Here is a 71,507-nt window from a genome sequence, read left to right as displayed (position 1 = left end):
TCTACTCCATCTATCTCTGCATGATGTCGCCTTCTCCTCTCAGCCCGTCTACATGATTGCACACCTTTTTACATAAACCCTGACCATAAGTAGAACCAAAACACGTCGTCACAATCTCTAAGATCGGATTGCTATCTACTACCCTTGTGTTTTTCTCAAGCTATAGCCTCATAGGCCTAGTGAGTAGACCATAAAAAACCCCTGCATATCTGCCATGAATGGAGCGTCGACACGATATGTATGATTGGAAAAGGAGCATGCAGAGGAAAGCGAGAACCACCAGGATGATGGATGCTGAGGTTGACCTCGGAGTTGGCGCCTCCGTCCATCTACCGTCGAACTCGGAACATGACACTGCACATGAACAGAGCCCCACGGAACAAAAACAGCAGTAATGAAAATATTCCTCCCCCCCTGCATGCCACTAGCCTATGTATGCTACATGAAAACACATCGCTTTCCTGAAACACACCTGCCAAAAGAGGCTCCGGCTAGGCATGGCCTGGAATTGCAACTGTACCTGCAGGTAAGTAAAGCCCATCCCTAGCTAATCATACGCGGTTACTACGCGTAGGCACACACCGCGCATGATTCTCGTGGAAAAGTTGCTGGGTGCAGCCAGGAACACGAGGTGCATGCATGCTTGCCCTGTAAAGGACATGCATGGCTGTCTTACGAGCTAATCACTACTGATCGACATGGATGGATGGATGGAACGAACTTATCCCATGGACTGGTCAACCTGATCAGTGTCACTCAGCTACCTAGCCATGCCACACATAACACAGGTAATTAATTCACACACCATGCCATGTCGGGGCCGTCAAATCGGTCGGACTTTTACTCCCTGCTAGACAGCGATGATATAACAGTGAGTAGCGTACTGCAGACTAGCAATGCTGGAATTCGTGGGGATTAACGGATGCATGCAGAAAGCATGCCGGTGTTAGTGGAAAGACGTTTCTGGCAATCCCGATAAAGCTGTGAAGTGCCAAAAGCCCGCGGAAAAGAGGAAAAGCTACTGGCAGCTACATGTAACCTCAGTAGTCCTCAGAGCGGCGGGCCGGCCGGTCGGACGGGCGAACGACGCCGTGGTGGTGTATACTGGGGAGTGGGGACGACGGTTGCGAGAGCAAAGAGGGTAGACGATCGAAAAGATGCATCCGTGCATGCATGGCAAAGCCGCGGCTGGCCATGCCGCGCAAGACGGGCCAGGCTCTGCGTTGTCGGCAGGGGTCATGCATGCTAGGATGTGTGAGTGTGACGTACGTATGCCCTGGATGAACGGCTAGCTCGCCGGCCGGCCGGGTGGCCCGGCCATGGCCCCATGCATGGCATAGGTCGCGGCGGTTGGACGGGGACGGCCGGGGGTGCATGGGCCGGTGCAATCATGGCGCCTATGCCCCGGCGTCGGGACTTGCCTCCGGGCGTTGAGTAGATCGCAACACGCGGTTGTCGGGGGCGATTTGATTTACCTACCTACATACCTGCATGCAGCACGCAAGCCTCGCGGCAATCATCGCCGTGTGCCCCTGTCACCTCGGACACTAACTTGATCAATTCGGGTTAATTATATTACTCTCACTCACAGGATCGGTCGACAAGTTCGAGGTGTTTTTTTGGTATATAAAGTAAGACGACGAGAGCTTACCATATGTGATCCCTTGCTCAATTGGCAAATCCATCCGGGCCCCTTGTGTCTAGCTAACTGGCACACTCACCGGTGAGACTAGCTAATTAAGAAGTGGCAGCGCGTGCATGCACTGTTGCCTAGAGGTAGATTGTGCTGCCTGCATGCGCCGGCACGCGACCAGGCATGCATGCAGCCTAGCTAGTGACTCGACGTACGTGGTTCGGCATGCATCGTCACAGTCCGCAGGTAGGCGCACGCGACGACCAGGCTATTTGACCCGACTGCAACTAGCTGGCCCTGCATATCTCGCCGGTTGTGAGACGAGCTTCGTCTTGTCTCTGGCGAAAGCGTTATTGCGCCGGCGCATTACTGTAGCACGAGTTCTTTCCTGTGTGTTTTATTGACTTTTTCCGCTGTTTGCAGCATGTTTTTATGTTTTATTTGGTTTTTCATTTTGTTTACAGTAACTTTCTTTCTTCGATTTTCGTTGTTTCTTTCTTGGTTTTCATCAATTTTCTTGGATATTTTCTTTTATGTTTTATTTTCTATTTTCTTGTTGTTCTATGCTTGTCTATATTTTCCATACACATTTATACACTTTCTGTATACAATGGGAATATTTTTATACATGTTTAAATATTGTTAAATATATGATTAACATTTTTTCAATTATATCTTTTGATGTCTAATTTGCATATTCATTTACATTTTTTATATCCATATAAAAAAATTATATACATGTTAAAAGCATTTTTATGAATGACACACAACATTTTGTTAAACTATATGAACATTTTTTTACATTTTATAAACATGTTTTGAAAATTGCATAACATATATTTGAAACACTCGAACATTTTTTAAATGTAAAATACATTTTTTAATGGTATGAAACATTTTTATTAGTTACACGAACATTGTTTGTATATTGTATTTTTTGGGGGTAAATGCCACCTAATTGTTTTTGAAACACATGAATATTTTGTAAAAGTTACAAACATATTTTAATAATTATAGTAACAAAAAGTTAACACTGTGTTAACATTTTCTACATTCACGATGATATTTTTTAAAAATGAAGTACATCAAGTATTTTATATATATTTATTTGCAATTTTTTTTGAAAGTGTAAACAAAAAGAAGAAATGAACAAAAAATTGAACAAAAACTGTACGCGTACCTGCGTAATTATGGGCCAACCTATTTTGGGCGTCCTTGAGGCGAGACACAATCACGCACCTGCATATTGGTGTCGGCCTGAATGAATCAAATCTCCCTAAGCAGGATTTGAGCCCTCTGACCCCGTATGTTCCTCTCCCAGCAAAATGAAAGCATACTAAAAAGTCTCAATACTTCAGCCAGGATGGAAGGCGGTTAAATTCCCCTTGTTCATGACGGACCCGACAGAGAGAGAATGCAAGAACCTGCTCCAGCTAAATAAAGGAGCAGAGGTTGTGCCCTGTTAGGAAACTAGGCCTTGTGATTTGTTCATTAGAAGAGTACGCGGTGCCCACACCAGATTTTCTAAGGGCCGGCTCATAATCTCCCCCGGCTCGGTTTTTCGGAAGCGCTTCCAGTCCTCCACGGCTATATCTCGCTTGCTGCGAGATATATGTCGAACTTGCTTTTGTTACCAACTCCGCCACGGCCCAGTATGGCGGATAGGAACAATATTGTTTCCAAACGAATGTATGGTCTTCCTGCGGGCACTTTCATGATGGGCACCTAGACGCCAGAGTTGACGACAACACCGAGCACGTCCATGAGCAGCTGCTCACTGCAAAACTGATTGCTGAAGCATAGTCATAGTACTGTGGCAGCGGATTCGCAATTTACGCGAGATCACGTGGACGAGATGGACAAACCCCCAAGACCGTGTTCATGCGTGCGTGAACCCGTTTGCATGGACTCGAACATTCTACTTGCTAGTCGCTAGGCCTCGGGGACTAGCGCACGAGGTCCCATTGGTTCACGGGGCCAGACGGATGAGCGTGGGAGAGTGGCCGGTCATGGGCCTCCTCGAGTCCGGTGATCACTCAGCCATCCAACCAGCTACACGGGGAAGATACCGCTCAAAAAAAAAGCTACACGGGGAAGATCCACTGTTCCACCACATAGATGGGATTCAACATTCTCTCGCAACCCGAAAAGTGCATATGTGTTGGAAATATGCTCTAGGGGTAATAATAATTGTATTACTCACTTTGATCCATATTAATTGTTGTTGATTTAGTACAACTTTATACAAAATCAACGACGATTAATATGGATCGTAGGGGGTATTATATTTTTATATTCATAATTAAGTTTATATTTCTTTACTATAATTGAATTGATTCTTGAATATGAGATTCGGAGGAAAACTCAATTGCATGTGTAAAAACGTAAACACCAATACGATCCCTAGTCATTCCTATACGACTAGATCATGTATTGATGATGATCTTGTTTTCCTGATCATGAGCATTGTTACAGTAACAAAGATGCTATCAATAATGAGAATACATTGTTATCGAAAAAATGTTGTCGGATAAACTCAAGTTATGAATTACTTAGAGATTACATCGTGATTATGTTATCGGTATTTTCATATAAAGTGTTAAGGTTTACCTACTTTCTTAGACCATGAGAATATCGTATACTAACATGTTAGATCATTACTTTGGGGTTAACAAATTTCACTCCGTAATTGGATGTGAATAAAAGTAACTTATGGGTATACCGAAAACGTATGTCTCTGTATAGATAGTTCAATGCCGGGATTTGCTCCCCAAACGATAGAGAGATACTCTGTGAGCCCAGTAGGTATACAGTATCATTATCGTCTGGCCAGACGGATGTGATTAAAATCACAGGATATCAGAATACGTAACGAGTAAAGAGAAAAAAACCGATAACGAGGATAACCGTTACAGTGATCAAAGTGTTGATCACATGGATACCAATAATATCTCACATCGAGTTATGTAACGTATCACGAAGAAATGAGAATGATATTCATAAACAAAAGGTTCACTCGAGAACTTTGTGAATATACGGGAGCTATCAAGGGTATCCTGATTCCGCTGTTAACTATTGACCGGAAAGTGTTTCGAGTCATGTCTGCTTATTTCTGAATCTCTGGGGTCACACGCTTAACGGGTAGTAATTAAGATGAGAACTATAAAGAGTTTCTAATGGATCCAGATGTCTCAGGCGTGTTTTGAAATTCTAAAAAGATATAACATGACAAAAAAAGTTTTGAGTCTATATATAGAATACTTCAAAAGGATTCAGATGGTTCCGGAAACTTATGAAATATATTTTGGGAGAAAAGCCCCTCTTGGGTTGGCCCATGGGGGCAGCCCCTAGTGGGCCAAAAGAAGGCGCCCCACATATATGGTAGAGATGGGCCGAATTAGGAGGAGGAATCCTCCCTCCCTAGTTCGGCCGAACTAGGATGAAACCGCGCGCACGCATCAAATGGGCCGGCCAACTTTGATTAGAGGAAGGCAATATTTGATTTGGTTTGGATATGAGTAGTGGAAGGCAAAAAAAGTTTAGATTTAGTTGGGACTTCTTAAGATTTGATACCAATGGGTTAATACATGACATTGTTTTCACTAAGTGCCGATTTGATTACGATTTTGTTAAGATTTGTTTTGAATGAGTTAATGCATGATGTTATTTTGGGAAAGTGCCGATTGATTTGGATGAGTTAATGCATGACGTTGTTTTATAAGAGTCAATTTGATTGAGGTTTTCTTAAAATTTGATTTAAATGAGTTAATGTATGACATTGTTTTGAAAATGTGTCAATTTGATTGTGTTAATGCACGTGTTAAATGGGCCGGGCAAATTGATTGCGGTTAGGCGAAAGGTCATCCATAAGACGCTCGCAGACGTAACATAGAGTTGGTGAAAAGTGAGGCGACTAGAGATCATTTGTTTGTATGGCCTACCCGGCTTGGCCAACTGCACTTTTAGTCCAGCATAAACCTATCCAGTTAAAACCTAATCCCTCATCCTGTCGTGATACTCACCCCTCTAACTACATGCCTCATAGTCCTATATATCCCACACACATGCTCACTGGCGCACCTTCTCTTCATTGTGCAATTGCACAACTTTGTTGGTAAGGTTGTGTTTTGTCTGTATGCTCTAGACGTTTTTGAGTTCAAGCAACCTTTTACTTTCTTATGCATGTTCGCAACATATAATTAACTTAGTATTCGTTTTCGGCAATATCTGCTTCCTAAATTTCCATATATAGTTGTAGACGTTTCTACTAACACTGTGTTTGGATGTCTCCATTGGAGCCTAGGAAATGGATTTGGTATTGATGTAGCAGCAATACAGTCGTTTTGATGGACAACGAATTCGTATTGGAAACAAAAGTGCAATTCCAAACCATTTTGCCTCCCACGAAAAGCTTCCTCCCATGTTTCGGAGGGGTACCGCTCCGATTTGGGGTGAAATCGCGAGCGCCCGCAAAACGTACCCCTTCATCCTCCCGCGACCACGAAAACAGAAAGGTCGGCCGTGACCTAGGAGCTCGGCGACATCGACCACCACGAGCACCGGCGGCTGCGTAGGTGTCGTTCTTCCCCCTCCCTCTTCCCCATACCAGTACGGAGTCCAATCCCCGTACCGCATCCAATCCCAGCGCCGGTCGGCGACCAAGATGGAGGTCTGCGGCGGCCCGGGACCTCTAGTTCGTGCCCCCTCTGGATCTGCTGTGCCTCTCTCTGGATCCGCCGTGTCATCCAAACAGGATTTGGTATTGAAATCTCATAGGCATTTCAAGGGCCAATTCACTGGACAACCAGACAGGTGAATTCGTATTCGTGCCATTTCAGTTTCCTCACTGATTTGGAATTCAGACCAATTCAATACGGAGCTCTCCAATGGAGACATCCAAACAAAGCGTAAGAAAAGATGAAAATACTCGGTTTCATTCATTTCCGTTTTCCTTCCCTACTTGAGTTGAATATGTTACATTTTCAGCACCATATTATCAAATGAAAGATTTATCCGCCACCAAGGACGAGGACAGTGACGGTGACATACGAGCTTGTGGTTTGGCGATACTTAGAAAAAAGAGGCATTACCCAATCGGGTTTTCCTCCATTGCCATTTTGAGTTTTAGTCCGAGCGGCCTATTTTTGCGCAATGGAAGAGTGGTGACGCAAAAATGCATGGGTAGGTGAATGCCTTTTGTGTCCGACCAACAACAACGTTTTTATTTTCTTTGAGAGACCCAATGAAGACAAACTAGTAGTGCTACACACCCCTTCTTTCGAAAAGGGCAGCGCCAGGCGCCGGCGCACCGGCCTAAATTTGGGCCGGTCGTACCCTGTACGTCAGATTAAACACTTTTTAGCCATCAGATTTAGGACTCTTTCATCCCTATCATACACTTTCCTTTTTTTCTTTTCCCCTGCAAATCACGTGAGCACGCAATGGGGCACGAGTGCCATGGATGAGTGACATGATCCGCCGGATCTCCACCGCTCGCCGCCTCTCTCCGCTGCTCGAATCCACCGTCGTCGCACGCCCTCCTCATCTCGCAGTGGTTCCAGCATCATTCCTTGCCGGATGCAGCTCTGTCAAACGCGGTCAGTAATTTGCGTCGCTCAACATAGCACGGCGTTGCCGCCCCTAGCTCGCCGCCGTGGTCGACCTGCACCGCCGAATTCCAGCGAAAAAACACATCTCAATCAAAAAGAACTCCGGTGGTCAGTTGCAACAAAACCAAAAACTGGTTCCAGCAAAAAAATATAGTGCTTCCAGCAAAAATGAACTACGGTTCCAGCAAAAACAAACGATGCAGCTCCCTCGTCGTGTTGTTCTCATCGATGGTTCCAGCAAAAAAAATTGCAGGTTGTAGCAAAATCGATACATGGTTCCAGCAAAAAAATACCTCTCTCCTCGCTGCCCTCTGCTGGTCGTAGCACCGCAGACTACTGGTTGCAGCTATTCACAAAGTTGGTTGCAGCTTCCCGCAGTGCCGGTTTCAGCAAACGGCGGCGTGCCGTCGCAGCTCTGGAGCAGCCAGTTCCAGCTCCCCGCAGTGCTGGTTGTAGCACCGCATGATGCCGGTTGTAGCAACCCTCGGAGCTAGTTGCATCATCTGTGTCGCTTGAGCTCGCCGTTTGCAGGGATGGTGGCTGGGCGCAGCATCTACCCATCCGCCCCTTGCAGCCTTCAGCGGGAAAGAGAGGGTCGATGAGGTGGGAGGGGGGAGGAGAATGGAGGGTACGAGGTTATAGCGGCGGGGGAGCTCGCCGGAGAAGCAAGCTGGCGGATCGAGGAGAGGCGTGCCTATCAGTCGCTTGAGAAGAGAGATGGGAACGATGGGAGAGAGAAAAGAGAAAAGACGATGAAGTGATAAGAACGAACAGAGATAAGAATGGGAGCTGAAAGGATATGCGTGGCTGATTTGGATGTGGGTCCACATGGACGCGCATCGTCAGCCCGCGACCGGCCCAAAACATAGCCGGTCGTCCGGCTGCAACAATTTCCCTTTCGAAAAAGAGGTTGAAATCCTCTGCCTCTGCATTAATAAATACGCCTCTAGTTTATGATATACTATTTTCTTGCAATAGTTATGTTATACTTTAGAAGTCCCTACAGTGCGCTTGATCAGTGGTCTTCGTTCACTTACGTGACACGCCCCTGGTTGAAGTCTTTGAATAAAAGATCTCTATATGGGGCGGGTGATTGAGTCCCTCTAGCCGCCACCTCCTCTTCCTCACAAAAAAGCTAGGGTTTCTGCCTCCCGCCGGCGCCGCCACAGGTTCACCTTCTCTCCGGTGGCCCCAGGGTCATGGGGGCGCCGTGGATCTGGGCAAGGGCCGGCGGGAGGGCTCCTTTTTAGTCGTTTCTTTCAGTTTTGCTAGGGTTTGTGTCCTACTCAGGAAAATGAGACGGCGGCGGCTCCCTGAAGATGGAATAAAGATCTCCCCGTCTAGCCCCCGTTTCGGCGGTGCGTCTAGCACCGTTGGTGGCCGTGTGGAGGTGTGTCTCCGACGGATCTATTTTTGGTGGATTTGCTCGGATCTCGTCGTTGTTCGTCTACGTTCGTGTGTCTCCGGATTGGATCTTTTTGATCTACGTTATTCTTCATCTGCGGCGGTTGCTGTTCTGGTGCGCTGGTCCTACGGGACCGTAGCACGACGACTTCCTGACTGTCTACTACAACAAGTTGTGCCCGACATCGGCGATGGAGGGGCAATGACGGCGACGCGCCTTCGGCTCGCTTCAGTGCTGGTAGTCGTCGCTAGGTGGTCTACCGATCTGGATGTAATTTCTATTATTTCTGGTATTCGTTGTACTGCCATGTTTGAAGATGAATAGATTGAAAATTTTCTCGCAAAAAAAAAGATCTCTATAACAAGTTGTTATTTCTTTGTCAGTTATTTTCCTCTATTTTCTTTGCAGCATTGAAATACGGCATACAGAGGGTATTTGACAAAAAAACTACCACATTAGGGGTTGTCGTGGGGCCACGAACTCTATTTATTTTGACCGTTATGACAAGTGGGGCCCACACGTCATTCTTCTTCTTCCTCTGTCTATCTTTCTTTGGCATTTTTCCAAACACCTCCTATGCATCATCCTGTGCAGCTTTCAGCCGGCGCCCAGCCGCCCCCTCATGCTCTGGTGGCCTTTGTCGCCCTGCACTCCGGTGGCCTTCCATGCCAGAGGGTGCCAGAGGAGAAGCCCGCGCAGCTGCACGCAAAGCCGAGGTGATGCAAGCTCTAGGCCCTGCTGCCGCCGCCCTCCCTTCGAGCTAGAGCTCGTGGTCAGCGGCAAGGAGCAGCAGCAGCGGCTGCAAGCAACAGCACCACGGGCCTCGACCGCCTCGCCGTGCTCGCCGAGCTCCTGCTCATCTCGGAGCCCTCGCCGCACTACATAGCGGGTCAAACACCGTCGACTGCCTCATCGACGGCTTCCTGCATCTCTCCGACGCGCACGGCGTATTCCAGGAGTCGCTCCTCAAACTCCGAGCCCACGCCACCGAGCCGCAGGCCGCAGGCCACTGCCGTGTTTTCGGCCATCAGAGCCGTGTCCTTCGCTGCCACCTCCAAAAAGACCACCACGACATCCTCCAGCATAGGAGCAGTAGCAGCGGCAGCAAGCAGCAGCACCCGTCTCCGGCCTCGCTCTCGCCTCCTGCACGACCGCTGTGAGCCGGAGCTCCGCAACACCCTCCTCCCCTTCCGCTGGAACGCGACATCGAGGCTCCCACCTACCACGAGGCTCGGCCGAGTGCGCGAGCAACTCTTGCAGCGCGAGCACCTTGGCGAAGCACTCCGGCAGGTGAGGCGCGCACCTCGCTGTCGTCCTGGGTGCGATGGGGCGTCCTGTGGACCATCTTCCTCAGTCAGGAGCAGCGGGGGCATCTTCACGGCGGGCGCGTCACCGGAGTTAACCTGCTTCCCTCCCATGCACAAGACGTGTTTGGTAAAATGCCAAAGAAAGATAGAGAGAGGAAGAAGAAGAATGATGTGTGGGCCCCACCTGTCATAACGGTCAGCTTAACGGTCAAAATAAACGGAGTTGACTTTGTCGCCACGTCGGCCCTGATAGGTGGGTCCCGCATGTCATAAACGTGTTTAAATCGTCTAAACTGACAATTTTTCAAAAATGGTAGTTTTTGTCACAAAATTAAAAAAATTGATAGTTATCAGTCACTTTTTTGAATGTGGTAGTTTTGTGGGACGGCAACCCCTAATGTGGTAGGGTTTTGTCAAATACTCGCATACAGAAGGAATTAAGTGCACCGTGTAGAACTTTGGCTATATTCCTCTGTGATTTTATTGCACAATAACATATTCCCATAACAGTAAACATGGAAATTGATACATACAGTACATGGAGAACACATATAAAGTGGGGTATTTATACATAATTACATACAAGAACACAGAGGGGTGGGTTCTCCAAGATCACCACTGTGCAAAGTGCAAACCGGGCTCTCGTACGTATACGTACGCAGTTTATTTATCAGAGACCATATTTACCAGCAACTTACTATACGTGCGCAGAGCAACGTCACGCAGAGTTGCACGCACGCGTAGGTACGTATGCATGGCTGCACCTCGTGTGCTCAGTTGCGGACCTCCGCGCGGTACATGGGCTCCGGGACCTCGTCCGCGCGCGCACAGCAGCGGCAGCCATGGTACCCGTTACCGCAGCAGCCCCATTGACATCCACTGCCGCCACCGCCTCCGCCGTGTCCGGGGTAGCCACCGCCGCCGCCACCACCGTGGCCCGGGTAGCCGCCGCCGCCTCCTCCACCGTGGCCCGGGTAGCCGCCGCCGCCTCCTCCTCCACCGTGGCCCGGGTAGCCGCCGCCTCCTCCTCCTCCACCGTGGCCCGGGTAGCCGCCGCCGCCTCCTCCTCCACCATGGCCCGGGTAGCCGCCGCCGCCTCCTCCACCGTGGCCTGGGTAGCCTCCGCCACCTCCTCCACCGTGTCCTGGATAGCCGCCGCCTCCTCCTCCACCGTGGCCTGGGTAGCCTCCCCCGCCGCCTCCAGGGTAGCCGCCGCCGCCGCCTCCGGGGTAGCCGCCGCCGCCGCCGCCGCCGTAGCCCTCTACGCCGGCTTTCTTCTCCTCCTTCTTGGCCTCTACATGAACAGAAAAACATTGTGCATTGAAATTAGGAGCAGCACGCAGCAAAGCAAGATTCCTAGCCTAATGACGACCAGTTAACTCCTGCTAGTTCAAAAGTACTCCAAGATCAGTATCGGGTTAGCTCACGAGTTTGTTCAGTTGAGGCGACGAGGATAGCAGCAGCAAGCAGGAGAGCAAACACAAGTAGACCCTTGGACGCCATGCTTGACACCCTCTGCTTCTTCAGTGCTTCTAGTGGCTAGTGTGATGGAGGATATAGATTAGCATGCAGAGCAAACCAATTTATAGGAGGGAGAGGCCAATGGAGGGCTTGGATAAGATGGCTAGCTAGGGAGGAGCAGTGAGTGTGAGGTGAGCCAGTTGACGCTGGGGTCTCTGGGTGTCGTCGGCAACGCGGACCCCGTGGAGCGGTGGTGGTTGGAAGGTGGACGGTACACATTAATGCATCCCAGCAATCTAGCATCCAAGCAAGCTAAGCTCGCATCATCTGCAGGATTACCAATGGCGCCAGCCTCTGACTTAACTGGACTATGCGCGGTGCAGGTGGGCACCGTTCGTGCGACGACAAAGTCGTACCCGGCGTCTTCCATTGCATGCACGCAACGCGTCAATCTCATTAATCAGCTGTGGGTCAAGTTAGACACGGACGCATGTACATCCAAATCAGCCGAGAGCATATTCTGGATCGGATATCTTCTTCTGCATTTGGAAACCGGTACATTACCGGAGGTGGAGCATCGCTGAAACGTTCGTACGTGGTGGGTAGTCTTTGAAGCAGCCACTAGCCCACTATCATCTCCCCGTCGTTCACTTATGTACGCACAGTGAACTTACGAAATCGTTATCCAAGGCCACGTACCACACACCCCCATCTACCGGACCTGCCTGGTCGCTCGATTGTTTCGTGATTTGCAAAGTAGTTTAATCTCGCATGAGAATACAGTAAGTTTTAAGTTTCAGTCGATGAAACTTACGACTTTTTATCTGAACTTGCGTTTCTCGCTCGCTCGCTGGTTGCAAGAAATAATACACTTGTATGTTTCTTGACTTTCTGAATTTTCTGTTAGAGTTAATTTCATTTTTTACCCTAAGTTATAACTTTGTTCCAAGTTTTACCGCCATTTTTAACGCCCCGGCCACAATCATCAGATCCCGGCCGTTACGTCCGGCGGGATCTAGACCGGCCCTACAGACTAACACTTGTCTCTTTTGCACGCTTTGTTCTCACTCGTGCGTAACCGGGTCAACTTCCCAGCCGGTCACCCATTCTCAAATCGCTTGAAACCAAGTACACTTCACTTTGGGGTTCTTTGTGAATGAGCTCCCAGGAAAGAAGTTGTTGATATGAGTAGTCAATCATTCCTATTACGCCAGGCTCTCACGTACACCCTCACTCAAAAGAACCGTCGTCCTTGTCGGCCCACAGGAACTTTCCCTCTAGGCACACGTTTGTCCGTCCAGTCCGGCTCATGTGTCATGTCATGTGCCACGACGGGCCACACATGCCACATGTCCATGCACCTGGCGCGCACATGTCTGTGTAACCACAAGAGTCGGCTCTGATACCAATTATAATGCCCTGACCACAACCACCGTTTCCCGACTGTTACGCCCGGCGGGATCTAAATTGGTCCCACAGACCAACACTAGTCTTTCTTGCGCACTTCGTCCTCACTCGTGTGCACTCGGGATCAACTTCTCAGTCGGTCACCATCCTCAAATCGTTCCAATCCAAACACACTTAACTTTGGAGTTCTTTGTGAATGAGCACCCGGGAAAGAAGGAATTCCTTATTGATATGAGTAGTCTATCATTCCTATTAAGTCAGGTGTCACACGTTTCTATCACTGCTTCACTACCGGAGCTAGCTTGACCTTGTTGATGACAGGCAGGAAGTCTTCATGCACGTGAACCCTTGAATAGATCTGAAGCAATTGACACCAAATCTTGTTGTCGCACACATACGACGGTAAACCCTAACCTCCCAGCCCCTAGGAGACCCCGAGAATCTATGCCAAAGCTCGATCGACTACGTCAAGATGGACGATCTCAAGGAGGTTCGGAGCCTGGAAGACAAAGTCAAAGAAGAAGCGCCGCCATACACCCGAGCATTGCACCTGTGAGGACCCTCACCAAAACTACTAGCCAGAGCAAAGGCACTGAGATTTCCCTCCCCGCCACCACTAGCTGGATGGGCAGCCAGAGGAAAGGCTAATCCACAGGCTCGCCAGCGAAGCCTGAGGGCGGGAGGGGGGGGGGGTTATTCCCTAGCCGGAAAGGGGAGAAAACTGTTGGACCATTACAGATTATGTACATATCCAGTTCGATCTCCAACATGTAAGGAGGACTAGAGTGTTTGGAAAGAAAGCATTAAGACAGAATAAAAAGCGTGTACATATGATGTGGCAATTTAGTTACTCTTGTAAATAGTAGTTGCTGACATCAACAATCTGATTAAAGAGCGGGGGGTGGGGGGGGGGGGGAGGTATCCTTGTTTTAGACTTTTCTCTACTACTTAAAAAGAACGTAATGTTCCCATTTCACGTCTCTTTTGTCTAACCTTCCTTATATATGTTCTACTCTTTCCTTCTCCTCTTTGATTTTTTCTCTCATCTCTGATTTTCTCGCATCCATTCTCCCTAAAATAGAATCTATTGTCTCATGTTTTTTCCCAAAAAAACCACATTTTGTTTGGTAAGTAATTAAATTCTTATCAAATAAGTGTCTAACAATAAAATGGCAGGTAAATCATGGCGATTGCATACAAAAACTTGCTAAGATTTAGCGCATCAATATAATAATAGACACGCAGTCATCAGCTAATCTACTAGAATGTTTATATTCCTGTTGCAACGCACGGACAATTGTCTAGTTCTAGTTAAAAAGGCCACTTTCTTCACTATTAAGTTTCAGCCCGGACACCTACGGATCCATCATGAGTCATTTTATGGACCCAATCTGGCCATTTACAGCCAAAGCCTATAATAAGTTCCAACAGCTCAACAAGGAAATCTAGATTTGCTCTATCAAAAGCTTTCTCGTAATTAGTTCAAGCACTACTCCTTTGTCATGGGATTTAGCCAAAGAGTGGATGGCTTCATGAGCTGTTACACTCTCTGTAATATATAGCACCCTTAATGAAGCAGACTGCTTACTACTCCCTCCGTCCCATAATATAAGAGCTTTTTTTACACTAGTGTAGTGTCAAAAACGCTCTTATATTATGGGACGGAGGGAAGTACTTACTAGCTAGAGATAAGCCTATCCATGATTAGGGCAAGCCTATTGGTACAAACTTCAGTGAAAACTTTAGAAAAACATTAACTGATGGCCCGAAACGTTTTCATGGTTGTAGCACCTGTCTCCGACCAGAGTAAGGGAAGGAAGAACCTGGTGTGGTTCTGTGTGTATGAGACACAAATGTATAATGTACTACAAGAAAATGTTGCCGAATTCTTTCTTAGAGAAATCATACAAACCACATGCCGAATTCCATTAATAAAAAATGAGCAAGACCAGGAGGTGAACTGTGATACTCCCTTCGATTCAAACTAATTGATACAGTTTTAGTACAACTTTGTAATTTAAATCGGTGGGAGTAGTACATTTGGCGGGATTGCGTTATGTGCACAGTAAAAATATTTGTAATCGTTCTCAATGCTTTTTTTTTGTATTATCTTTGTGATGTGAATGAATTTGTGCTCGCTACTGCCACTTTGTGCTGCTTTCTGTACATCATCGCTGGAGAGGTGTGTTCGGGCAAGCCTAGCTAAACCTCGAAATATATTCCTAAAAAACAATATCAAAGACTGTTCTTTGACATAACCTCACGTCGCAGACGGCTGCGCTCTCAAAACTATATGTGGTTAATTTTATACCTCGGATTTGTATACGAGTTAGTATACGGTTTCGAACAAGAGTCATGATATTTTGTTATTATAACATGCATGACAGTTGCATGTATTATATATTGTGCAAGAAAGAGAAGTCTTACAGGGTGAATACACGATCAGAACAGAGTTCTGGTATTATTGGATAAACATAACTGTGCAATCTGTACGTACGCGTACATACATACATGCACCTACCTTCTTATTGACCACATATACGAGTAGTTACTACGTGCAGGCAAGTAGCAACGTCCGTGTGGAGCATCTGGCACTTAGTTGCGGACCTCCGCCCGATACATGGGCTCCGGGATCTCGTTGGGGCTTGCGCAGCAGCGGCAGCCACCATGCCCGTGCCCACAGCACTGGTACCTGCAGCCGCCGCCGCCGCCGCCGCCACCGTGGCCAGGGTAGGCGCCGCCGCCACCGTGGCCAGGGTAGCCGCCGCCGCCTCCGCCGCCACCGTGGCCAGGGTACCCGCCGCCGCCGCCGCCGCCCCCGTGGCCAGGGTACCCCCCGCCGCCGCCGCCGCCTCCGTGGCCAGGGTACCCCCCGCCGCCGCCGCCGCCATGGTAGCCACCGCCTCCGCTGCCGCCGCCGTGGTAACCCTGAACACCGGCCTTAGTTTCTTCCTTCTTGGCCTCTGCATGAACAAAAACGGTATTCATGTGATTAGTAGGACAACAGGTTTCTTAGCCTAATGATGCGCTGCTAGCTAGCTCACGAGTTTGTTCAGCTGTGGCCACGAGGAAAGCCGCAGCAAGCAGGACAGCAAACACAACGAGACCCTTGGACGCCATGCTTGACACCCTCATCGACCGATTGAGCAGTAAGTACTTTCTAGTAGCTAGTAGCTAGCTTGTGTGATGGATGAGGTAGATACCCATGACGACGAAGCCAATTTATAGGCGCGCGGGAGAGGCCAATGGGGGTATGGATAGGATAGGAGGAGCTGTGACCAAGTTGAGGCTGCGCTCTCGGCTCTCCTCTCCTCCATGAATCCATGCATGGTTGTCGGCAACATGTGCACTACATGGACGTGCGAAGGGCCCCGTTGGTGGGGCAAGAGCGCGCGTTACCGGTTGGGAGATGGACGGCATGCATCAACGTCTAGCAGACACCTTGCGCAGCGGTGAGGAAACGCAACGAAGTTCGACCCGGCGTCATGCATGCACGCACCGATCAGCTCCGGTAGATATTATCATACTATTGTGACACGGGTGCATGAATGTAGCTGCACATCCAAATCGATCGGATAGAATGCACATGTCTTGTTCTGAATTTGGAGAGCTGCACAGTGGAGATCGTTGCAACGTGTATGGTCGTTCTCGAAGGTAACGTGGTGGCTCTTCGAACCGGCCATGTACCATGTATTTTCTTAATGATGATTTGAAGATTGCTCAGCATGCCTGCCATTGCTATCATTTTTTCTTCATATTTTCATCTTCAGAAACAAATTTCTTGTGGGTTTAGCTCCGGACTTGATTGATAATGGGGTTAATGTTTGTCAATATGCGGATGACACGTGTTATGTACTATTCATGACCCTGAGAAAGCTTAAAACCTTAAGTTGTTGCTTTATGTTTTTGATGTTTTTATCTATTGGGGCTGATAATAGTGTTACTGAATTTTATGCTGATATGTTCCTTGCCTATGAAATATTTAGTGGTTCCTGTTATTTTTTTCCTGAGCTTAAGACTATTGACTATCATTTCCTGCTAGCTAAGATGTTGAAAAGGTTGGACATTTGAAAAGGTGGCTCCTCTTCTGGAGGTAGAGTTATTCTCATCAATTCTAGCTTGACTGGTATCCCTTTCTTTTTTCATGTGTATGTTCATGCTGAATAAAACTTCGTTAAAGAAACTGGACAAACCTAGGAGGAAATTCTTTTGGGAAGGTGGGAGTTTAAGGAAAAATATATATCATATGGTTAAATGGAAAGTGATTTATAAATCTAAGAATAAGGGGGGACTTCGTGTTATTGTCTTGAGAAAGCAAAACATCAACCAACTAGTTAACTGGTGGTGGAAATCAGAGAATAATATTGTCTTGTGCCAGTCTATTGTTAGAGCCAAATATTTCTGGAATAAAACGGTGGCTTCAGTGAAGCCTAGATTTCTCAGATTCTTCTTATTGGAAATCAATTATGAAGGTTAAAGATGTGTACATGTCTGGTAGAAAAGTGACATTAAACAGTGGCAAACCTCATACATTTTTGGCATGATGCTTGGCTAGGGGGGTCCCTCTAGTGGATCAGTTCCTCAGCTTCATGACATTTTGCTTCGCCTTGTAGTTTTGCTGAGGCCGGTGGTAAGAATTTTTTACTGAACTTTCGTAGCATAGTGAGCCTGGAGCAACAGAATTAGCGGTGTGGAATCCTCCATAGGGCAGGTGAAAATTCTCTAACAAATGTCTTTGATTGTGTTAATTGGTCGTTGCGAAATACGGCAAGTTTTCCACCAAACTGGTTACCAATAGCTTGAGAAAGATGTGCTGGAGCTAGTAATAAGTAGATTTGGAAAGCTCATGGTCCTCTTAACACTAAAATCTTCATGTCGCAATCATATCGTAAAGCCATCTTAACGCGGGATAATACGGTAAAAAGGAAATGGTCAGGAAATCTTGTTTGTTCCATGTGTGATTCGACTGAATCAACTAATCATTTTTCTTTCACTTGTGCTGCCGCTCGCTCTTTTTGGGGTACAATTGGGAAGCTCTTTGGGGCGAAATGTTGTCCCAACTCTCTCTGGCAAGCGATGGTCTGGCTTTTATGCTTTTGTTCCTGGAAAAGAGAAATATTATATGTTGCGTATCTCGGTTGTTTTCTTGGGGATTTGGGTTACCTAGAAAAAAGTGACGTTCGATGGCCATGTTATGCAAATTACTAGTGAGGTTGTTTTCACTATCTGTTTTATTTTACACTAGCACTAGTACAGAAACAATCTTTGGTGGTGGTTTTGTTCATGGCCCACCGGCGGTTCCTTGTACCGCCTCAAAACTTGTGTCTCTAATACTCCGTCCACCGGAGGCAGTTTCCAGAAGCGATTGCGAAATACCAGCCGCTTCTAATGTTTTCAGCCACGTAGGCAGTTTCCCCTTAAGAGCCGTCTCCATTTTATCTTCAGGGTTCTCTATTTCATTTCATTTTGGACCCACCCCAAAACAGAAATTCACATAAACTACTATTCAAAAATTAGCAAACTATTCCATAAAATATCACATGCGTTAACATACAATACCACTTACAACAAGATACAAGTTCTATAAGACACAACAAAGTAAAGTCCTAAACATCACAAATCCCAACACCTAAACATAATCATAGGGTTCAAGCAACAACAATGGCATCACCTACTCTAGCACCTCCTCCAGCATCTCCAGCACCACAGGCTCATCCATCGGCAAAATCATCACTTTCTTCGTTAGAAGAGGAGGCATGATCTCAGTCGGCATTAGGCCATACAATCCTGGAACATGGGTCCTGAGCTATGCAACCTTGGTTTCCATCATAATTGTTGGCCGTTGGGTGATGGTGCCTTGCTTCAAGTTGGCGCCACGAAGACGGGAAGTAGAGAATGCACTCTTGAATTTAACAAGAACAACATCCTTGACATAATGATCAACAACCCTGAAGTTCCAATGACCTAGCTAAAAGGTGATGGAGAGCATAGGCAACAATGCAGGCAGGTGAAAAAATGGTGCTCCTGACCTTGAATATGGCAACATTGTCGACAACACCATATTCTACATACAGATGAAGCTTTGTGGCATAAGCTATATTCATGACCTCAGGAGGACGAACATACAACTGAAAAAGGAAAATAAACAAAATAAATAAATTAGATAAACTGAATGATACCCCTCAAGTTGTTGTGCTAATCAGATGCAATATATTTCAATGGTATTTGGTTGTATGAAACATGGATAAGAAATGGTTAATTTATATTCAACTAATAATGGAAAACTATTTCCCATGCATGCTGTGACAGGCATTTGATGAGGTGGCATGGTGCATCTTAAGACTACAGAACTAGTACCCCTAAAAAAGATAATGGAAGTAGTGCGGATCAATTATTAAAGTATATATGATGCCCACATCAGCACACTAAAAAAATATGGGCAATTACCAAATCTAGGAGCAGATGTTTTGCATCATTACTATTCATCTAAGAACAACATATATTTGTAAGTACCAACCTAAGCTAGAGAAAACTAAGAGCATGTGAGACCATCAAATGAAACTCAATGATAAAATTGTCCCAGAGCAAACACAAACACAAGCAGGAGACCAAAAGACAAATTTACCTCACCGTCCACATTCTGACTGCACTTGCTTCGAGATGGTATATCACCAGTCATACCTCTAGGCCTTTTCCCAATTGACATGTGGAAAACAAATGATAGTTGAACGAATTATAAAAACAAAATCATAGTTGCACTGTGCTCCAACATCGAAACATACTATATGTATGGATCTTAAGGAAAAAATTCATAACTATGCAAATATAGTGACACGACATTTGGTGGAAGGAACATGGACTTTCACTTTAAGAAATATTTAAGCTAAAGTCTTTCAATTTTATTTGAGAGAGAAAAACTCAATCAGAAGGAAAAATTCATCTAATTTTTCTACAGTCCTTTCTTTTGAATCAAGCGGACGAGTAGTGTCACCATAGGAAAATTTTCTTACTAATATGATTTCCCCCTAATTTTCCACTAAATAAAAAAGGCCCCATACAGTACAAACTAGCACAGAAGATGAACAAAATTACCTTAGCATTTTCACTCTCGCCGAGGGTCTTGCTAGGATTCATGATTCTGGAATGTGAACCACAGAGATTTGATGGACACAACACGTTTACTTCAATTAAAAAACAAAATAATAAGGAAACAAAAAGAATTGAAGAGTGAAATTGAGTCCCACTTACAAACAGAAAGTAATGCACAATTATAGAATCAAAATATCAGAGAATCCTACGTTGAAAACGCTCTCACGAAACTGTCAACAAGGAAGACCGAGAGAACAAAAGAGAGAAGAATATGTGAGGAGCATAAAAGGAGAGGAGTGGGGAAACTAAAACACTACTTGCTTAGAAAACCAAACTGCGTGCCACTTCGCAACCCAATGCGGTTGGTTTCTCCCCTACCTTCCGCCCACACCGGAGCCCTCTGTTTCCCAATGGGGTGCCACACGCACTGACACCCCACCCAACCCCTTCGCTTAGCCCCTCACCGCCCCGTTTGAAAATGGGGGTAAACTGGGGATGCTTTTGAGATGCCCTAAGAGCATTTCCAACAATTGCCCTATTTTAGGGCAGTAGTCGCTTTATGGCCGTTAGAAGGGAAAAAACCCTCCAAGAGCTGCCCACATTTTTTATACACATTTAACATTTTCCAAATGCTTGAGTAAAAATTTTCAAATACTTGTTCTCTATTTTTTTCAAATGTTTTTTAATATTTCTTATATACATGAACAAAAAAATTTAATTTTTTTATACATGCTCAACAGTTTTCTATACACATTTAGCATTGTTCAAATGCTTGATTAACATTATTCAAATACTTGTTCAACATCTTTACAAATGCTTGATTAACATTTTTATATACATGATAAAAAATCATCATTTTTAATACATGGTCAACATTTTTCGTATACACATTTAATATTTTTTAAATGCTTGATCCCATTTTTATATACATGATAATATTTTTTATCATTTTTTAATACATGGTCAACATTTTTGCTATACACATTTAACATTTTTTGTTCTCCACTCCTTCGTTTCTGGTGAGCAGTCTTCTAGTAGACTCTCACAGAAGTGCCTTTGTTGAATAAAGCTCTCATGATTTCCCTAAAAAAAATGATTCATCAACATTTTTCAAATTGTTTAATTTTTTTCAAATGCTTGACTAACATTCAGGTCAATATTTTTGCTATACACATTTAATATTTTTCAAAAGCTTGATCAACATTTTTTAAATACTTGTTTAAATATTTTTCAGATGCTTGATTAACATTTTTTAAATACATCAAATTTTATGTATTTTTTTTCCTATAGGTGATAAACATTTTCTCTATAGGGGCGCCCCAATCGAAAAGAGATAGGAGCAACGGCACGCAGCCCGGACGGAAACTGATATTGCTTATTTAGTGGCAACAATCCACCAGCCTGCTTTGACTTGGGCCGGGTAACTGCTCTTGTAGCAGGCAGCACGCCACCAGCACACGGTTTGTCTAAAAAAAAAGGCATAACACGCGGTAGTTATTTCTCGCTCGCTGTGAGACGTAACAGCGGCTGGCCTCTGCAGCAGTGCCACTGCCCAGCCAAGTAATGTAGCAGCAACGTCTGTTTTTTTTCTCTGTTTTGCGACGGATTTCTTATACATCTAAATCATTTTTATGCACATTTAACAATTTCTAAAAACATTATTAACATTTTTAAAACAAATATTTAAACAATTGTGTATAAGGGTTAACTTGTTTTCCAAATACACATGAAACATTTTTTATGAATGGTACAATACATTTTGTTAAATTGTGCGAAAATTAATTACGTTTTATAATCCTTTAAAAACCATAAACATATTTTTGAAACACTTGAACATTATTTAGAATGTAGCGTACCTTTTTTGAAAGTCTCATAAGATTTTTTTAATTACCTGACATTGTTTTACTATTGCATATTTTTTTTGAATGCATGAACATTTTTGAATGTCTGATACTTTTGTTGAATGGTACCAACATTTTCTAAAAGTCAAGTGACCATTTTTTTTCATTGCAGGTACATTTTTTAAATGTGGTACGAACACTTTTCTAAAAGTTAAATATATTATGTTTTGTAATTTACTTAGTACTTTCTAAATAAAATAAAAACAAAAACATGCACATGACATCACCGTTACGAACTAACATGGCTATTGGGTCAGCACACTACTAGCTTCCTGTAGGCGAGCTAAGGTACTATCTCACATAGAGCAAGACATAGTCGCGCCCGACAGAATATGATTCTTTTGATCACTAATTAGAGGATATCCCGTGCAGAGGTCACTCCCACCTTCTCTGATTGTGACATGTAGCATACTGCATGTGCGCCAATTGTCACTACCTGGAAGTTTTGTCTTTTTTTCATATATTTATTTTGAAACATTTTATCTCTTGAACTGTGCGTTCAAATCACGAATCGTTTTCACCATTACATTTCTGGCGACCAGATCTTCGGAAAAAGATACCATGTTAATATATTTCGACAAACTTTTGTAACAAAAAAGGGAAATAAAAAAGTCCCAAAACTGGAAACAAAAGAAATTTGAAAACCAAAAAATAGCAAAACCAAAAATATTAAGTCAAAAACCACCAAAGCACAGTTGAGCGTTGCACTTGTTTTTGGAAAGCACACATGTGCTTTTCCCTTCTTGGAAAGCATAGTTGTGCTTCTTGCGAAAGCATAGGCTATGTTTTTTATCTGAAAGCACGGGCTGTGTTTTTTTTTCATTTTTCTGGAAGCACAACTGGCTCTTTCCTTTTCAGGAAGTATAGGTGTGCTTCTCGTGAAAGTGTAGGTTGTCCTTCTTGTAGTAGTAAAAGTCTTCCCAGCACAAATGTGCTTCTCGCGGAAAAGCACTGCATCCTTAAAAATAAGTTGCACCAAAACCTTGGAAGACCAAGAAAAGGCCGAAAAGCCAAAACAACCAAACAAAACCAGAAAACCCAAACTGAAAACCCGAGGGTCTGCCCATCGTGTAACACATGATGGCGGTAGGGGCGAACCAAGTGATGTGCTTCTAGCCCACCAAAAATGACCGATGGGTCCCCCAAGAGGGTATCCTTTGATTAGTTGGTCTCCTATTTTTTTAGAATAAACATGAGTCCTCCTACTCGGGACTCTGTGCAAGATGAAATTAGCTCAAAATTTGTTTTCGGTCAATCTGTTTTCTCTTTCATTTTTTTGGTAAGTTCTATATTTAAAATTTAAAATGTGAAACAATAACCAAAAAAATAATTTGCAAAATTCTAGAAATGATAATGAAATTTAGTTTATTATATTGCATTGAGGACCCTTTATAACTGGTGATCGTCAGCTAGAGAGCGGGCGAACAATTGGTTCGCTAGGGGAGGCACTCTCCAGCGAACGTTTTGAGTGGTTCGCTGGTTGCGTCCTCCAGCACGACTAACGTTTGGCCCAGAGGCCCAATTTACCTTTTTTCGGAAAAATGCCATCAACAAAAAAAACGTAATTGTCATGATCCGGCTAATGAAAAAACTGCATGTCCCCAGTTTCATAAAAAATACAATGAGTATGATTAAAAATGGTTGTATGAACTGCAAAACTAAAAAATCATTCTAAACTTTAAAACTGCCATCCCGGGATAAAAATGCCATGGACATGAGAAAGCGCAAAGTCCATAATTCTAGAAAATTTTATGCTTTGAATAAAAAATGTCGTGCTACTTTATAAAACTACCATCCTCTAGATAAAAAGTTTTATGTGGATAAGCATGAAAAAAAACCTACAATGCCAATAAAAAATGCCATCCTCTCAAACATTAAAAAATTTCATCCTATTTGTTAGAGTTGTGTTGAATATTGTGTACAGGGTAGGTTACAGTTGGACTATGAGTTGTATTGTGTTTACATAGGATGTGAAGTCGTGTCCTAGTAGGACACCTGTATCCTAGGCCTCTCATATATAGTGGGGGTTGATACGTCTCCAACGTATCTATAATTTTTTATTGTTCCATGCTATATTATATTCCGTTTTGGATGTTTAATGGGCTTTATTATACACTTTTATATTATTTTTGGGACTAACCTATTAACTGGAGGCTCAGCCCAAATTGCTGTTCTTTTTGCCTATTTCAGTGTTTCGAAGGAAAGGAATATCAAACCGAGTCCAAACAGAATGAAACCTTCAGGAACGTGATTTTCGGAATAAACGTGATCCAGAGGACTTGGAGTGGATGTCAAGCAATCAACAAGGAGGCCACGAGGCAGGGGGGCGCGCCTACCCCCCTGGGCGCGCCCTCCACCCTCGTGGGCCCCTCGTAGCTCCACCGACCTACTTCTTCCTCCTATATATACCTACGTACCCCCAAACCATTAGCAGAGGAGCCAAAACCCTATTTCCACCACCGCAACCTTCTGTACCCGTGAGATCCCATCTTGGGGCCTTTTCTGGCGCTCCGCCGGAGGGGGCATCGATCACGGAGGGCTTCTACATCAACACCATAGCCTCTCCGATGATGTGTGAGTAGTTTACATCAGACCTTCGGGTCCATAGTTATTAGCTAGATGGCTTCTTCTCTCTCTTTGCATCTCAATACAAAGTTCTTCTCGATTCTCTTGGAGATCTATTTGATGTAACTCTTCTTTTTGCGGTGTATTTGTCGAGATCCGATGAATTGTGGGTTTATGATCAAGATTATCTATGAACAATATTTGAATCTCCTCTGAATTCTTTTATGTATGATTGATTATCGTTGCAAGTCTCTTCGAATTATCAGTTTGGTTTGGCCTACTAGATTGATCTTTCTTGCAATGGAAGAATTGCTTAGCTTTTGGTTCAATCTTGCGGTGCTCGATCCCAGTGACAGTAGGGGAAACGACACGTATTGTATTGTTGCCATCGAGGATAAAAAGATGGGGTTTATATCATATTGCATGAGTTTATCCCTCTACATCATGTCATCTTGCTTAACGCGTTACTCTGTTCTTATGAACTTAATACTCTAGATGCATGCTAGATAGCGGTCGATGTGTGGAGTAATAGTAGTAGATGCAGGCAGGAGTCGGTCTACTTCTCACGGACGTGATGCCTATATACATGATCATACCTAAATATTCTCATAACTATGCTCAATTCTATCAATTGCTCGACAGTAATTCGTTTACCCACCGTAATACTTATGCTATCTTGAGAGAAGCCACTAGTGAAACCTATGGCCCTCGGGTCTGTTTTCCATCATATTAATCTCCCAACAACTAGCTATTTCTGGCGCCGTTTATTTTGCTTTCTTTACTTTTACTCTTTACCATAAAAATACCAAAAATATTATCTTATCATCTCTATTAGATCTCACTCTCGTAAGTGACCGTGAAGGGATTGACAACCCCTTTATCGCGTTGGTTGTGAGGTTAATATTTGTTTGTGTAGGTGCGTGGGACTCGAGCGTGGTCTCCTACTGGATTGATACCTTGGTTCTCAAAAACTGAGGGAAATACTTACACTACTTTACTGCATCACCCTTTCCTCTTCAAGGGAAAACCAACGCAGTGCTCAAGAGGTAGCAGGGGTAGACACACGATGTAACCTATGCCAACATAATAGCACAGACGCGCAAGGGGGAGCCGGCGGCGTGTGCCGGCGCCCGAGTGGCCGGTGTGCGGTATTGTGACGGTGTCACGGGGAGGACGCCCGTAGTCAGGCCCCGGGGATGTAGCCATATCGGCGAACCTCGTTAACAAATCTCGGAGTCGTGCTCGTGTGATTGCATTGTCCTCGGATGATCGACGATATGCCTCGGATTTATTCTAACAAGTGGTATCAGAGCAAGGCTACGAGGAGGCTGCAGATTGTTGATCTAGATGATGGATATCGCGGTGTTCGTCGACATGGTCGCCGCGGGGAGGCGTCGATGGAACAGCGGTAGAGCAGGGCAATCGGGAGGCAAGAGCGGCATCAAGTGGCGTCTCGGCGAGATTAGCAGAACGGGCGGCGACTTGGATTGATTTCGTGTGGAGCGCTCGGCGTACGGTGGCCAAGGACCTGGCGGTAGCGCGTGGTCCAGTAGGGCACGAATGACCGAGGTGGCAGCAATCGGCAGAATTGTCGTGACGTGCGGCGATCGATCACATGGATCGGTCGGGCGAGCGTCAGGCTGCGCGTGTACGTGCTGGATGAGCGCCTGATGGGCCATGGCGTGGAGGCCCACTCGATTGCAACAATAACGCTGGCCCAAGGGGCATCTATGGTCTGGGCTATGAGCCACGAGACTGGGATTGATCCAAGTGGGCTACAGTGCAAGTGGCTGCTGGTGCGTGGCGATGTACGCAGGAGGGCTAAAGGGATGCAACGGAACGTGATTTGTTTGAAAAATAAAATAAAATAAGACATAAGGACTTAGTCAGATCGTGATGCTACCATGGGAAAAGAAAAGGAAAGCCAAGCTACAGACGTGTGATGAATCGGGTTTCATGTATGTTGACACGGGAAAGCTATGTGGACTTTGCCTTGGTTTTCTTTGTTGGTACACATGTGTACGGATGGTGTGTTGGGAATCGTAGCATAATTTTAAAATTTTCCTACGCTCACCAAGATGCATCTATGGAGTATACTAGCAACGAGGGGAAAGGGTTGCATCTACATACCCTTGTAGATCGCGAGCGGAAGCGTTCCAATGAACGTGGATGGCGGAGTCGTACTCGTCGTGATTCAAATCACCGATGACCGAGTGCCGAACGGACGGCACCTCCGCGTTCAACACACATACGGTGCAGCGACGTCTCCTCCTTCTTGATCCAGCAAGGGGGAAGGAGAGGTTGATGGAGATCCAGCAGCGCGACGGCGTGGTGGTGGATGTAGCGGGTCTCGGCAGGGCTTCGCCGAGCTTCTGCGAGAAGGAGAGGTGTAGCAGGGGGAGAGGGAGGCGCCAGGGGCTGTTATGTTGCTGCCCCCCCCCCCCCCGCTATTTATAGGACCCCTGGGGGGGCGCCAGCCCTTGGGAGATCAGATCTCCAAGGGGGGCGGCGGCCAAGGGGGGGGGAGGGGTGGCTTCCCCCACAAGCCAAAGGGGGGGGGGGAGGGATACCTCTCCGTCACACGGAGTGACAAATCCCAGTCTCGATCCGTGCCAACCCAACAGATACTTTCGGAGATACCCGTGGTGCACCTTTATAGTCACCCAGTTACGTTGTGACGTTTGGCACACCCAAAGCACTCCTACGGTATCCGAGAGTTGCACGATCTCATGGTCTAAGGAAAAGACACTTGACATTGGAAAAGCTCTAGCAAACGAAACTACACGATCTTTATGCTATGCTTAGGATTGGGTCTTGTCCATCACATCATTCTCCTAATGATGTGATCCCGTTATCAATGACATCCAATGTCCATAGTCAGGAAACCATGACTATCGGTTGATCAACGAGCTAGTCAACTAGAGGCTTACTAGGGACACGTTGTGGTCTATGTATTCACACATGTATTACGATTTCCGGATAACACAATTATAGCATGAATAATAGACAATTACCATGAACAAAGAAATATAATAATAACCATTTATTATTGCCTCTAGGGCATATTTCCAACAGTCTCCAACTTGCACTAGAGTCAATAATCTAGTTACATTGTGATGAATCGAACACCCATTGCGTCCTGGTGTTGATCATGTTTTGCTCTAGGGAGAGGTTTAGTCAACGGATCTGCTACATTCAGGTCCGTATGTACTTTACAAATATCTATGTCTCCATTTTGAACACTTTCACGAATGGAGTTGAAGCGACGCTTGATATGCCTGGTCTTCCTGTGAAACCTGGGCTCCTTCGCAAGGGCAATAGCTCCAGTGTTGTCACAGAAGAGAGTCATCGGGCCCGACGCATTGGGAATCACCCCTAGGTCGGTAATGAACTCCTTCATCTAGACTGCTTCCTGTGCTGCCTCCGAGGCTGCCATGTACTCCGCTTCACATGTAGATCCCGCCACGACGCTTTGCTTGCAACTGCACCAGCTTACTGCTCCTCCATTCAAAATATACACGTATCCGGTTTGTGACTTCGAGTCATCCGGATCTGTGTCGAAGCTAGCGTCGACGTAACCCTTTACGACGAGCTCTTCGTCACCTCCATAAACGAGAAACATATCCTTAGTCCTTTTCAGGTACTTTAGGATATTCTTGACCGCTGTCCAGTGTTCCATGCCGGGATTACTTTGGTACCTTCCTACCAAACTTACGGCAAGGTTTACATCAGGTCTGGTACATAGCATGGCATACATAATAGACCCTATGGCCGAGGCATAGGGGATGACACTCATCTTTTCTATATCTTCTGCCGTGGTCGGGCATTGAGCCGTGCTCAATTGCACACCTTGCAATACAGGCAAGAACCCCTTCTTGGACTGATCCATATTGAACTTCTTCAATATCTTGTCAAGGTATGTACTCTGTGAAAGACCAATGAGGCGTCTCGATCTATCTCTATAGATCTTGATGCCTAATATATAAGCAGCTTCTCCAAGGTCCTTCATTGAAAAACACTTATTCAAATAGGCCTTTATACTTTCCAAGAATTCTATATCATTTCCCATCAATAGTATGTCATCCACATATAATATGAGAAATGCTACAGAGCTCCCACTCACTTTCTTGTAAACACAGCCTTCTCCATAAGTCTGTGTAAACCCAAACGCTTTGATCATCTCATCAAAGCGAATGTTCCAACTCCGAGATGCTTGCACCAGCCCATAGATTGAGCGCTGGAGCTTGCATACTTTTTTAGCATTCTTAGGATCGACAAAACCTTCCGGCTGCATCATATACAACTCTTCCTTAAGGAAGCCGTTAAGGAATGCCGTTTTGACGTCCATCTGCCATATCTCATAATCATAGTATGCGGCAATTGCTAACATGATTCGGACGGACTTCAGCTTCGCTACGGGTGAGAAAGTCTCATCGTAGTCAACCCCTTGAACTTGTCGATAACCCTTAGCGACAAGTCGAGCTTTGTAGATGGTCACATTACCATCCGCGTCCGTCTTCTTCTTAAAGATCCATTTGTTTTCTATGGCTCGCCGATCATCGGGCAAGTCTGTCAAAGTCCATACTTCGTTTTCATACATGGATCCTATCTCGGATTTCATGGCTTCTAGCCATTTGTCGGAATCCGGGCCCGCCATCGCTTCTTCATAGTTCGAAGGTTCACCGTTGTCTAACAACATGATTTCCAGGACAGGGTTGCCGTACCACTCTAGTGCGGAACGTGTCCTTGTGGACCTACGAGGTTCAGTAGTAACTTGATCCGAAGCTTCATGATCATCATCATTAACTTCCTCCCCAGTAGGTGTAGGCACCTCAGGAACATTTTCCCGCACTGCGCTACTTTCCGGTACGGAAGGGGTGACTATCACCTCATCAAGTTCCACTTTCCTCCCACTCAATTCTTTCGAGAGAAACTCCTTCTCCAGAAAGGACCCGTTCTTGGCAACGAAGATCTTGCCTTCGGATCTGAGGTAGAAGGTATACCCAATAGTTTCCTTAGGGTATCCTATGAAGACGCATTTTTCCGACTTGGGTTCGAGCTTTTCAGGTTGAAGTTTCTTGACATAAGCATCGCATCCCCAAACTTTTAGAAACGACAGCTTAGGTTTCTTCCCAAACCATAATTCATACGGTGTCGTCTCAACGGATTTCGACGGAGCCCTATTTAAAGTGAATGCGGCAGTCTCTAAAGCATAACCCCAAAATGAGAGCGGTAAATCGGTAAGAGACATCATAGATCGCACCATATCCAATAGAGTGCGATTACGACGTTCGGACACACCATTTCTCTGAGGTGTTCCAGGCGGCGTGAGTTGTGAAACTATTCCACATTTCCTTAAGTGTGTACCAAATTCGTGACTTAAATATTCTCCACCACGATCTGATCGTAAGAATTTTATTTTCCTGTCACGTTGATTCTCAACTTCACTCTGAAATTCCTTGAACTTTTCAAAGGTTTCAGACTTGTGTTTCATTAGGTAGACATACCCATATCTACTTAAATCATCAATGAGAGTGAGAACATAACGATATCCTCCGCGAGCCTCAACACTCATTGGACCGCACACATCGGTATGTATGATTTCCAATAAGTTGGTCGCTCGCTCCATTGTTCCGGAGAACGGAGTCTTGGTCATCTTACCCATGAGGCATGGTTCGCACGTGTCAAATGATTCGTAATCAAGAGACTCCAGAAGTCCATCTGCATGGAGCTTCTTCATGCGCTTGACACCAATGCGACCAAGGCGGCAGTGCCACAAGTATGTGGGACTATCGTTATCAACTTTACATCTTTTGGTATTCACACTATGAACATGTGTAACATCACGTTCGAGATTCATCAAGAATAAACCATTAACCAGCGGGGCATGACCATAAAACATATCTCTCATATAAATAGAACAACCATTATTCTCGGATTTAAATGAGTAACCATCTCAAATTAAACGAGATCCAGATACAATGTTCATGCTCAAAGCTGGCAGTAAATAACAATTATTGAGGTTTAAAACTAATCCCGTGGGTAGATGCAGAGGTAGCGTGCCGACGGCGATCACATCGACCTTGGAACCATTCCCGACGCGCATCGTCACCTCGTCCTTCGCCAGTCTCCGTTTATTCCGTAGTTCCTGTTTTGAGTTACAAATATGAGCAACCGCACCGGTATCAAATACCCAGGAGCTACTACGAGTACTGGTAAGGTACACATCAATTACATGTATATCACATATACCTTTGGTGTTGCCGGCCTTCTTGTCCGCTAAGTATTTGGGGCAGTTCCGCTTCCAGTGACCACTTCCCTTGCAATAAAAGCACTCAGTTTCTGGCTTGGGTCCATTCTTTGACTTCTTCCCAGTAACTGGTTTACCGGGTGCGGCAACTCCCTTGCCGTCCTTCTTGAAGTTCTTCTTACCCTTGCCCTTCTTGAACTTAGTGGTTTTATTCACCATCAACACTTGATGTTCTTTTCTGATTTCTACCTCCGCTGATTTCAGCATTGAATATACCTCAGGAATGGTCTTTTCCATCCCCTGCATATTGTAGTTCATCACAAAGCTCTTGAAGCTTGGTGGAAGCGACTGAAGGATTCTGTCAATGACCGCGTCATCCGGGAGATTAACTCCCAGCTGAGTCAAGCGGTTGTGCAACCCAGACATTCTGAGTATGTGCTCACTAACAGAACTATTCTCCTCCATTTTACAGCTGAAGAACTTGTCGGAGACTTCATATCTCTCGACCCGGGCATGAGCTTGGAAAACTAATTTCAGCTCCTCGAACATCTCATATGCTCCATGTTTCTCAAAATGCTTTTGGAGACCCGGTTCTAAGCTGTAAAGCATGCCGCACTGAACGAGGGAGTAATCATCAGCACGTGTTTGCCAAGCGTTCATAACGTCTTGGTTCTCTGGGATTGGTGCTTCACCTAGCGGTGCTTCTAAGACATAATCTTTCTTGGCTACTATGAGGATGAGCCTCAGGTTCCGGACCCAGTCCGTATAGTTGCTGCCATCATCTTTCAGCTTGGTTTTCTCTAGGAACGCGTTGAAATTGAGGACAACGTTGGCCATTTGATCTACAAGACATATTATAAAGATTTTAGACTAAGTTCATGATAATTAAGTTCATATAATCAAATTATTCAATGAACTCCCACTCAGATAGACATCCCTCTAGTCATCTAAGTGAAACATGATCCGAGTTAACTAGGCCGTGTCCGGTCATCACGTGAGACGGACTAGTCAAGATCGGTGAACATCTCCATGTTGATCGTATCTTCTATACGACTCATGCTCAACCTTTCGGTCCTCCGTGTTCCGAGGCCATGTCTGTACATGCTAGGCTCGTCAAGTTAACCTAAGTGTATTGCGTGTGATCCGAGGCCATGTCTGTACATGCTAGGCTCGTCAACACCCGTTGTATTCGAACGTTAGAATCTATCACACCCGATCATCACGTGGTGCTTCGAAACAACGAACCTTCGCAACGGTGCACAGTTAGGGTGAACACTTTCTTGAAATTATTATAAGGGATCATCTTACTTACTACCGTCGTTCTAAGCAAATAAGATGCAAAAACATGATAAACATCACATGCAATCAAATAGTGACATGATATGGCCAATATCATTATGCTCCTTTGATCTCCATCTTCGGGGCACCATGATCATCTTCGTCACCGGCATGACACCATGATCTCCATCATCATGATCTCCATCATTGTGTCTTCATGAAGTCGTCACGCCAACGATTACTTCTACTTCTATGGCTAACGCGTTTAGCAACAAAGTAAAGTAATTTACATGGCGTTATTCAATGACACACAGGTCATACAAAATAATAAAGACAACTCCTATGGCTCCTGCCGGTTGTCATACTCATCGACATGCAAGTCGTGATTCCTATTACAAGAATATGATCAATCTCATACATCACATATATTTCATTCATCACATCCTTTTGGCCATATCACATCACAAGGCATATGCTGCAAAAACAAGTTAGACGTCCTCTAATTATTGTTGCAAGTTTTTTTACGTGGTTTGTATGTTTCTAGCAAGAACGTTTCTTACCTACGTATGACCACAACGTGATTTGCCAATTTCTATTTACCCTTCATAAGGACCCTTTTCATCGAATCCGTTCCGACTAAAGTAGGAGAGACAGACACCCGCTAGCCACCTTATGCAACTAGTGCATGTCAATCGGTGGAACCTTTCTCACGTAAGCGTACGTGTAAGGTCGGTCCGGGCCGCTTCATCCTACAATACCGCCGAAACAAAAAAAGACTAGTAGCGGCAAGAAGAATTGGCAAACTCAACGCCCACAACTGCTTTGTGTTCTACTCGTGCATAGTAACTACGCATAGGCCTGGCTCTCACACCACTGTTGGGAATCGTAGCATAATTTTAAAATTTTCCTACGCTCACCAAGATGCATCTATGGAGTATACTAGCAACGAGGGGAAAGGGTTGCATCTACATACCCTTGTAGATCGCGAGCGGAAGCGTTCCAATGAACGTGGATGACGGAGTCGTACTCGTCGTGATTCAAATCACCGATGACCGAGTGCCGAACGGACGGCACCTCCGCGTTCAACACACGTACGGTGCAGCGACGTCTCCTCCTTCTTGATCCAGCAAGGGGGAAGGAGAGGTTGATGGAGATCCAGCAGCACGACGGCGTGGTGGTGGATGTAGCGGGTCTCGGCAGGGCTTCGCTGAGCTTCTGCGAGAAGGAGAGGTGTAGCAGGGGGAGAGGGAGGCGCCAGGGGCTGTTATGTTGCTGCCCTCCCTCCCCCCCCCACTATTTATAGGACCCCTGGGGGGGGCGCCAGCCCTTGGGAGATCAGATCTCCAAGGGGGGCGGCGGCCAAGGGGGGGGGGAAGGGGTGGCTTCCCCCACAAGCCAAAGGGGGGGGCGCCCCCCAACCCTAGGGTTTCCAACCCTAGGCGTAGGGGGAGGCCCAAGGGGGGCGCCCCAGCCCACTAAGGGCTGGTTCCCTTCCACTTTCAGCCCATGGGGCCCTCCGGGACAGGTGGCCCCACCCGGTGGACCCCCGGGACCCTTCCGATGGTCCCGGTACAATACCGGTAACCCCCGAAACTTTCCCGGTGGCCGAAACTGGACTTCCTATATATAATTCTTCACCTACGGACCATTCCGGAACTCCTCGTGACGTCCGGGATCTCATCCGGGACTCCGAACAACTTTCGGGTTTCCGCATACATATATCTCTACAACCCTAGCGTCACCGAACCTTAAGTGTGTAGACCCTACGGGTTCGGGAGACATGCAGACATGACCGAGACGCCTCTCCGGTCAATAACCAACAGCGGGATCTGGATACCCATGTTGGCTCCCACATGTTCCACGATGATCTCATCGGATGAACCATGATGTCGAGGATTCAGTCAATCCCGTATACAATTCCCTTTGTCAATCGGTATGTTACTTGCCCGAGATTCGATCGTCGGTATCCCAATACCTTGTTCAATCTCGTTACCGGAAAGTCTCTTTACCCGTACCGCAATGCATGATCCCGTGACTAACGCCTTAGTCACATTGAGCTCATTATGATGATGCATTACCGAGTGGGCCCAGAGATACCTCTCCGTCACACGGAGTGACAAATCCCAGTCTCGATCCGTGCCAACCCAACAGATACTTTCGGAGATACCCGTGGTGCACCTTTATAGTCACCCAGTTACGTTGTGACGTTTGGCACACCCAAAGCACTCCTACGGTATCCGGGAGTTGCACGATCTCATGGTCTAAGGAAAAGACACTTGACATTGGAAAAGCTCTAGCAAACGAAACTACACGATCTTTATGCTATGCTTAGGATTGGGTCTTGTCCATCACATCATTCTCCTAATGATGTGATCCCGTTATCAATGACATCCAATGTCCATAGTCAGGAAACCATGACTATCGGTTGATCAACGAGCTAGTCAACTAGAGGCTTACTAGGGACACGTTGTGGTCTATGTATTCACACATGTATTACGATTTCCGGATAACACAATTATAGCATGAATAATAGACAATTACCATGAACAAAGAAATATAATAATAACCATTTATTATTGCCTCTAGGGCATATTTCCAACATGGTGATGGTCATGGTGACGGCTTGAGGAGTCAGGAACGTGTCATGCAGTCGGATAAATCGGATGGGTCGGACTGGACAGTTTGACGGGATCGACGTGAGTCGGTTGGTACAGAAGACGGTGGTGGGATCGGCGACAACGACATAGGAGCGCAATGCTGATGGTGACCGACGTCTGGGGCATGGAAACACGTGGCATAGGCCTGAGTGCTTGTGTGGCTTCGACAAGACTATGGCGCGGGGTTGATTCAAGGTGGTGTACACACGGAGCTTGAAGTCGACGGGGCGCGGGGTGGGACGTACAACCACCATGGAGTCATGTTGAAGGTGGATCTGGAGTCTGACGGAAGACTTCACTTGGTGTTTATTAAAGGGCTACGGCGTAAGTCGACGGAGTCGAAGCCTATTCAGCGGGGAAAAAGCGAGGGACACGTAGTTCGGACTGGAGCCCAGTTGTCTGATGGAAGTGTGAAACTCGTCATCGGTCGGTGATGATCGGTGGTACTCTGCAGTGGGGGTTGATTGGTGTGGTTTCACGACCCTTGAGACTCAATCGGGACAGCGGAGGCTCGACGCAGTAATAGCGGCGAGACGTGCGGTATGCATGGGACATGGAGATGGGCCAGGGCTCTGGTGGTCATACATGTGATGAGACGACTGCGAATTTGACTCCGGGTGACTACAAGCAACGGTGAAATTTCTTCAAGTTTCAGACAGGCGGTCAAGAAAGGAGCGGCGACTTGAGTTCAGGTAACTCTTATGTGTGACACCCAATATGTGAGTTGTTCATTTTCACACAGGTTAGTGATGCTGATGCTCAAAAGTGGCATAATTATAAAGAGTGGCTTGAAGCTATGTCAAGATTAATTCAAACTTACATTGAAAGTCACCATGAGATGGCTCTCTTCGAGAAGATCAAGATGAATATGAAGATGGTCTAAAACGGAGCTCGGATGTAAAAGTTATGACAAGTTCAGAGATGCTCATGTCAACACCAGATTAAAGAATGGTTAGAAACCCAATTAATATAGCTTCAAATGGAGAAAGTTTCCACACGAAAGTTGTGCGTCTCGTCAAATCAATTGATTTATATATAAAGATCATCCCAATCCGAGGTCGTATGCAAAAGTTAGAGCCTGCACAGCGTGACTCTCCAGTGAGCAAAATATGACGCCCGGAACCAGACACATATGTGGGTATGTCTGATGAGCTGCGTGAATAATTAGCTGTTTTGTGCGAGTGTTCGACCCTCGAGATGACCTCTCGATGAAAAAACGTTCAACATGAAAGTTGTTCGTCTCGTCGAAACGGTCAAGATTGCTTCTGGACTCATTTCCATCCGAGGTCGTTTACCACCACAAAAAAGACCCACAAGGTGCAGTCAGTTTTAGACCGAACAGTTTTGGAAAGTTCGGATAAAACCAATCCGAATTTGACTAGGGTTTTGGACGTGAATCCAAACCTTTTCCTTGCACGGGAAGTCCAGCCGCCTCTTATATACCTATGGGGTGACGGCCGATTGAACAACACACAATCAATCAAATCATCTACCACTTTTTATCTTTTATCTTTTCTACTTAACCCTAATTCTTCTTCTTCCTCGTTCTTCGTCTGTTCTTCTTGTTGCAGGGTGGTGAACCTCGAGGCCCTAGGGGTCGTCAGGCCAACCTAGGGAAGCCCATAGCCGCCGCGCGTCCAGACGGGGTCCCTCCCGGGCGTGCGGGGTTTCGGGTCTTCAAAAGAACCCGCCAGATTGCCTGCGTACCGCGCTTCCGGCCGGGTCTCCTTCGACGTGAGCTGCGGTGCATCACCCCCGGCGTCGAGGGTACACGGTGACGTGTTCGTGTGCGAACACACTTTTTGGCGACTCCGCTGGGGACGAAGCTTTGAACGGTCTCCAACCGTTCTTGCGACGAAGAGATCGTCATCAAGTTGCTGCAATTTACAAAGGTAATATGAATACCCAATTCGCTTTTGTAGATGCAAATAATCCATATGTTGTTGCTGGATCACCTAATGAGCATAATGTATCGGCTAGCCCTAGTTTTATCAATCATGCATCTAATTATGCGCATGGGCCGATGCAAAATAATCTTCATGCTTCAAATTCTTATGATTTTAGCAACGTACAACATATGTATCCAAACTTTCATGCATCGACAACCCTACAAATCCATATGCCGATGAACAACATGATGGGTTTGGTTAATCAATTTGAAATACCCCATGTTAAAATTTCCAATAGCATACAAGAAAGTGTTTCACCTTTTTATTCATCGGCAACTAATTTGCAATATGTGAATCCAACCTTGCCGATGGATGGGAGAATTGGCCATGCTACTACTAGTTATTCGGCTAGTTACTCTCAACCGTCATATGCTACACCTCATGTTAGTAATTTTTCGGCACCATACACAACTGTAGATGCTCATAATTCGGCTTCACACCTTCCTGGTTATAGCCGAATAAATGTAAATTTTACAGGAGCGGTTGTGCCCAATATTGTAGAAGATGAGATAGTGGTGGCTGCATTGAAGAGTTTAGCCCAAAATAAGAGAATTAGTGCTCTTTGACTTGAACAACATGAAAAGGGGCTATTTCCTGATTATGCCGCAATAAAAGCTAGAGTTTTGCAAGAAGATGAATCTTTGCCAATTGATAAAATTGGCGAGCAAAAGTATGGTCTTACAACAATGCATATGCCTTCGCCTAGTACTACATCATATTATACACCCCCTACACAATTGCAAAATTTCGGCAACACCCCTGTGTCATTGCCGAAAGAATCTAAAAGCATTGGGGGGCAATCATATCCGGAGTGGGCTGAAATTGAGAAAAAGCTTAAAGCTAATTTTGCCGCTCGCCGCCAGAAACAAATAGAAAAAGAATTGGTCAAATAAAAGAAGCATTGCCAATTGATATAACCGATAAAAGGAATGATGATTCGGAAAATAAAAGTGATTTGGTTGAAAAAAGCCGAACCAAGTAGTATATATTTCGAATCAATCAAATCCAAAGAGGCAAGCATCACTGAGAAAGGGCATGGCAAGCATAGGAAAATAGCGGTGCTTGATTTTTCTGAAGTTAATGGAATCTACTTCCTGCCCTATGAGTTTCGTGCCGTAGAAATTGACAAGCCTCAAGGACGAGAGCAAGTAGCTGAACAAAGTTCGGCTGACAAGGATCTTCAAAGTAATGCTGCATGGAATCAAGAAAAAGATGATGAAAAGGTGTTGGAGAGTCATCCAAAGATGAAGCTAGATATTGTTCAAGTCACACCACCATCATGCTCTCCCAACGTATTTGAAGAGGTATGCATAGCGAGTAATTTACCTATTTTCAGATTTGGTTGCAACTTCATTATTGATGCATCTATAAGAAATATTCTCATAAGTAATTTTGAAAGACCAATGAAAAAGGATAATTTACTTGTTAGCAATAAAATTGTTATGGAACATATCGGTCAATCCATTGCGCCATTTATAAAGACCGATAATGACTTATTGTTACAGCCAAAGCTTTCCCCGTTGCTTTATCTAAAGTTCATATCTAGTTGGGTAGCTTTGCTTATTTCGTACTTGGCTTGCACTTGGTCTCAACTGAGACATGTATGTTCTAAATATCTTCGTTTCATAAATTTAAAGCCAAGGTTAAATTCTGTTGAGAAAACTGATGCCAATATAATATCTTATCCAAAGACATCGGATATAGAGTGGAAAACACAATGCATAGCCGAATGGGGAGATTCCAAACCTGAACCATTCGTTTGCTTATCTCCAAAGCCGTTCACACAGCAAGATCGGCTAGAAAACAAGAAGTATACCTTCAATTCAAGCATGTGTGATCAAATATTTGATTTGTTGCTGAAAAATAATTACATTACAATTCTTGATCACCATGTTAAGCCATCAATCCAAGGACGAATGTATTGTAAGTGCATAATTCGTCCAAGCATAATTTTGAGGACTGCAAAGGTTTTGTCAAATAGTTAAATCAGCCATTGAAAAAGGACGATTGAAGTTTGTTGAAACACTAAGAGATGACCAGTCTATTCCGATTGGTCCCGATGGCAAAAAGTTTTTGCATCGGTTGCTTCAAGTCGATCCATTTAAAGAGAAGGTAAAAACTACAGGTGATGGCATCAAGCTTTCAAGTAAAGAAGTTGTTGAAAAGCATAATGAACACAATCTTGAGGGCGAGAATTCCATTGAAGCTACAATAGAGACGCCAAGGACTGGGGGCAGCAAGCAAATCCAATGATCGACGAAAGAAAACCAGAAGAAAACAAAGGCCGAAATAAGCGCAAGTGTAAGAGATCAAAAATCACCTTCGCTGAACCATTGGATAAATATCAAAAGAAGAGTGAAGAGAAGAATACTTATCGGCCAAAGCATGCAAAGAAACCAAGATCAGCCCCAAGGCGCAAATATGAGGATTGGTATTGGCAAACTGAGAATTTTAATGCAACATATTCATATCCTTATTTTGGGACGCCAATGCCAATGCCGTGGATGCCTCCTTATGCTCATGTAAATCTATATCCATCATGGGACAGGTATGATACAAGGGCACATTCTCCATCTTATTTTAGACCATCTCACCAATATTATGCAGCTCCGAGAAGATCAAAATTTGAAAAATCACACGTCAAAGACCGTTTCAATCATAAGGAATTGGTCCAGAGCTCATGGAAGAAGAAAGAGGTGGTCAAGAAAGTTTACCGCATGAAAAGAGATGGTCGTAAGTGTGCTACTTCAGATTTGATCTCAAATAACAAAGAGCCAATTAAAGTGTAGACATTGGCTACTAAAGGCAATGAGGCAAGTCAATCAAGTGTCAAATCTGAAGAGAAGAAGTTGAGAGTGGGCAAGGTAAAAGAAGAATTGCCATTACTTCAAACAAAATCACAGCCGGGGTGCTCACTCGGCTTATCATATTGGCAAAAGAAGAAATTACAAAAACTTAGTGCACAAGAACTTGAAGAAAGAAACATGGCATGGGTTCCTAAAGGAAGTACTCAAAATAAGAATTATGTGAAAGCATCCATTACACGACGTGCGGTAAAGGTGAAGAAGGAAAAGAGTGAAAACTATGAAGGGCCAAGCCGAAGGTTTCAGCATCTTCGGTCTACACATTATCCATATTCTTCAACTAGGTCATTAACGCCTATGCCATGGAATTCGTCATCAGGTATGATTGGTAACCCTCAATGGGCCCATGGATGCAATATAATTTCTTACGTCATGAAAGGGTATTACCAAGTCACTATACATTTGATTAGCTACAAGTTTATTGTTGATCCAAAGGGCCGAAATACTTGATTTGTCATTTCATTTGTTTATTTTGGCTATATGTGCTTTGAATGAAGTTTACATGGTAATGGCCGATATTTATCTATCGTCCTAAGATTATGTCAATGCATGGCCGGTGTAGTACTCCAACATCGTCCTTAGTTCGATTGGAGAGCGAGATAAGGCAAAGCAAGGATTGGAGGAAGTTCATTCTTGATTATCTGCAAAATCCTAGCGAAAAGGTGAATAATATGGTTCGGAGGATGGCTTTGAGATACATATCTATGAAACCTTATCATCGGATTGTTATGAAGCTGAGAAGGTTTCACCCAAGCTTGCATCAGAAAGTTCACACAAGACATGGCCGATATATACTTATCGTCCTAAGAACATATAAATGGCCGATGGAGTGTTGACATCGTCCTTAGAACAAGCTTGGTACAAGTTATTTTTTGGCACGCTAGCTTTACCTAAAAACAGGGGGGCATGTGTTGACGCTCAAAAGTGGCACAATTATAAAGAGTGGCTTGAAGCTATGTCAAGATTAATTCAAACTTACTATTGAAAGTCACCATGAGATGGCTCTCTTCGAGAAGATCAAGATGAATATGAAGATGGTCTAAAACGGAGCTCGGATGTAAAAGTTATGACAAGTTCAGAGATGCTCATGTCGACACCAGATTAAAGAATGGTTAGAAACCCAATTAAGATAGCTTCAAATGGAGAAAGTTTCAACACAAAAGTTGTGCGTCTCATCAAATCGATTGATTTCCATATAAAGATCATCCCAATCCAAGGTCGTATGCAAAAGTTAGAGCCCGCACAGCGCGACCCTCCAGTGAGCAAAATATGACGCCCGGAACCAGACACATCTGTGGGTATGTCTGATGAGCTGCGTGAATAATGAGCTGTTTTGCGCGAGCGTTTGACCCTCGAGATGACCTCTGATGAAAAAACGTTCAACATGAAAGTTGTTCGTCTCGTCGAAACGGTCAAGATTGCTTTTGGACTCGTTTCCATCCGAGGTCATTTACCACCACAAAAAAGACCTGCAAGGTGCAGCCAGTTTTAGACCGAACAGTTTTGGAAAGTTCGGATAAAACCAATCCGAATTTGACTAGGGTTTTGGACGTGAATCCAAATCTTTTCCTTGCACGGGAAGTCTAGCCGCCTTTTATATACCTAAGAGGTGACGGCCGACTGAACAACACATAATCGATCAAATCATTTACCACTTTTTATTTTTTATCTTTTCTACTTAACCCTAGTTCTTCTTCTTCCTCGTTCTTCGTCTGTTCTTTTTGTTGCAGGGCGGCGAACCTCGAGGCCCTAGGGGTGGTCAGGCCGACCTAGGGCAGCCCATAGCCGCCGCACGTCCAGACGGGGTCCCTCCCGGGCGTGCGGGGTTTCGGGTCTTCAAAAGCACCCACCGGATTACCTGCGTACCGCGCTTCCGGCCTGGTCTCCTTCGACGTGAGCTGCGGTGCATCACCCCCGGCGTCGAGGGTACATGGTGATGTGTTCGTGTGCGAACAAGTGATCAGTGTGTGATGGCATTGAATGGAGCTCTGGAAGTTGGGAGCATACACTAGAGTAAAGAGGGACTTAATTTTGCTCGAGTGTTGACAGTGGTCAAGAAAAGAAGGGACTACAAGTTGCAGGTGGAGTCATATGGAGTCTTTGGAGTAGCAGCGGTACTAATGAGAGAAGCTCAAGTCCAATGTACATGAAAGTTTGACACATTGACGAATTTAAGGTGGTGGAGAATATTCGTCAAGGTGGAGTTTGTTAGAGTTGTGTCGAATATTGTGTACAAGATAGGTTATAGTTGGACTATGAGTTGTATTGTGTTTACATAGGATGTGGTGTCCTAGTAGGACACCTGTATCCTAGGCCTCTCATGTATAATGGAGGGTAGACACACGATGTAACCTATGTCAACATAATAGCACAGGCGCGGAAGGGGGAGCCGGCAGCGTGTGCCGGCGCCCGAGTGGCCGGTGTGCGGTATTGTGACGGTGTCACGGGGAGGAGCGCCCGTAGTCAGGCCCCGGGATGTAGCCATATCGGCGGACCTCGTTAACAAATCTCGGAGTCGTGCTCGTGTGATTGCATTGTCCTCGGACGATCGACGATATGCCTCGAATTTATTCTAACACTATTTGTAATAAAAAAATGTTGTCCTCTCAATAAATAAAATGTCATCCTATTATTGACAAAAATGGCATCCAATAAAAATGTGAGGCGCTTAGTAATAAAAACTGCCCTGCCAACAAAAATGTGCACATTTATGAATCGTCCAGTTAGCACTCATCTGATTATCAGCATTTAATTCCAGATAAAGGCAAAAATCTTCAGTTATCGACCTCATGAATTTGGATTGCCTCATCAAAATGTTTGTTCAAGGTGGGATGCCCCGTTCTATCTAAATTCCTTGCAGTCCTCCACCGACAAACTCGGCAGCCCTTTCCATGGGTGGATCATTTTGTGTCCATGATGGTTTAATAGCATCTCCAACGGACGCGTCAAAAGACGCGCGCGGTAAACTAGCATTTTAGCGTGCGGGGGACGTTTTCGCGCGCTCCAACGGAGACGGGAAACTAGCGCGTATGGGAAAAAAGTGGGAGCTCGCGCGCTAGATTTGGCGCACCGCGTCCGGCGCGCCTATAAAATTGCAGCCCTCTGCCGCTCTCTCGTCGCTCCCTCTACCGCTTTCTCTCCTCGCCACCGACACGCCACCACCGCGCCATCATGCCGCCACGCCGCCGGGGAGCTTCGGGCTACCGCGGCGTCCGCGTGCATCCGTTCGGCACCTACTCCTTCGAGATTCGGTCCGGCGACGTACGCCTCGGCCTCGGAACCTTCGACACCGCCCAGGAGGGTGCTCGCGCGTACGACGCCGCGGCGTGGCCGATGAACTTCCCGGACGTGGCGACGCGGGAGCGGGCGCAGGAGTTGGCGCCTCCCCCGCGGCTTATCACCGACGAGGATCGTCGCGAGAACCGGAGGCGGGAGCGCCGTCTCAGCCTGGCCGAGATGGACGAGGAAGCCATGGCGTTGTGGCGCCAACGCTTCCCGCAAGACGACATCAACGAGCAACAGTTCTTCGCCGAGAGAAGGGCGGAGAGGGAGGAGAGGAGGGAGGAGCGAACCGCCTATCGCGAGGACAAGCGAACGCGAAAGGCGGTCGCTAAATTCAACATCGCGCTAGGAGATGCGTCGTCCTGGGACTCCAACGACGAGCGGTTCCTTGATGCCTACGCTCAGACGTCGGAGAAGGACATGACCGAGGCAGAGTCCGAGTCGGAGAATGACGAATAGTAGTAGTTTTTGGTTTTATCTATCTATCGTAGGAGAAGGTTATGAACTATCTATGCACTATTTTGTATCGTAGGAGCAGGCTATGTGACGAACTATCTCACATTTATACTATCGGACCCAAATGTGTATCGAATCGTAGTTAAGAAAAAAGATGAAATATAGCGCGCCTGCTGGAGCGGCTCGGGCGCTTATTTTGCGGCGATCTCTGGAGCCAGCACACCGCCGCGCATAAAAGCTGGCTCACCTGACGCTATATTCTGTTTTTAGCGCGCGCGCGTCTGTTGGAGATGCTCTAATGGCAGCTGGGATGATTCTCAGGAGGAAGGATGGGTTTATGATTTTTGCAGCATATCGGGTACTTTTCCACTGCACTGAGGCCCTTGAAGTGGAGATACATGACTTGATGCTGGCCATGGCTCTGGCCATCCAACTAACAGATAAACCGGTCCTTGTCCACTCTGACTCGGCAGAGGCACTGTCCATCTTTTCAAATGAACGGCTCTGTATATGGGCATTTAACTGCTGAGATTAAGTCACTCACTATGGACAGAGAGTTTGTTTCTCAGAAAGTTAGACGTGGTCAGAATAGTACAGCAGATCGACTGACATGTCACACTCTTGTACTTCTGTGTGTATTGAGGACCCTGTGCCTCTGGATTGTAACTTTATAATCTTGGAATAAACTCCTTATTACCGTGTAAAAAATAAAACACTTAATTTGAGATAAAGGAAGAGCGCTCAACGATCCATCTCATGAATTTGTAATTTTTTTGCGGTATATTTTCATTAATATAACCCAAAAACAATTATGTACAAAGTAAAAGAAATTACAAGGGGATGGATGAATCCCTCTATCCAATGCCTGTTCTAGGAAACATGATAACGATTAATAAATCAGGCTAATCTTGACTCAATCCATCCTTGAAGAACTTGATGTAGCTGCTGCTTAGCTCTGTATTTGAGTAGCTCTAGATCTTTTCTGAGTTGAAATTTCCAAGAGGTGATGTTGGGACTTATATGCCTGAATATTTTGTTGTTTCAATGCATCTAGATATGCCAGCAACTCATGATAACTATGCTCATAGCCAAGCCGGAGGGTAGTTCGTTCAAAGCCAAGTTGATTTCCTGGAGAACAGCAGTGTCTCTTTTTTTGTTGTTGGGAGTGATCATATCCCAGCATTGGAGAGCAAACTTACAATCCCAGAAAAGGCGAAGGGGGGTCTCATCCGCATGCTCATTGCAAAGTTCAGATAAGTAGGAGGGCAGATAGAAGGATTTTCTATGGAGAAGGCTTCTGGTATTCAATATGTCAAGTGCAAGGAACCAGCAGAAGATTTTGTATCTCTGGACGACTGAAGATTTACAAATCTTATTAAAAATGGGAGAAACCGTCCCCCCTGCATTAAAATCTTGTACAACTTGGCTGCGGAAAATTTAGCAAAGTTCCAAGTATACTGCCATGTATCATCACTATTGGAGAATCTGGTATGGTTCAATGTTAATTGCACTTCTTGGAACTGATCAAAGGCCCGAATAGACAGTGGCCTGTACAAAATCTCTTCAAAGCTTTCAGTCTCAGCCACTTGTCGAACAGAGATGCATTTATCAATGGCAAAAGAGAATAATTCAGTGTATTGGATGTTAAGAGGTGTATTGTTCCATTTGTCATGCCAGAAAAGAACAGATCTTCCTTGTCCCACAGTACAAGAGGCCATGGATTTGAACTCAGGGAGTAATTTCAAGATTGCTTCCCACCAGAATGAACCCATTGGTTTGTCAGTGGGTGCACTATTGGGATAGTAAGTGTTCCAAATCAAGTGAACCCATGTCAGTGGGTGCACTATTGGGATAGTAAGTGTTCCAAATCAAGCACGACCATGTTCCTCCATACCATATTTTCTCCACAAGCAATGTCTGATGTATTTGTTGACTTGTCAATCACAGAAATAGGGAGGGCCAGAGAACTCATAAGGAATGTTGGCATGCTTGAGAAGGCACTTTTGATCAAAGTCGGTTTTCCCCCATAGGACAGAAAATAGAACAACCAGTGAGTCTCCTCTCAATTCTTTGCATCATACGGATGAAATGTTCATAGTGCCAAGAGGAAGCCCTAGATATATAAATGGAAAACTGCCCACAACACGACCCCGAATGTTAGCCAGAATCTGAGTTCTTTGGGGGCCGACATTGATGGGAACTATAACTGATTTATAATAGTTACCCTGAGTCCAGTGTAAGCTAAAAAGTGCATCAGAAGATTTTGAGTTTGCTGAATTTGCAAGGGACATGCAACATGAATCTGTATTGACTCGTCGATATGTTTGATCAAGGAGGGAATGTCCCGTTCGATCCAAATTCCTTGCAGTTCATATTTCACAAAAGAGTACAAAATTCACAAATCACAATGCAGGATCGGAGGAGTCAAACGCCGCAGCTGACGAATAGAAGGGTACAATTTTTTTTTTGGAACAGCTATGTGCCTATGCGCAAGCAAGCTCGAATGAAACTGGCGAGCCACTAGCCTAGCCTATGGAAGAGGAGCTCCGCCAGACCAGAGCGCGGAGGCCTGTCAACTCAAGAATGCAACCAACATGAGGCATGAATCAGTATGAGACGTCGACGAGGGCCAGCATGGCCTGCGCGACGAGCTGTCCCGCCGGCCGTCTCTGCACGGGGCGGAGGGCAGAGTACTGGTGGTCCAGCTGCGGCACCGGCGCCCTCTGCCGTCGGCCACTCAGCAACGCGCGCAGCTCGGCGTCGAACTGCGCCGCGGCCGCCCGGAGCGTGGCGCAGACCCGCGGCAGGTGGCGCAGCAGCGGCAGCGTGAGGTTGAACGGCCACAGCAGGATGGAGAACTTGAACGCGTGCAGGAACCCGCCGACGACCGCAGGCCCGGCGAGGAGCAGCACGTGCACCGCCATCGTCGATCCCCACAACAACTCTTCCACCACCGCCAGTCGCCGCCGCCGTCGTGGTGCTGCTCCTACATGGCCGGCCGGTCCCTCTGCCTCTGCCTGTGCGTACCGACGTTCTTGAGGTGGTGTTGCTGCTGCCGGTGGCTGCCGCGGACCTGATCGATCGACCGACCGGCCGGCGAGCGATGGCGACGATCGAGAAAGATTCTGCGGAATCGAATAAGTTGCATATATGGACGCTCTCGATCGTGGACAAATACTGCTGGACAGCTCAGGTGCTTCTCAGGGCATGCGGCCGGCGACGTTGTTGTTGCTTAGCGTATGTCTCGCCGGTCGCCACGAATGGATTTGGCGTAAGACTTGGCAGTTGGGGCGTCGAAATATTCTCGCCATATCTCGATCGATCGATACGACATTACCCCTGTGGTGGGGCACCGCCACCGGCCGGTCGTCACCGGCAATTATCCGTGTAGGCAGTGAGGACGGTGCTGGCGTGCTGCCATGTGCGAGGCAGATCGTTGTCGCGGTCATAATTTTTCGTCAGCCATGCGGCCCACTCCCAACCAACTTCGGGCTGAGCTCTGCCGCCGCGTATTTTAGACGGATTCCTGTGGTTACATACGTGTCGTCGGCAAGTCGAAGGTGCAGCTGAATGCGTCCGCTGAATACACGGATTTGTCTTATTGGCCAAAAATATATATCAACAGCTGCCCCAATCCTCCATTAAGGGTTATCGAAGTAACAAGGTTTAACAGTTTTTAGATAGCTCGCCTTCCGACATTATCTCACATCTATGCGAGTGTTTTAACAGGATTGCTAAACCTCAGTCGACTGATACTTAACAAAGTCTCGGCCGATTTGTGCGATCATACATGAAGATTAGTGTAATATTTTCTTTCTTTCATCTTTTCTATATGTTTTGTCACTTGACTAAGACTACATTAAGTCGACCGCGTTAAGTCTCAGTTGGCTGAGATCTAGCTATACCTGATTTTTAAAGTAAGGTTGTTCCAACAAATGGGAATATATTTATGTAAATGATCTCTCTTTGAGAAGGAAGAACTTCCATAGTTTTTTTTTGGGAACCTCCATACTATTTTTTTTGAGTGGAACCTCCATACTATAGTTAAGTAAGGCAATCATTAGTTCATCACCACATCAATATATCAGTACTATTATATTCATGCAAATAGCATTGTTATTAACACTCACTTGATAATCTAATATACTTCCTCCGTTTCAAAATAAATGACTCGATTTTGTACTAATTTTATACTAAAGCTAGTACAAAATTGAGTCGCTTATTTTGAGACGGGGAGTAATACTGAAGATAGCAAAAAAGATCCGGTGTAATTACGCAGGACATTGGACTAGTTACAACAAGTGCAGCCGACAAATGCAGGAAAAAAGATAATAAAAAAATGGAACGCCTATGTACATGATCCAAAGAAAATTCTGAACCAACGTTTCCATCCAAACCGAGCACCGCCGGAATTAAACAGCTCCGGCATGCAACCACCTTGGCAACGCAGCGGCATCAGTAGGAGATGTCAACGAGGGCTAGCATGGCGTGGTCGACGAGCCGTTCCGCCGGCCGTCTCCGCACGCCGCGGAGGGAGAAGTACTGGCGGTCGAGCTGCGGCGCCGGCGCCCTCCGCCGGCGGCCGGCGAGGGACGCGCGCAGCTCGGCGGCGTAGAGCGACGCAGCCCCCCGGAGCGTGGCGCAGACGCGCGGCAGGTCGCGCAGCAGCGGCAGCGTGAGGTTGAACGGCCACAGCAGGATGGAGAACTTGAACGCGTGCAGGAGGAACCCGCCGACCGCCGGCGCGGCGAGCAGCACCACGTGCACCACCATCGGTCGATCCCCAGACAACTCTTCCGCCTCCGCCGGTCGGCCGGTGCCGCTCCACTACATGGCCGACCCCTCCGCCTCTGCCTCTGCCATGGCAACGTTTCTTGAGGTGGCGCTGCAGCTGCTGGTGGTTACCAATACCACGGGCCTGACTGACCGACCATTAACTATGTAGGGGCATGTCGGGTGGGCGGATTAATAATGGCTGGCGATGGCGATCGAGAGATGTTTCATAATGAGAAGGAATCGACTCAATTATATGGACGCTCTCGATCGTGGACGCGTACTGCTACGCAAGTCGCTGCTCGCTGGAGTTGCTGAAGAGATTGTTGTTGCTTACCGCACGCCTTGTGCCCTTGTGTATGCTTGCCGCGAATGGAATTATCGAGAGCTGGGGCGTCACGAGATTCTAGCCATGGGCCAGCGCCCGTTCGATCTCGATCGATCTACATTTTCTTGCTCTGTGGGACACCGGCCGTCGCTGGCACCTGTCCAGGGTAAAGCAGCGACGAAGTTTCGTTTACGCATCTGGAGTTGGAGTGTATCTGTATGGATGGTAAAAGCAGAATGTTTCTGTTGGCGTGCATACGCAGAATGATTGGCTTGACATGTCGGCATACAGTGGGTCGGAAAGGAGTGCAAGTTGAGACTGTCCCTCAGTTTGTTTTGTCTAAAGAAAAGGCCTATGGTGCATTCCTATAGGTACACACTCAGAGTTCAGGGGTAAGATTACCTAATTATACACATGCAGCTTCTCCGGAGATCCAAATAAATAATAGGACGGTAATGCTGACCGGCGAATGTTCACTAGGAAGGAACTTCCAGCGAATGCCCTCGCAGCCGTTTGATCGACATCAAGCGATGGCACTTTTTCTTAGAAAAATGCCTTCTCTAAGAAGCAATTGTCATGCTAGTCTAAAGAAATTGTAACCCCCTATCATTAAAATTGTCATGAAATTTATTCACAAATGTTGTTCCGTGACAAACGTTCGCCAACTATTGAAGTCCTAAATAGAAAAGAGAATTAGACTCCTATATCTATGTATTTTTCATATCTATAAGCCTCACCCCAACCCACCACGATGACCCCACCTCGGTAGGATGATCGACCACACGGCATCACGACATTGAATCATCTTGCATCGACCATAACAAAATTGTAGATATGATGTCAAATCTCATCCGAATATTGATCGTTATTAGAAAATTACACTATATACATCGGTCCACCTTCTATCCATCGCCTAATTACTCGGCACAATAGTGATAGATGGCTAACTTTAGCAAGATCGTTGATTGTATCCAGAGGAAGTGTTGGCACAAACCTGCTAGTGTATTCGGGTACACACATGCATACTCACGATAATCGGTCCACACGCCGCATGATCCGTGAAAACAATAACATATCGATGCCGACCCAGATGCCCTAAGACGGGTTGGAATCGAGTGGAATGATCGATGTGCACAACACGTTATATGGATTTTCGAAAAGGGGTGTTTTTATTACTTAAAAAATTTAAGCATTACAACACATTATATGAATGGGACGGGAAGGGTCGAATCTGCTTGGTAAAGGGAATAGCTTCCTTTTTCTTGGACTCTATAGTTTGTGACCACACAACCTCCTCGTCCTTCCTTAGCACACGCCACTGCCCCTACCCACATAGGGCAATGTCGGATTACATAAAGTTATCTGTTATGTACATTTTTAGAAAGTGGACGACACGTTTTAAATTCTAACTAATGCTGCCATGGCAAAAAGAAAACCCGTTGAGTCGGTCTTTTTTGCCTCATCGCGTACAAGGGGAATTGATTAGTGATGATCCACTCTTAATTGACTGAAATAGTGAGGGGCCAATATGGATATAGATTGTGGTCATCCGGCGGTGGTGGAGGCTGATGGCATTGCTGCTATATTTGAGAGGAAATTGATTAGTGATGATCATATGACAATGGTTAGGCTTCTTACTACCCCGCTCTACTGTTGTTGCTTTAGCGTGCGTTTATGGAGACACTTGGGCGTCAGAAGTCGCGATGGGTCAGCGGCTGTCCGATGTCGATCGATCGACATTTCCTGCGTGGGGCACCGGCCGTCGCTGGCGCTTATCGATGGAGTTCACTGTGCTGCGATTGCGAGTGCGGCCCACTTCCAATCAACTTCATGTCGATACGCGTATTTCCTACAGTATTTCTGACGGAGTACGTACTGCCATTACATGTCGACAGTCCAATCCTACGTGCAGCTGATCTGATCGTGTCCACTGAATACAGACGTGGCGTAGACGTAGCTCGTGGTTTGGAAAGTTCTTCACAGCGATTTCTGTACGTAGTGCCGATTAAATCTTTGTGGATTGAAGACGTACCACTCTTCCAAAAATGACGGAAAAATCGGAACTGCAGGAACGCTATGTAGGCAGAATCATTTTTTCTCTCGGGTACACGGCAGAATGATTGGCTTGGACATGTCGGCATGCACCGGGGCCCAATCCCGGATCCGGCTTGACTGCCGCTCCCACTTCATCCTACGGCTGTTCTTTTTCCTTTTTCTTTTCTAATCTAATCATCTCCCCCCCCCCCTGATTTTCAGGGGGTGGGGCCAGACCTTATTTTTTTCCAATCAAATAAAGCCACGTATGCAGGAGCACGGATGGGAGCATGGGAAGGGAGCAGGCAAGTCTCGTCCCCAATCCCAAGTGTGATCGAGTTGAGCAGCTTGAGCCTCTGTTCTGAAAAATATTTATATTTATTTTCAGAAAAACTTTCAATCTATCTTTAATCATGATAGTACAACGAACACTAGAAATAATAAAAATTGCATCCAGATCCGTAGACCACCTAGCGACGACTACAAGCACTAAATCGAGCCGAAGGCACGCCGCTGTCATCACCCCTCCCTCACCGGAGCCGGGCAAACCTTGTTGTAGTAGTCGTCGTGCTAGGGCCACATAGAACCAACGCACCAGAATAGCAACCGCCACGGAGTGTAGATCAAAAGGATCCAACCTGAAGACACACGAACGAAGACGAATGACAAACAGATCCAAGCAAATCCACCAAATACAGATCCGCCGGAGACACACCTCCATACGCCTACCGACGATGCTAGATGCATCACCGGAACGGGGACTAGGCGGGGAGACTTTTATTCCATCTTCAGGGAGCCGTCCTCGTCTCGCCTTCCTCAGCAAGACACAAACCCTGACAAAGCTAAAAAAAAAATCTAAAAACAGAGCCCTCTCACCGGCAAGGGCCGAGATTCACTCCACCCCCATGGCCCTAAGGCCACCGGAGACGGGACGGACCGGCGCCGGCGCCTGTGGGAGGCAGAGAACCCTAGCTTTTTGGGAGGCGACGGCTCGCTAGGTCGCGTAGTATAGAGTTAGAACTCGAAAGGAATCCTGAAAAATATTTATATGTAACATACTCTGTCCTCGAAATAACTCTGGTGTTCAGCTAGGGAATGCATCAAGACTCACGTGGCTACGTATCCATTATTTTCCTCTCTCACAAGTTAGATTCGGTTGTCTGACATGATGATGTTTGTTCTAGGTCCAAATCAGGTGCATTTTGCGTGCATAGGTGGACAAGTCGAGCAACGACGAATACCACCATAAAGATGGTGCTAAGATCGATTGACCAGTCTTATCCGAGATTTCAGTCCGGGAAGCATCAATCAACATATTATAAAGATGAACTCGACATGTATTAGTTGTAGACTTCGCCATCCTTGAGCTACGTACGATAGGGAGCATGCACTTGGTCACGTGGTCGTTTCCCAGCATATTTATTTCCCCCTGAAGGAGACATTCTGTTCGGCCTTCCAGGGTTTGAGAAGTCGCTCTTTTGCTTTTGGCTCGCCCTTTCGGTGGATATTCAGCCGGGCCTTTCAACGGCTGGATTAACGAGCTGCTTGGCTCGTTAAGCTCGTACTCGTTAAGTTCGTGCTTTTTAAGGCTTGGCTCGTTAAGCTCATTAAAATTAACGAGCAGAAAACCTTGCTCGGCTTAGTTTGTTTGAATCTCGTTAAACTCATGAGCGCTTGTTAACAAATTATAATGTGCTACGTTTTACATGACGAGTGTGTTGGTGTTGTTTTACGATGAAATATGGTGACTACACAAATAAATGCACTAATTTGTTACCTTCTATATTGATTAGATTGAATAGATGAGATGAAGTGCTACAAAAACTTTGTCACGTAAGATAGAAATATGTATTGTGTTGTTACTAACGAGCTTAACGAGCTATTCGTGAAACTCGTTAGCTCGTTCGTTAAGCATAGCGAGCTGAAATTAATAATTAGCTCTGTTCATTAAAAAGCGAGCTACGAGCTTAATGAGCTAAACTATCAAGCGCTCGTTAAGCTCGCAAGCTACGAGCTTTTAGTCCAGCCTAGCGGAGTGCTCCTATTTAGCGCCTGGGCCGGGTCGGAGGATAAGGGACCTCCGATTTGGCGACCTGCACGTCAAATAAGGCAATTCCTATTTGACGCTTCGGGCGTCGGTACTGCATCCAGATCAGGCAACACTAACCACAACACAACCTTGAATCATTTTCTTTACACTTTCTTTTTTCCTTTTTCCGTTTCCATTTTTTCTTTTTGTTTCTTGATTCGATGAATGTTTTAAAATTCGTAAAAATTTCTTCAAATTGATGAATTGTTTTTTCTCAATTTTGACGAATTTTTTCATATTCAGTGTTTTTTTTAATTCAACGAATATTTTCAAATTGGATAATTCTTTTAAGGGAATCCAATGAAGTATTTTCAAATTCCATAATTTTTTTAAAAAAATCAATGTTTTTTTTTCAAATTTGATGAACTATTTTAAAAAATGAATGAACTTTTCTTCAAATTTGATGAGATTTTTTACTCAAATTTGTGAATTTTTTTTCAAACTCGATGAACCTTTTTTTTCAAATTCGATGAAAGTTTTGTCAAGATTGATGAACTTTTTTCAAGTTAGTGAACTTTTCTAAAAAATGATGAACTTTTGAAAAATCGATGAACCTTTTCAAATTCACGTTTTTCTCCAAATAATTAAAAAATAGAAGTGTTATAGTGGAGTATATTGTACTCCCTCTATACCTAAATATATGTCCTTTAGGTTTCTCAGTGCAAATTCTGTTACATTACAAAATTCTCCACTTTTCAAAATCACCCTCGTCCACCACCACTCGTTCCTGCAGCCCACTCACTCTCTACATCCACTCCAAATCTCTCTCTCTCTACATCCAGATCAGTCAGCCACTCCCTCTCCTCGTCTCTTGCCAGTCCCTCTCCTCGTCTCTTGCCAGTCCCTCTCCTCGTCGCCCCCCTTTTGCTCTCCCCGTCGCCGCCCTCTCCCTCTCCTTGTCACATCACTCTCGCGGCATCTCGTTCCCACTGTCACCCGCATCTCATTCCCACTCCCATGGCATCTCACGGGAGTGAGGCCAGAGGAGCAGGGCTGCAAAGGTGGGGGCGGAGGAGCACGGCGACGGAGGTCAAGGCTAGGCGGAGTGTGGGGAGCGAAGGTGGAAGACGATTTGGAGATGGCCGATTCAAATTAAGTGAGGGTGTTGATGTAATTTCCTTAGTTTTTCACCTGGTCGGAAAATCACTCCAACGACTTTTATTTAGAATCGGTGTGAGTACAATACATATCGCGGCCGCACTTGTTTTTATATAGTTGGCGCTATTCACATTCTCTACAGTTGAGTAGTTGTAGTTTTAGCGGAGCTCGTGTGATAACACAACGGTGTGAGTGTAAATCCTTGAGAGCGCAACTTTTTCAAAAAAAAAATTGTGTTGTAGGTTTGCTGTGTTGTGCAGTCATGGGCCGGTCCAACTCGGCGCTGCAGTGAGCGCTAGTTGGCCTCCACGGCGCTATAGGCACGTAATAGGATTTACCATCAAATAAGGAGGACGATCCTGCTGCCCCCACACATGTTTTTGGGCCGGCCCATGCGCGGGGCAGGACGCCCGTGTTTTTTTATCTTGTTTTTTCTTTTGTTTTTTGTGTCAATGTTTTTTTCATTAAAATAAATCAGTATTACAGAAAGGTTTTCAGTTTCAAAGAATAGGCATATTTTTAAAACAATGTTTGTAAATTCAAAAAATATTCATACAAATGTTCGGGAAAACATGGAAATTTTGTGGATTCAAAAAATGCTCATGGTTTTGAAAACAATGTTCACATATGCCTTAATTTTCACGATTTTGAAAATAAGTTCGCGAAGTTGAAAAATGTTTGTGAATGCAAAAAAGTTTCAATTCCAAAAAAAGTTCTTGATTATTTTTCAAAATCTTCATGATTTATAAAATTGTTCCCAAATTTCAAAAATAGTCATTTTAATAAAAATTCTCATATTTCCAAAGAGTTCATCAATTCAAAAATTGGTCATGATTTCTAAAATATGTCCATGCATTTCAAAAGAATGTTTTCCTTAGAAATATAAAAACATTGAAAATTTCAATAAAATTCCTAACATTCAAAAAAAGTTCATGAATTCAAAAAATGTAATTTTATAAAATATTTAAGTAATAAAAAGGTTTATTAATTAAATATTTTCACGAATCTATGATTTTTTTTGCAAATTTGGACATAGAAGAAAAAACAAAGAAACGGGTTCAGAGAAGGTCCTAGTGCTTCCCAGGACCGGTGGAAAAAACCAGAGTGGGGCGGGCCATACAAAGGATGGGGCGCGGGGAGGTTACGCGGTAGGAACCAACGTATATGTACGCCCCGTGCCCGCGCAAAATGGGTCGTGCATTCATATTGACGAGTGAGGCGGAATCTCGGTCCAACCTTCTGGTACTTAGGCTAGATTTCATAGATATAATATTTTAATGTAACTTCAATGTTTGTTAGAACAATTTCATACGATAGATTCGCACCCCTAAAAACCCGTGATAGATACACGGTCAAAGCATGCTCTAGCGATAGCTCAAAGAAAAAACCGCCGTCTAACAAAAGAGTCAAACAAGCTGAAGAAAACACATGGTAGGCAAATCTCTTTTTCTACCAAAAAGATGGCCCAAATTCAAATTTATTTATTTAGTTTTGACCAAATAAAATTCCAAGGAGCAATTTTATGTTTGTACCCTCAAAATTGCAGGTAATTTGTAAATTTTGAAAAACAACAATTGGAATTATTTAGTCAGAAATCACTAGTTTTTTTACAATATTTAAATTTGATTTGAAATTAGTCTGAATCTATTCCAAATCTTTGACGTATAGAATATTTCATTGCTTACTAAATTTACAAAAAACTCGGCGGGAGATAATTTAAATGTGGAAAGTCAAAACATTATAAAAGTAAAAAACATTTTATGTTGCTTGGTAATCATAGAAAATCAATCAAACATGGGTAAGCAGGATTTGGTGAGTGAGATCTGGTGACTTGGTTGAAGTGCGCAAAGAAATAAGGGGAGGGAGATCTTTTAGTGCTTGTACTCAAATGTGAATTTGGTGACCTTGTTAGAGTTGGGCATTTGGCAGTTCACTCCCCCACCGAACAATGTAAATGCATCTGGGTTATCCAATCTGGGGAACTGGAGGACTAGAAGTCCAGAACTAGGAAGGGTGAATGATATGAGCTTGCAACGATCAATCATTACCCTATGGTTATCCTGCTTCATCCCAGAGATATTATCGATCTATTATCTTTATAGACAATTGCCTACATGGAAGTAATGTCCCATGGTAGCTATATCCTTATCCCCGCAGTCTCGCATGTCTGGCTTGTACTCCCCATGATATCATATGAATGTTCTTAAGCATACTGAATGAATGAATGAAGCTAACATTACCCTCAAAGATAATGTATAAAGAGGTGAGGGGAAGAACTCACTAGCCATCACACGGGGAACAGCGATGCCCCCCGGATCTTAGGTTGATGGCAGATTGAAGAAGCATGAGGTGTAAGAAGAGGAGGAAGGCGTTACAAAGAAGAAGAATTGACAATGCCGACAACTCATCTGGAGGTAAGAATAAGTAGAAGGAAGAATGGAGGGTAAGGAGACGTCAACTGAGAAAGAGAAGTGTCTTGGCGGATATTTGCTCTCTATGGAGAGTGAGCGAGCCCGCGACCTAGTCCATGTTGAATTCTTCACATTTGCCGAGACCATGTCATCTTAAAAAAAGCAATCATTGATTATATATCATAGTTAGGTATCAATTTTATCTCTTTTCTTTTTATGTGCTTTTGCATTGTCGTGATCCATGTTGGGTTGCTTTTCTTGATAAACAAGCATTGGGCTGCTTGGGTCTCACTCACTGCCTCAGTGTAGGAAGGCATATTGAACACCGGGCATATTGAACAGTGTAGACGGACCAAATATCTCTTCATGATCTTCTTTTTTTGCGGTTGATATCTCTTCATGATCTTAAGTACACAGCTTAAATATAAAAAATATGTATGACCAAAAACTTGACTTTCTTCTTCTTAGCAGCTTTATGTATGCAAACGATTTTTTAAAAAGCCTCGATGTTCCATTGGAATTACCCAAATAATGAGGATTGACATTTCTTAACTAGCTCCTCATTTATTTCAACATCTCATATCTGAGTAAAAATGAATAAGGGTTCCCAAACTTCCACAAAATCCACAAAGTACTTTCACATATGACGTCAAACAATTTTACTCCCCCTGATCCATATTAATTGAGGTTGCTTTAGTACAACCTTGGTAGTACAAACTACCGAAGTTTAACATATGACCTCAAACTGTGAGCTATGCTCCTTCCATGGAGAAGATATACAATGTCCACACATGTATTTATCTGCATTTATTTTCCCATGCAGGTGAAGGATTCAGCAAGATCAGGATTCAAAATGGACTCGGCAAATGTGAAACATGTTCGGACGATGGTCCTTGAATGTGCTTTCTTTTTCTTTTGCTCTGTGCAAATCATATCCCGGAGCTATAGTGTATATGTTTCCAATGTTTTTTATTTGTAGTCTTGTGGACCTTGTGGTTGGATTCTTTCCTATTCCAACCATCTTTCACAAGGAATAAGATCGGTGCAACTGTTTCAAAAAACAATATGAACCCGGCTATGTCCTGATTTAAGCTCCTTTGCATTTCATAAATGAGTACAGATCACAACAAATTCATGAACGCAGCCGACGAGTGCAGGCAAAGAGAAATGGAAGACCCATGTGGCTATGTGCATGATCCAATTGAAATTCTTATAACTAACCTATACGAGCAAGAAGAGCACCGCCAAAAAAAAGCTCTGAACCAACCTATCAAACCAAGAAGAGCACCGCCAGAATTAAGCAGCTGTTGGCTACGCGACATCAGTAGGAGATGTCGACGAGGGCGATCATGGCGTGCGCGGCGAGCTGCTCACGCGTGCGCCTCTGCGCGCCGCGGAGGGTGGAGTACCTCGGCTCCGGCAGCGGCACCGTCCGGCGGCCGGTGAGGTACGCGCGCAGCTCGGCGTCGTAGTGCGCCGCGGCGGCCATGAGCGTGAGGCAGACGCGCGGCAGGTGGCGGAGCAGCGGCAGCGTGATGTTGAACGGCCAGAGCAGGACCGAGAACTTGAACGCCTGCATGAACCCGCCGACCGCCGGCACGGCCAGGAGCACCACGTGCACCACCATCGCCGATCGACCTCCAGATAACTCTTCCAGCCGCCGCGCGCTGCCCGCTACACGGCCGGCCCCTCTGCCCCTGCCATGGCGACGCTCTCGAGGTGGCGCTGCTGGCTAGCTGGTGGTTAGTTACCACGTACCTGACCGGCCGGCCATTAACTAGGATTCCAGAGCGAAGAGCACTGGCTTGGCTTGGAGTTGGAGAAACTAATAATGGCCGGCGATGGCGATCGAGGGATGTTTTATCGTGGAAGGGAATGGACTCAGTTCTACAGTGCCCACGTACTGCCATGTCACAGCTCATGACAGTGCGGCCGGCTGACATTGTCCGCGGCGAATTGAACCAGCGTGACTACAGTCGTTGAGGTGTCGCGACGAACGGCCCAGCGGCGGATGGACACATGTCCTCCGCGCGTGGCGCACCGGTCGTTGCTGTAACTTCACAATGAGCCGCCGCGTATGTCTTCTGAGAGATTACATTACATGTCCAGATGGCGTCCACAGAATACGTACAAAGGTAGGTACTCCAGCCAGTTCTGCGGCGCTGTTAATTCTGTGGAAGCGCTGGTACACGTCCGATTCTGTAGATGCTTCTGTTCACAATCACAACTCGAACCAAAAGAAGAAAGTAGTATGTGGACTGTACCAAAACTAAAAGCAGAATGCTGGTGTGTGGTGTTAAACTAAAGCAGACTGGATTGGGCCGGGACATGTCGTGTCGGCATCCATCCTGCCCGGGCCCAAACTCGGTGCCAGTTGGGAGCCTCTGGCCCCACAGGTAAGGTAACTCTAGCGTTCGACAAGGAATCAAGTAGCCATCGCCTATCGGCATCGGCCGCTGGGCACAAGCTTCCATTTTCTTTTCCTTTTTTACACAAGAACAAATGTGTTCACCTCTTCGGCGTCTAGGTGGAAAAACATGCAGATGGATAAGGTCTTCTCTTGGAGGCTGGGTTAGATTATTCTCGCCACTAGTGCGTGGAGTCACATGATCATTGTCGACGTAGCTAACGTCCAAATCAAGTACATTTCGTGCACACGAGGACACGATTCAAGCGGCAACAGGTACTCTAGAATCTAGATGCTAAGATCGAGTGACGAGCTCGGATATTTATCCGAGACCACGGCCCCACATCACCCACAAAATGGTTTCAGCCCCACACAGAAGCGTAATACGTACACAGCACTGCATTTGATTGTTTTCTTTCGAGAATGCTCTAAATTGATGGCGGATTTCGCTGTCCTGAACCCAACGATCCCGAGCATGGACATAGTCGCGTCCTGGCATATCTTTTGGTCCCTGAAAGGGGCACTGTTTTCGGCCTCTCTGCCTCCGAGGAGCCGCTCTTTGGCCGCCGCGCTGGCCCTTCGGCCGATCTTCGGCTGCCGGACGTTCGATTCATGCATATCCATTGACTGTCGTGATGATGATCCACTGGTTAGTTGTACGTAGCATGCAGATATGCCTGTTTGTTACCCCAATCATGCATGCAGAGATGGGGTCTAGGCAGTGCAACCGTATATAGAGATGTAGCGAAGGGATATAGTCCAATTAACCTAACCTACTACAAATACTACTACAGAATTCTCGCATGGAGCATAGACGGACACAATTATCTTATTTCAGACGGGACTGGTGCCCGCCCTGATTTCCGTAACTGAGGACAAATTGTCCCCTGCATTTTGATCTCTGCCATGGTTGGGGCCAGGCAGAGACGTTGGATCTGGACGAAATGATTGCCGACGCTGCTCATGCCATTGACATGGCGTGCAAGCCAAGGACGACGCCACTGCATAATGCTGGACTCCACGTTACTTCCGAGCCTCTGGAGAATGCCAGGTTTCCACGCACAGATCTGATTATCTGAGGGCTCCTTTGATTCAAATAAATTACATAGGATTTTTGGGGGATTTGAACCCTTAGGAATTTTTCCTGCGATGCTCGTTTGATTCGTAGGATTGGCATCCTTAGGAATTTTTCCATAGGATCCATTTATACTACATTTTAGAGGAATTTTCCATCTACTCAAACCTCTTTGTAGAATTCCTTTGTTTTTCCCGCGCTATCAAATAATCTTTCAAATCATGTAGGATACTATGGGACATGTCATCCTATTCCTGCATTTTTTCTATTCCTTTATTTTGACAATCCTGCGAATCAAAAAGGCCCTGAATGTGGCTATCAGAGGAGTTAATTGCACAGAAGTACCACAATTCGGACATCACATGCAGATTGGTACCACGATTACTAATCTTTGCATGTCAGTACCATGATTGCTTCAGGTTTTTTCAAATAAGGCTAAAACGCGTATTTATACGTATTGACGCTCGATCCGACAGCTCGGGCCCACCCGTCAGGTGCCACGCTGGCCAATCGGCGCGTGCCCGCGCGCTGACTAGGACGAGCCGGTTCGAACCCGGTCCGGTCGCACCAGCTCGCCCCCGCCGCACCTCCTCTCCTCACTCGCTCGAACCCTAGTCTATGGCGTCGGCGACTCCGGCAGGCGGCGGCGAGGGCATCCACGGCGGCGGTGAGATGCCATTCTGGCCTCCTAGCAGAACGGCTGGCGTCGACGGCGATGGCGGCGACGACTCCAGCTCCGCGTACTCGACCGACGACGAGGAGGAGTCGATGTTACTCAGCATGGAGCAGCGGTTGCGGTTGGCGCAGCAGTGGGTGGCGAACCCTAGCAGCAGCCATGAGTTGACGCATGGACTTGGCGGCGTGCTGTAAGTACCCTTGTCCTCCCCCTGCTCTGGTTTATCCAATTGGGGATTTTTAGGGTTTGTTCATCTTTTTGTTTATCGAGTTGGGGATTAGGGTTTGTCCAATTGTAGTGACTAGTATAGGACAATTACAGTAACTAGTAACTCAGTGTATTGCACTCTCAAATTAGTTCAATTACAGTAACAATTTGGGATTATGACCTTGTCTTTTTCCTTGATTTTGCTATTGTGCTGAAATAGTAAAGTACATTGTTCTGTACTGTAAATATTAGACTTACAGGTTACTTTAGTAGCATTGTTCTGTGCTGAAATAGCATCTGTAATAGTAGAGTTAATAGTAAATATTAGACTTACAGGTTACTCTAAATTGTTCTGTACTGTACAGTTGCTCTCCAAATTAAGAGTAATTATAATGAATACATGAAATTTAATTTGTTCTGTAGTTTGGATGAAGACATTTGGCAAGTAAGGATCCATTTTGATGCAAGAGAACCATTGGAGATGAAGCTGTGTGGTTCAGATATTACTTATTTGAATTTGGTTGCAGTGATGAAAACCCAAGGATTTAATGCATATGATTGTTTGTTTCACATTGAAAATCCATCTTTAGGAGAGAAAGGGCTGGATTTGGTAGACAGTCATGCAGAATTACAGAAGATAAAGAGGAAGATCCAGGACAAATTGGTGCTTGATTTGCTAGTCAGGGCTTGCCCACCCCCTGTTACTGAATTTGAGTTGCAGCAATGTCAAATGCCAGAGTTGTCCACTGTGGTGTACCAAGAGCCTGTTGTTTTCGATCTGAGTGAGCCTCCTATCTTAGCTGTTGATCAGCAAGGAGTAGTTTTTGAGAGTCAATGTAGCAACTCTAGCACACCTCATCCTGCTGGTGTTTGCACACAAGAAAGCAAGAATGGAACAGCCAAGTTGAAAGCAGTTTTGGAAGAAGAAGAAGAGGGATATCAAGGATTTGAGGCATATGAGGACAGTGATGCTAATGCCTCTGATGAGGATGCTCAAATTGGAAATGACCATCATTACATGGGTGATGATGAAGATGTAGAGGTGGAAGAGGGAAAGAGACAGAGAGAGCTAGAAGTACAAGAGGAAGAATCAGATGATGAGCAATCAGAAGAGGAAGAAATGCTGCATTATGAGGGTGACACTGAAGTTGAGGAACCATTTGAGGTAGAGGAAGATAGGACTTTTGAAGAAGAAGAAGAAACTATAGTTGAACCTGTGAAGAAGAAGCAGAAGCTACCAGTTAAAAGAGGACCAACAACTAGGTCACATTCTAGTAAGCTACCAGAGGTTGAACCTGATTTCAGACCATCCTCGTCAGATGAAGAAGAGAAGGGGTTGCTGACGGAGAGTGATGATGATGGTTTTGAGCCAGCCTCTTTTGTCCTACCAAAGAAAAGTAAGAGTAGGGCAAAGAAAAGGCCTGCTAGGAAGTGGTACAATGAGAAAATGGAGCAACCACATGAGCAACTGTGTATGAAGTTGTGTTTTAGGGATCAACATCAATTCAGAGATGCTTTGTTGAATTTGCACATCACTCAGGCCAGGAATTTTAAGTATCACAGGAATTCAGATCAGAGGATAATTGTTCAGTGTCCAGATAAACAATGCCAGTTCTTTATGGTGGCAGCAGTTATAAAAGGGGAGAAAACCTTTGTAATTAAGAAGATGAGACTAGAGCACACTTGCCCTAGTACCACTGAGACCACCAGGGTTAGTGCTAAGTGGCTAGCACAGAAATATGAGCATCTCTTCAGATCTGATATAACTACTGGTATTCAGACAATAATTGATGCATGCATGGAAAAATATGGTGTAGATGTGCCCAAGTGCATGGCATATAGGGCAAAGAACATAGCTATTGAAGCTGTCTTAGGAGATCACAAGAAGCAATATCCTAGGCTTAAAGACTATGCTCAGACTGTCATGGATACAAACCCTGGGAGTAGAGTAATAGTCACTACTGTTACTCCAGTACCAAATGCAAAAATACCCCACCCAGGCCCAAGATTCCATGCCATGTTCTTTTGCCTGAATGGAGCAAGGGAGGGGTTTCTCAATGGGTGTAGGCCATTCATTGGTTAGTTCCTGAACCTTGTGCACCATTTACATATTGTAGAGTACTCCATATTGTATATCACTTGAATGTATTTAATGTGTGGAAATGTTGATTATGCAGGTGTTGATGGATGCTTCATTAAGCTCACTACAGGAGCTCAACTCCTTGCTGCCACTGATAGAGATGGCAACAACAACATATATCCACTGGCATTTGGCATAGTTGGACAAGAGTACACACCTAGTTGGTGTTGGTTTCTACACCAACTGAAAATTTGCCTAGGTGGAGAAGTGGGCAAGTTTGGACCTTATACTATAATGTCAGATAGACAAAAGGTATGTGTTTGCACATTTCATTTTGTTTTGCACAAGTGTTAAAAGTAGCTAAGGGTTTCATTGGTGCATATTTATTTACCTTGTAGCTTAGACTTGTTAAATTGTTTGTGTCAGGGGTTATTGAATGCAGTGAATGCTGTCTTTCCAAATTGCAACCAAAGATTCTGCCTTAGGCATTTATATGCAAATTTCCAAAATGTTGGGTTTAGGGGTGAAGATCTTAAGAAGTGCATGGATAATTCTAGCTATGCCTACAATGAACACAAATTTAATATTGCAATGAATGATCTTAGATCTGAAAGTGAGGAAGCTTGGGAGTGGCTTACTGCAATACCAAAAAAAACATGGGCAAGGCATGCATTTGACACAAACTGCAAGACTGACTTGGTAGTGAACAACTTGTCTGAGGTGTTCAACAAGTACATTCTAGATGTTAGGAGAAAACCTGTAAGGACAATGTGTGATGGGATTAAAGATAAGCAGATGGTGAGGTGGCATAGGAACAGAGAGAGTGTAAAGGCAGCAAGATGGGATATAACACCTCATTACAGTGAGAAGCTAGAGGTTGAGAAGGAGAGGGCCAGATATTGCAAGCCAATACAGGCAGGGGTCAACTTATGGCAAGTTACAAATGGGCAGCAAACACATGCTGTCAACCTGGAACTTGAGACTTGTGGATGCAGGAAGTGGGACCTTAGTGACATACCTTGCAACCATGCCATCTCTGCAATAAACAAGGCTAAAAGGAAACCAGAGGATTATGTCAGCAAATTCTTCAAGAAAGATTTTTATGCTGCAGCTTATGAACCAATGATCTTTCCTGTGCCTGGTGAGCATGATTGGACAAGGACCCCTGGTCCAGACATAGAACCACCTGCATTCAAAATCAAGAGAGGAAGAAAGAAAGAAAAGAGGATCAAGGGAAAATTTGAAGTACCAAAGCCAAAAGACACTTCAAGAATGGGGACCATAACATGTGGCAATTGTGGTCTCCAAGGGCATAGGTACACAAACTGTCTTAAACAGTTGAAGCCTGAGCTAGCTTTGAGGAAGAATAAGCATGTGGTAATAAATTTTCACCTTGAAATATACAAATCTTTCCTTTATTTCTTGTACATTTCTTTCTAGCATTATTAACTGTTTTCCTTTTCTTTGTAAGGCTACTCCAAGTAACTCACAGCCAAGAGCTGCTGGTCCTTCTACTACAACAACAGCAAGACAGCCAAGAGCTGCTGCCAGAGGAGCTGCCACAGGAAGAGGAGCTGCTACTTCTACTACACCACCACCATCTGGAAGAGGAAGAGGAGCTGCTACTTCTACTACACCACCACCATCTGGAAGAGGAGCTGGCAGAGGAAGAGGAGCTGGAAGAGGTGCTCCAAGGCCATTCAGTGCCCCCAGGCAATATGCTGACATTCCTACTGATGGTACACACACTGGATGGATGTCCTACTTCACTGCTAGTAGAGGAAGAGGAGCCAAGTAATTTGAAATGATGTGGTGTTATTTTGGTTGAACTTGATGCTCATGTTGATGTGTTGTTGCCACTTGAGGTGGTTATCTGAATGTGGAACTTGAGGTGGTTATTGTAATGTTGAACTTGAGGTGGTTATCTTAATGTGGAACTTGAGGTGGTTATTGTAAAGTTGAACTTCAGGTGGAGTACCAGTATTTGCAAAGCAGTAACACATTTTCAGTTACTTGTTTCAAATCAGTACCAATACTGCTGCTATTTGTTGCATGTCAGCACCAATATTGGGGCATCACATAACATGCAGTACCACATTTGGGGATTCTGACATGTGGGACAGGTACCTCTCCTACTATTAAAGTGACAGCACAAGATCTCAGATTTGGGAACGAAACTAGGGTTCGTCCACGCAGTGTCCATTTGGAGCGCAGCAAAGGAGAAGAAGGAGAAATCTCAGCGTGGAGGCGCTGACTGGGGCCGACGATGGAGAGAGAGATGTCGTGGTCGTCCAGTGCCGGGTCCGCTCCCGGATTTCGTCGAGCTGCGGGAAGGAGGGGGGAGGAGGCGCGCTCGCCGGTGCGCTACCGCGAGCTCCCAATGGCATACGAGCCCCCAGTGATGTGCCACTGCTCACCTCCGAGGAAGGCGCCAAGATGGATCTCCTGGAGCAGGCAGAACCCTGGTAGGAGGTACTATAGCTGCGTGGATGCTATGGTGAGTGCTGTTTTTTTTGCCTAATTTCCTTCCTTTTTCTTCTGTGCAATAGTATGTGAAATGATATATTTTTGGAAATTTGTTTCTGCATCTTAATAGCACGGTGGCTGTGGATTTGTGCAATGGCATGATGATCCATTGCCCACATTCTGGAGTGAGCTCATTGGGGATCTACGTGATGAAGTATGGAGGCTTAAAGGTGCAACTGTTGCTAGAGAGGAAGATCAATTTCCAATGCTAACTCCAAGTGAAGATGATGGCACAAGGGAGGCCATGTTTCTGTCTCTGCAAACTCAACTCAGAGAGAAGAATGCAGAGATTGTAGGGATTAGGGCCAAATTTCACAATGTGTTGTTTCTTTTCACTATATTTGTGCTTGGGTTAGTTGCAGGCAAGATATTAAGTTAGTTAGTTGGTTTAGTTGCAGCCAATCTAAATGCAATGTACTGTCTAGTTTAGTTGCTCTAGTTTAAGCCAAGTTGTAATGGATCAGTGAAGTTATCTTCTGATGCAATGAGATTTAGTCAGTCTTGTTCCTCTTTTATTTTGTATGACATGAGTGGTTTGCTGCAACATTGTCATAATGTATCATCATCAACATATCCTTCTACATAATCAGCATATCCATACATAATAAGAAACTGATCACATTAGTTTCTGGAGTTCAACTCATTATAGCCATACATAACCATTGTTCACAATACATAGAGGAGTTCAACTTCAAATGCATAGTTCATCCTTTTCTCACAAAAGGATGAATAGCATAACTACTACATACATACACAGCCATAGTTCACCATTAGTACAAGCATACAGTACACAACCTTAGTTCCTAGATGCTAGGTCATTACACAACCATCATTCCCAAAAGGTCAGCAATGGCACTAATCTCATTTTCATCTTCTTCACTTCTCCAAGATGGCCTGAATCCCTCTGAACTTCTCCTTCAACTTTTCATTCTGAAACTCTAACTGCCACTTCTCTTCAATATGCTTTTCATTTCCCTTAAGCAGATCAGCAACCTGAAGCTTCAACTCTAGCTTCTCTTGGGTGAGCTTCTCCTGACACTTTGTTAGCTCTGCATTCTTCAGCTCCAAATTCATACTAGCTTCAGTAAGCACTTGCTTCTCTTTCATTTTGTTCAGCTTCAAGTTCTGAATGACTGTTGCTTGAGCTCTTGTCAGGTTGAGCAGCAGCTCATACTTGATAGTAAGTTTCTGGGTCTCTTCATCTTTCTTTGCCATCTCACTTGCCATCTGTGCCTTCATATCATCAATCAGTTCTTTTCTTACCTCCTGCTGATATGTAATGGCAGACCGCAGATGTCTGAAATCCACCACCTTATCTTCCTGGAAGTTCATCAGCTCATGCACATCTTGGACTAGCTTGTCATAGTTGGCATCCAGCTTGTTCTTCTCTTCTGTCAGATGGTGGATAGTGAAAGAACTTTCAAGATTGTCATTCACCCTAGCAGTTTTGGCATCTTCAACCATTGCCCATAGCTTCAACAATGCATTCTGCATTGTTGGGGGCCACTGGTGATCAACCCATTCAACAAAGCCACAATTGCTACCTGCCTGCAAAAACAACAACAACACCAACACAGTTCAATATGGCTCATGCTTGACCTAAATAAGCTACTCTAATGCCACTATGAACCAAAATGTTGACAGCAAGGAGAGTACTCCAGCAAACAGAGTTCAATATGGCTCCAGCAAACAGAGTACTCCAGCAAACAGAAAAAAAATCACTATGCCTAGGTTAGTTATCATTTTTAAGCTACTCTAGTACCACTATTAACCAAAATTACTATGCCATTGTACTCCAGCAAAATATACTCATGCTTGACCTAAATAAGCTACTCTAATGCCACTATGAACCAAAATGTTGACAGCAAGGAGAGTACTCCAGCAAACAGAGTTCAATATGGCTCCAGCAAACAGAGTACTCCAGCAAACAGAAAAAAAATCACTATGCCTAGGTTAGTTATCATTTTTAAGCTACTCTAGTACCACTATTAACCAAAATTACTATGCCATTGTACTCCAGCAAAATATACTCATGCTTGACCTAAATAAGCTACTCTAATGCCACTATGAACCAAAATGTTGACAGCAAGGAGAGTACTTCAGCAAACAGAGTTCAATATGGCACTGACAAAGTAAGAAAAAAAATCACTATGTCTACAATCCATACCGGCTGTGCACATGCTAAAAACCGCCTGCCTGTGTCTGTTCCTTCAAAGGCAACAAGCCTCTCAGATGCCATGCCGTGCTTCTCACATGAAGACATCACATCCAGCTCAAGCCCCTTGTAATCTGGATCTTCAAGGCTGAAAGGGACCTGCAGAAGCTCGCACAAAGACAATGGGCAAATCAAAACCTACCAAAATCAACCAAATCGAGAAATCCCAAATCTGTAACCCTAACCCTAAACTCACTGTACTGACCTCGTTGAGACCGTCTGTGGAGGAAGAATGCATGTACGGGAGGCTAGACTGGTCGTCGCTGCTTTCGTCCTCCAAAACCATGGCGTCGGCGGGGCGGTGCGGCGGCCGGCAGTCGGGACGCAGGCGGCGGCGACGGAGGAAACGAGTGAGGAGAGGAGGAGGGGAGGGGAATGGTGCGGCGGGGGCGAGCTGGTGCGACCGGACCGGGTTCGAACCGGCTCGTCCTAGTCAGCGCGCGGGCACGCGCCGATTGGCCAGCGTGGCACCTGACGGGTGGGCCCGAGCTGTCGGATCGAGCGTCAATACGTATAAATACGCGTTTTAGCGTTATCTGAAAAAACCTGGAGCAATCATGGTATTGACATGCAAAGATTAGTAATCGTGGTACCAATCTGCGTGTGATGCCCGAATTATGGTACTTCTGTGCAATTAACTCCTATCAGAGGTATGGTTTCTGCTGTTCAGCTATAAGTAGTAGTGCAGGGTTCGCGCAAAAGCTAGAACTGTCGAGAAGGGGTGACTGGTCGTGAAAGATGCCGTGAAAGATGGACAAATGCCCTTGTCGTTTAACAATCAGTGGTCGCGTGATAGTCGGTTAAGAATGCTAACAACTCACGCCATCATGCTGAGTAGAAAAGTCATCAATCAACAAGAGAAAAATTCTTTTACTTTTAGCCGCCTTCACCGTGACAGATAAGACACTGTACTTTACCTAGCGCATGTACTTATCAGGTGAGGTGGTCAGTATGTTTTGCAGTTTTTTTTTGGGGCCCAGATATTTGTAACTTGTAAGTACCACAACAAGCATGATCTACTAGATTAATTGCTTCAAGAATGGTGGTGCAGCTGAGCTGACTCAGCAATGGGCACCTACTCCCTCCGTCCGAAAATATTTGTCCTAAAATGGTTGTATCTAGACTTATTTTAGTTATAGATACATCCATTTTCAACTATTTTTAGGACAAGTACTTCCGAACAAAGGGAGTACTTAGCATGATGATTTCGACTGAATATTACTTAATCAGACAGTAGCTAGGATGAGTTGATAAGAAGATGACGTGAAGGAACTGGCACATTTTGGTATGTACTTGGTGTGATCTACCGCGAAGTTTCCTTTGTTCTTGCCAATGCCACCCCGGTCAAACACAAATAAAAGTACTCTGTTCTTGCCATGGAAAAATTCCTGAAGAAATGCTGAGCAATTGACCAAAGCGAATAATCACGACAGAATCCGTCGGTTTTAGTACTAGAATTTACTCGTATCTACAGATTGAATGTTACTACAACTTACAGCCAACATACACATGTCACGGGACGCTCGGGAACACAATGATCGAACATGCAGCCAGCAAACCTACAAATCAAAATGAAAAGGAAAAACCGTCCTGCTCCTGCTCCAGCATCTCTCAGTATGCGGAGGCGTCGACTATCGCCTGGCGGTGGAGCTCGTTGTCGTCGTCGTCGCGGCTTCGGGAGCGGCGGCGGGCGTAGGCGCGGCGCAGCCAGGCGACGTGGGAGGCGAGCGCGCTGCAGACGACGATGCAGACCTCCGGCAGGTTGCGCGGGAGCGGCAGCCAGAGGTTGAGCGGCCACAGCAGCGGCGCCGAGACCTGGAACACCTGCACGAAGCCCTTGGCCGCCATGAACGCCAGCAGGTGGATCGCCATCGCCGCCGCCAAGAAGCTAGTAGCTCAACGGATCGTCTCTGGGTGTGCAGCTGCTGCGGCAAGCAAGAAATGTGTTGGTTCAGAATGGTGCTGTGTCGCTGCCGTGGTGGCGTGCTTCTGCCGGTGGCTGGGTGGGGCGGGGCGGGAGGTTGCGGCCTTCCCCGGGTGCGAGCGGGAACCACCTTTTTATATTGCTTTAGTAGTGCCTTGAGGACCGACAACTTGGCAAGAACTGGATAACATTGTGACGAGCAACATGACGCCTCGACGTGGCGTTATCCCGTGGGGTGAAGCTGGGTAAAGATGTGACGGCTTCCGGTCAGGTGGGACGGCCAGGGTGACTAGGACGGTCGGCAGGAAAAGTCTCCAAATATTTCCTTTTTTGCCGTAACTATGTTTAGATTTTCAGTAGTGCTAGTAGAATTTTTCAAAACCAAGGTCAAAACATTGTATAATTCGTTGATTTTTAAACAGAGCGTCCCCTAATTAATTACGGGAAATCATACATAAATTTACAATCGATACATCTAGAACTAAATGCTCTTGAACTCCTACACAAGCACCGCTCAGCCCGCTCGCCAACGGTGCATTGAACCCAACATGCAGTGCAACATGCATTGGGAAAAAAACCGCAAAAACTTTGTTCATGTTTGTGGGAAAAAATATTTACATCTAGAATGTCAAACATATATCATTAGATTCATCATAATATGTAGTTTCATATTTTATAGATTTGGTATTGTAAATAAAAATAATTTGTTTCTATAAATTTGATCAAAGTTTGCAAAGCTTGATTATTTTTTCAAAAATCTGTACGCACTACATTTTGAAACGGAACGAGTATAACGGCCACGTGTCCTCACCATTGTAGGTGATGGACCTGAACTCCATCTGACGTTGCCGTTTTCTTGTGGATGCATGTGTGGTGGTGCACGTGTGTGTGGGTGCAAGTGCATGCATGCAGGGCAGCAGAGGTAAAGAAGTTTTTTACGGACGCGGAGAAATAGCCAAACTTCGCGAACAGCGGGAGCGTAGGAACACCCCGTGGAAACCGTCGGCGTTGGACGTTTTTTCTGCAAGCGGAGCTTCCTGTGCTGCTGCGGTGGTGCGGCAAGTCAAGCAACAAACGTGACGATTTGTGTGATTGTGTCGCCGTCGTGCTGGTGTGATCTTGCCGGTGGTGGGGCGGGAGGTTGTGGCCTTCCCCGGGTGCTACCTTTTGTTGCGACCTACAAATATTTCAATATATCTGTTGCTTTTTTTTAGATGAGATATTTTTATTTCAAGAAAACATTCAATCTATTCATCTTCAATCATGGCAATACAACGGATATCAGAAGTAATAAAAATTACATTCAGGTCCGTAGACCACCTAGCGACGACTACAAGCACTGAAGCGAGCCAAAGGCGCGCCGCCGTCATCGCCCCTCCCTCGCCAGAGTCGGGCAAAAACTTGTTGTAATAGACAGTCGGGAAGTCGTGGTGCTAAGACCCCATAGGACCAGCGCAACAGAACAACAACCGCCGCCGATGATGAGTAGCGTAGATCGGAAGGATCCAACTACGACCAAATCCGAGCAAATCCATCAAGGATAGATCCGTCGGAGACACACCTCCACACGTCCACCGACGATGCTAGACAGATCTCGGAACGGGGGCTAGGCGGGGAAGACCTTATTTCATCTTCAGGGAGCCGCCGCCGTCTCGTCTTCCTAAGAAGGACAAGAACCCTAACAAAACTTGAAGAAACAAAAAAAAAACGGAGCCCTCCAACCGGAAAGGGCCGGGATCCACCGCGCCGCCATGGCACTAAGGCCACCTGAGACGAGGTGGATCGGCGGCGGCGTGGTCCACCAGCACCTAAAAAATGATTTCAGCCCCACAGAAGCATCAACACGTGTATTTTAATGATGAATTTCGCTATCTTCAAACCACGATAAGGAACATGGACGTGGTCGTGTCCCGGCATATAATTCGGTTTCTGAATGACACATTGCATTTGGCCTTTTCCGGTCTGAGGAGCTGCTCTTTTGTTCCTACGTTGCCCTTTCGGCTGATCTGCAGCTGCTCGTTTGTCAGGGCCTTCATTCCATGCATGTCCAGTGGCCCTTTAGGCAATCCGCTTCAACTTTTCCGTTAAGATGCAGTACTCCTGTTGCTCACTCATTCGCAGATGGGATCCAAGTAGCACCACCAGAGGTTGATTTCAGTGACGATTACTTTAAACTGAATCTAGCTAGATCGTCACTTCTCTGTAAGTTCGTAGAAACCTATTAGGAAACATGATGGGAGAAAATTATTACTACTACCTTGTTTCCAACGGGACGTACTGATGCCTCCAGTTGCTACATCTGAAAACATGACTGGCCAGGCAGGAACGTTGGCCAGAATGATTGCCGGTGGCAAGACAACGCTCGTGCCATTGGCATTTTCGTACAATAAAGGACGACTGCGCACAATATTGCTGCAATCCACGGTACTCATTTGGAAGAGTATGCCTTATTGCCTTTGGAACCTTTCTTCTTGCGGATATACATCACGATGATGGGCGATAAGTGTTGCTATGGGATAGTGGGATTCCTCCATGTTTTTTATTAATGCCA

General features: G+C 45.4%; 6 protein-coding genes across 6 annotated transcripts; 1 reads left to right on the top strand and 5 right to left on the bottom strand.

Annotated features, from left to right (window-relative positions):
- Window positions 1-10,411: 10,411 nt before the first annotated feature.
- LOC123056040 (probable H/ACA ribonucleoprotein complex subunit 1) lies at window positions 10,412-16,115 on the bottom strand. The gene is made up of 4 exons (XM_044479803.1): window positions 15,867-16,115; window positions 15,421-15,785; window positions 11,382-11,493; window positions 10,412-11,248 (listed from the first exon to the last, which is right to left on the bottom strand). Exons 1-4 carry the CDS (start codon window positions 15,955-15,957, stop codon window positions 10,728-10,730), a joined length of 1,089 nt encoding a protein of 362 aa, XP_044335738.1. The 5' UTR covers window positions 15,958-16,115; the 3' UTR covers window positions 10,412-10,727.
- A 29,349-nt stretch (window positions 16,116-45,464) lies between these two features.
- LOC123050377 (uncharacterized) lies at window positions 45,465-46,478 on the bottom strand. The gene has a single exon (XM_044473181.1). It carries the CDS (start codon window positions 46,035-46,037, stop codon window positions 45,720-45,722), a length of 318 nt encoding a protein of 105 aa, XP_044329116.1. The 5' UTR covers window positions 46,038-46,478; the 3' UTR covers window positions 45,465-45,719.
- Window positions 46,479-47,173: 695 nt separating this feature from the next.
- Window positions 47,174-48,390, bottom strand: LOC123050376 (uncharacterized). The gene has a single exon (XM_044473180.1). The coding sequence runs from the start codon at window positions 47,884-47,886 to the stop codon at window positions 47,569-47,571; it is 318 nt and encodes a 105-aa protein (XP_044329115.1). The 5' UTR covers window positions 47,887-48,390; the 3' UTR covers window positions 47,174-47,568.
- An 8,536-nt stretch (window positions 48,391-56,926) lies between these two features.
- LOC123050375 (uncharacterized) lies at window positions 56,927-57,854 on the bottom strand. Its single transcript, XM_044473179.1, has one exon. It carries the CDS (start codon window positions 57,471-57,473, stop codon window positions 57,168-57,170), a length of 306 nt encoding a protein of 101 aa, XP_044329114.1. The 5' UTR covers window positions 57,474-57,854; the 3' UTR covers window positions 56,927-57,167.
- A 2,254-nt stretch (window positions 57,855-60,108) lies between these two features.
- Window positions 60,109-64,133, top strand: LOC123056039 (uncharacterized). Its single transcript, XM_044479802.1, has 5 exons — window positions 60,109-60,194; window positions 60,635-62,289; window positions 62,389-62,603; window positions 62,718-63,668; window positions 63,763-64,133. The coding sequence occupies exons 1-5, from the start codon at window positions 60,109-60,111 to the stop codon at window positions 64,087-64,089; spliced, it is 3,234 nt and encodes a 1,077-aa protein (XP_044335737.1). The 3' UTR covers window positions 64,090-64,133.
- A 4,320-nt stretch (window positions 64,134-68,453) lies between these two features.
- Window positions 68,454-69,053, bottom strand: LOC123054927 (uncharacterized). The gene has a single exon (XM_044478799.1). The coding sequence runs from the start codon at window positions 68,902-68,904 to the stop codon at window positions 68,644-68,646; it is 261 nt and encodes an 86-aa protein (XP_044334734.1). The 5' UTR covers window positions 68,905-69,053; the 3' UTR covers window positions 68,454-68,643.
- Window positions 69,054-71,507: the final 2,454 nt, after the last annotated feature.

The sequence above is a fragment of the Triticum aestivum genome, chromosome 2D (assembly GCF_018294505.1).
Source record: "Triticum aestivum cultivar Chinese Spring chromosome 2D, IWGSC CS RefSeq v2.1, whole genome shotgun sequence".
NCBI lineage: Eukaryota > Viridiplantae > Streptophyta > Magnoliopsida > Poales > Poaceae > Triticum > Triticum aestivum.
This window is presented reverse-complemented; position numbering and strand designations above follow the sequence as displayed.

Excerpts from the sequence above, each read along its gene's own strand:
- LOC123056039 (XM_044479802.1), top strand. The coding sequence starts at position 60,109 with ATGGAGCAGCGGTTGCGGTTGGCGCAGCAGTGGGTGGCGAACCCTAGC. Across the intron at positions 60,195-60,634 it reads CATGGACTTGGCGGCGTGCT|TTTGGATGAAGACATTTGGC; the intron begins GTAAGTACCCTT and ends TTTGTTCTGTAG. Across the intron at positions 62,604-62,717 it reads TAATGTCAGATAGACAAAAG|GGGTTATTGAATGCAGTGAA; the intron begins GTATGTGTTTGC and ends TGTTTGTGTCAG.
- LOC123050377 (XM_044473181.1), bottom strand. The coding sequence starts at position 46,037 with ATGGCGGTGCACGTGCTGCTCCTCGCCGGGCCTGCGGTCGTCGGCGGG.
- LOC123056040 (XM_044479803.1), bottom strand. The coding sequence starts at position 15,957 with ATGAGGGTGTCAAGCATGGCGTCCAAGGGTCTCGTTGTGTTTGCTGTC. Across the intron at positions 15,786-15,866 it reads GGCCACAGCTGAACAAACTC|AGGCCAAGAAGGAAGAAACT; the intron begins GTGAGCTAGCTA and ends TTGTTCATGCAG. Across the intron at positions 11,249-11,381 it reads CGCCTCAACTGAACAAACTC|AGGCCAAGAAGGAGGAGAAG; the intron begins GTGAGCTAACCC and ends CTGTTCATGTAG.
- LOC123054927 (XM_044478799.1), bottom strand. The coding sequence starts at position 68,904 with ATGGCGATCCACCTGCTGGCGTTCATGGCGGCCAAGGGCTTCGTGCAG.
- LOC123050375 (XM_044473179.1), bottom strand. The coding sequence starts at position 57,473 with ATGGTGGTGCACGTGGTGCTCCTGGCCGTGCCGGCGGTCGGCGGGTTC.
- LOC123050376 (XM_044473180.1), bottom strand. The coding sequence starts at position 47,886 with ATGGTGGTGCACGTGGTGCTGCTCGCCGCGCCGGCGGTCGGCGGGTTC.